Raw genomic sequence first — 50,496 nt, 5'->3', positions numbered from 1 at the left:
TCACACGAATGAGTTATTTTTTAAAAGTTACAAAAGACACGAGCTTTAGCTAGCGAATCAAACGAGCACCAATATCAGTACATTGGCACTAAGTTAAATTGTTCTAAACCAGAACAAACACTTCGATGTTTTTGTTATATCGGCATGTACAGCTGTATGAGAAAATACGCAATAGTATTCAACATTTGTTTACTATTGTTTATTATTATTGACTATGACCAAAATGTGTAAAATTGTTATGAATAGCTATATAATAAACAACATCTTGTATTCCACATAATACTTTTTTTTTAAATTTGTTTTTACTCAACAAGAGACACAAAGGGCCTACATGAAGACAAAGCTCTTTCATTGTACAAATTTGGTAGCTCTTCATCCCAGCATGCTTCAGTCCCAATATCAGGTCTCTAGGCATCTAAGCTATAGATACATGCAAGTCATTTTAAGATTTTAGCCTATTTTATTTCTGTGATCTTGAATGAATATCAAGGTAATTCATTTGAACAACTTGGTAGCCCTTCATCCCTGCATGCTACAGGCATCTAGCACTCTTACATGCAGTTATTCAAAGATTTTAGCCTATTTAATTGACTCCTGTGACCTTAAATGAAGGTAAAGGTCATTCAAGTGAACGCAAATGGTAGTCAATTCATTCTTGCATGCTACAGACCAAATATCAGAACCCCAGGCCTATGAGTTATTGAGAAGTCATTTACCAAAGGAAATGGTGTCCACACATATTACCACAAGTTCTCTATTTCTGAGTTTAAAGACCCACAACCTTTCTGATATGAAAATTAAAAGTTTATATAATATATAAATATATATTGATAGTCTAAGATGAGGTTACAACCCTAACATAATCTATTTGAACAGATTAATTTTGCTGTTTTGCCATCTGGTGCAGTAATAGTCAACTAACACATCATATTTAGGAAGACGGCGGGAAACATAAGACAACTTGCGTTATGAAAATTAACATTCTATTTATTTTGATTAAATTATTATAGAAGTTGTTAATAAGTGAAGCCATTGACGGTAAGTTGATAACTTTTGCAACTCTACAAAATTATTATAAATCGTTTTATTTTCCATTTTAAAAATTGAAAACATTTTAGGAAAGGTAGTGGGCCTTTAAAACCAATGTAGGACAATTGTTATGGTCAGTATTTGTCCCCCAGTCACTCTTAACAAATACAGAAATCAGACAAGAGTTATTTTTCTGTGGTGTTTATTTCCCAAACATGTAATTAAACATTTTTTTTTAAAATCATCACATCACTGATCATTAATCAGAATGATAAACACATTATCATGAAATCATCGCATTTTGTTTACAAATATTGATTATCTTAATCTTCATGATTAAAAAAAAAAAAAACAAGAGGCCCAGAGGGCCTGTATCACTGATGACCTGGTTAAATATAGTAAATATGATAAAATCTTATTTCACATAACATGCCCATTTATTAGTCTCGTCACCCTATGTTTTACCTAAAAGTAACAACTCAAGCTAAATGTGTCAGTTATGACACCATAAAGCAAATATTTAAAATCAACAAAAAACAATAATGGGGAAACATTGAAGATCTTGATCTTAAATTGTTGATAACAGGTATACATTACTTTTAAAGTATATATATGGAACAAAGAGCGATAACTTTGGGTAAAAATACAAATTCATGGAAGGATATTCTTATTACATAAATATACCTTAACTAACTTATGCGTACCTGTTTTCAAATACGCTATAGTGGAAAATGATTGGACAAGAGTGTATATTCAAATCTTATAATTTTCAGTTATGTTTGTTTTAATAAGCAGATATCGCATATCTGTAATTCTTGTATGAATAGAACTCACAAAATTTCCAAAATAATATAAGATATTTTGTCCATGTTTATCATGTTGATCATTGATATTATTATATACCAGAACTAAATCATCTGCTTACCATACACAAGCATAAGTGGAGATTAAGATTTGAATGCATATGATCGGTGGAGCATCTTTAACGGAAAATGGTGTAATATTAAAGGTTGGTAACTTTGTGAGTCAAATAATTCCAAACCCCTGTGAGATTTTACTTGAAAATATTATCAACCTCAGTGAATACATTTTATTCAAGTCAAATTCGGTTCACAACGTTAAATTGTTATAGAAATATCATTGTAAAGGTATTTAGAATTTATTTTGGTGTTTGGTTCACAAAACATCATCTTATACAGATCAAAATACAATTATAACCCTACAACACATTAATCTGCAGAAATTGAGATTCAAAATCACAGTATTTATATAAAGATGATAGTTTTAAATCTATCAATTAAAGAGATTAACAGTCAGATGCTTGGAGTAAAATAGATATATACTATCATCCTCGATACTCCAGGGGTTCCGATCACTTACGATCTCTACACCCCTGGACTATCTCATCGTAAAACTGGAGGCAACAGAACAGAACAGGTAATTTAGTCCTTTGATGTACATCAAAAGAACCGTATAACGGTACACTGTGGTTGACTATGTGGCTTTGAAGTTGGGCGTCGCTCTCTCTGTAGTCTTCAAAGGAAATCTTTGCTGGTTTGTGATTGGTCAAATATTTTCAGCTGAGCTGCCTTCAATTTCACTATGAGATAGTCCAGGGGTGTAGAGATCGTAAGTGATCGGAACCCCTGGAGTATCAAGGATGATATACTATATGCTAACTTTGATCTCGGATAGATGATAAGGTTACATATGTATACATGTTTATACCTTAAAAATAGGGAATAATGAACACATGTGCTTGAATATCATTATACTCGCAAGAAAATTTAAAATACTTATAAAATATCTTTCTAGATCAATGTCGGTTTGTAAGGATTGAGAACAATGTCACTGTGGACATGATGGAAAAACGAATGATTGACAATATATATAGCAATTAAGCAGTAGAAATACAGAAATTTTAATATACCTTGCAAAACTGAAAAATATCCAATTTCATTTTTAGAATTTCCCAGATTTTTTATTCGAATAAGCAGAGGTCACATAAAAATTTATATATAAATATATGGAGTTGAAATACAAAAATAAAGAAGGAAAAATTTGGGACCATATATTTTTATGAAAATAAACAAATTATATATGTTACAAATGAGAGCTTTGAAATGATGTTGAAATCAAGTGATAAATTGAAAATATTGTTGTAATGTATTGTGTCACCATGACTTTGGCAAAGATTTAACCCAGAGTTTACTTTTATAAAATACTTAAAATATAGTATCTCTTATTGGTTTAACTTCATAAACACCAATGAACAAGACACTGACAAAAATAGCACCTTGAACATTGTTAAAGGGATAGAGCTCTTTGAAATTCGCACAGCTTATTTTTTATTCGTGTTAACAGAAAAAATAACTATGAACCCTTGAAAAAAGAGGCCCAGTGTCCCCTAACAATTAAAGTCTAACTTTCAACGTACAGGATTTTATAGCAAAAGTTAGATAAACTTCCCCATTTGGAGCCCCGCTCCTCAGTCCCCAGGATTGAACCTGGCACATTTATATAAAACATGATTTTCTTCCACAAATAATTTTGCAAGCGTTGTGGAGGGGTAGAAAAATTTAAATAAAACAATAGTTTAACAAAGTTCCCCATTTAGAGCCCTAAACTTTTGTCCCAAGATGTCGTACAAGGCTCATTTACCAGGTACATAAAATATGATTGTCCTGTTCCAATGCTACTTGTACTTCACACAAAATTTGGTAGTGATCTGTTGTGGGGTTAAGGAAAAGCATGCTTTTGACTGAGGACGACGGACATAACACAATGGAAATAGGTCAGAAGGTCTGATGACGTAATGGTAATAAATTATCTCTGATGTTTGACCCCACAAAAATATATTAGCACCAAAGGTTTAGTCAAAGTTCAACACTCCTTTAGATCAAATGTCTTTGCAGACTTTTAGCAATTGTACAAACAGAAACATAAACTTCAAATTAAAATGTCAAATAAAAACACGTACCCCAGTTATCCTGTTTATAGTTAATAAATGCAATTTATATTATCATAACTTATTCATCCCTGAAATTTCACAATGGACTGGTCTAGCCTTTGATTAAGAAGAGCCCAAATGTTTCTATAGGGGTGAATTAGTTTAACATTCAAATCATGCAATTTTTTCACAACTATACACTGTTATACCAAACATATTGCTAGTCATTGTTTGATAAATTTCATTTTCATCCATTAAACAATGTATAAAAGATGATCATGGAAGTAACACAAAAATGTCTATTGGTAAAAATTTCAGAGTGCAGCAAATTTACCAACTTCGCTAGCCAAGGGCACAGTAGTCTACAATACCGAACCCTTGGCATAATGTCGTATAAAAATTGAAGGGTTTGGTATCGTAGACTACTGTACCCTTCGCTAGCGAAGTTGCAAATTTACAGGAATCACCCAAATATTTCCAAATTGCTTTCTCCATAGTAAAGAACTACACTCAATTTTCTTAATAAGCAAACCAGCAGCTAGTACTTAAGTATTTTCAATTTATTCACCCCTGAAATTTCATAATGGACTGGCCTAGTCTTTGATTCAGAAGAGTTTAAATGTGTCTTCAGAGATGAATAAGTTAAAACACTGACAAGTCCTAGCTTCTTTGGTATTTATGTGTGCCGGCATAGATATACAAATGAAAATAAACAGCAACAGAGCTCTGCTCAATACTGTTATTAACGGGAACAAATTTTAACAAACATTTAAAACTTCATGGAATCACACTAGATACAAATTCTGTATAGCTGGTTATTTCTAATACAAGAAATTAATGCACGAATAATTCAGAAATTGATCAAGGGTATATACCCTTTTTACGTCTTTGCATATCATTACAAAGTTACCTCCCTTGTAGGTAAATAATATCCATTGTGACATCATTATTTTTTTAGCGAAATTAACATAGTTTTTTTTTCTCTGAAAAATATGATGTTAAGCTTGTGAACACATGACGTCACAATCAATACCTACCCGAAAGGGCAAATAACTCTGTAATATGCAAATATGGAATAGCCAAATCTCAAAATAATTGAAATTTAATTTTCTTTCTTTTTAGTCTACAGCGGTAAAAAATTTTAAATGCCAAACAAATAACCAAACATACAGTATATCTTGAACATAAAAAAAACTTCCATTATTAAAAGTTTTAAAATCACAAAAGTTCACAATTATTCTGTCTAACATGAAATATTCGTTGTATAGAAACTTTCCTTGTTTTCGTGATTGCTAGGAAATCACGGATATAAAATGATTTACAAAAACGAATTCATATAATAAAGTCATTATTCTGTCTTTGCATATTAAAGAGTTATCTCCCTTGTGTGTAGGTATCCGTTGTGATGTCATTATTTTGTGAGCGCATTTTACGTCTTTTTCCCCCCTGAAAAGTATGACATTACCCTTGCAAATACATGACATCACTATCAATACCTACTTGCAATGATATAACCCTGTAACATGCAAATACAGATTTGCTCCTTTGGGTAACCATGAATAGTTCTATTCGTGATCATGACATTGCAGCAAGGCTTCAAACCACGGAATGAAGTACACACAAATATTTTATGTTTTACAGGAGATATAACTTGATGAACGTAACTTTACATTAATCACAGCCAATTGTTGCATAAAACAAATTTATGTTACATATTTATTTGTACAACCATACGCTGCTTTCTGAGGACAACTAGATATACAGGACTAGTAATCAATTTGAACAAAGGTATGTGCAATACTGGTTTTTAATTTATAAGTATAATTATGTTTTCTTTTAATACAAATATAAAGATGCATTGATTTAGTCAATCAATACCCTTTCTTTAAATTTCAAAACCTCTTTAAATATATTGCTAATAAACATTTAAAATAACAGATTCCTTCTATGAATGTAAAACATTAGGTCAGATACTGATTTCTCGAAACAAAAGTACAGACTGAAGTCAAAACTGAAGTTTTTCTCATAATACCGTATGTAACTTATGTGAATAAAATTGACTCAAGTCAGTTTTTGACTTAAGTTTGTTTCAAGAAATCGGGGCCAGATCTAATGTTAATTTTACGTCAATATCACATAAATGGCAAAGGTTAATAAAATATTGTATAATTTGACACTAGCTAACTACTGTATAATTGCTGATATTAGCAGAGTTTGGCGGGGTGTGTGTGAGTTGGGTAGGTGGGTGTTAATTTCTCTAAATTTGCATATTCGTCCAATTCACGAAAGTTTATACCTCAAAAAACTTTTCACTTAGCAATTATTTTACATTTCAAACTTTATCACTAAATAACGCTTAGAAAGGTTAAAAAAAAATTCACGAAAATGATTCCCGCAAGTAATATCCCAACATCTAACAACTAAACAATAGCCACAGGCTACTACTGGCCCTTTACACATCCGTGCAATCAGAGTCTGTTACTCACAAACATTAACCCCTTAATTCCCAGATAGGTCAACCTACACCAATAATGCATCAATGTTTGAAAAAAATCAACATATCTTCCTTATATGTGGAGCTATCGGGATACTTCGTACCTGTTATTGTTAAAATAACATCTGGTTTGTCCTTCTTATCAAATTTTGAAATGACAGAAACACTTCTCTTCCGTACAAAAAATCAACACATCTCTCTTATATGTGGAGCTATCGGGATACATCTTAAAGTTTCAGCTGGTTTGTCAATCTTATCATTTTCTGAAAGATATAACAGAAACATATTTCCTTCTCAGCGCCAGGTCTCTTGCTCTCACACACTCACAGTAGTTCTGAGTCTCATTATATTTATTACAATACACAGCTAATCTGGAATGTTCTATAAAAAGCTAAAATATCCCACAGTAATTATTCTTCAGGAGAGAAAGCACCATTAGTGCAGGGTTTGTAAAGATAAGTTAGAGTACTGTTAGTCCAGTGTAACGTGTCTAAACACGGGATGTCACTGGGACCAGACTATTTGGTCGGTAAAGGCAGGTTTCCAGATTATAAAGGTTTTTATTACTATAAATTTAGAAGGAAATTCCATACAAGTACAGCACAATACACAGGGATCTGGATAAGACAAGTTATATAAATGTAACACTAGGACATTTTAAAAAGTTGTTGTCGACAGATAAAAATGAAAGCGAAACCTGACCCTGTGTAATGAATTTTGTAAGTATCCTGTTCAATATTTCTTTAAGATATGTTGCTAAATAATTTAAAAAAAGTGTTGAGTTAGATATTAGTCATACATTCTTCATGTTGAATTCTTTTATCATATTTTATCTATAGCGCTCAAAGATATTTTATACACACTATAATGCTGATTTTATTTTATTTTTTAATTATGAAACAATAATGGTTTAATATATCATATGAAATTTCAGACAGTTTGTGTGGGTTAAATGCATTTTCTTTTTTAATTTTAAAAGAAAGTGTGGGCAATTACAACAAGAAATCCCAGAGGCATCTTGGCACCCAGCAAAGAATGATCTATGACTGACAATGGAAAGATGGATCTTTTCTCTGCTTTTCAAACTTTTTCAAACATACTATATATAAAATTTGAGACAGATCGCTTCAGCACTTTCTGAGAAAAAGCAGAAACAAACTTCAACTATCAAAATCCAACATGGCTGCCTGGTGGCCATCTTGTAGATTGATCGGTTCAAAATCCAAATATGCACATCTAGGGCCCTAGGGGAACCTACATGTGAAATTTGAGAATGATCCTATCAGTAATTTGTGAGAAATAGTGATAACAAACCTTAACTATCAAAATCCAAGATGGCTGCCAGGCGGACATCGTGTTGACGATCGGTCCCAAAACGCAATATGCACAACAAGGGCCCTAGGGGAACCTACATATGAAATATGAGACAGATCCCTTCAATATTTTCTGATAATTAGCGATTACAAGAATTGTTAACATACGGACGGAAGGACGGACGACAGACCACGGACAAAAAGCGATTTGAATAGCCCACCATCTGATGATGGTGGGCTTTTAAAAGGTAGAATATTTTTAAGTTTAACCCGTGGATATGTGTCAAATATTCAAAATACAAAACAAAACCTGCCCTAGCCATTAACTGTGTATAACATCACCTGCTCAATACGATCACTATCTTGAGGCCCTAAATGGTAAATTCAACACAATCTGACCACCTTTGTATAATGGCCATTTAGCATCTCTTGAATAGTTCTTTATATACAGGTTTATACTTAAACTCTAAAGACAGATACCTGTCTATAACACCACCCTAGCAACAGACGGAAAATGGTCTTAATAGCGAGGTGGTCTTTATACACAGGTTGAATATTGTTGAAATTTTGTCATTTGGGACACTAAAAGTGGTCTTATTCAGCAGGTGAGCTTTATGTATATATAGAGACCGTCACTTTGGCAGGTTTTATGCAATCCCTGACATTTTTGAAAGCTTTTCCATAGTCATACAGTATTTGAATTGAAAATAACCTACATATAAACAGTTCTAATGTTAAAACATGAAGTTTCTGTATATACACACATATATAACATTTATATAAAATCATAGATAATATATTATCAGAAATTTATACATATACAACATTTTTAAAATCATAGATAATATATTATCAGAAATTTATATATATACAACATTTATAAAATCATAGATAATATATTATCAGAGATTTATACGTATATACATATACAACATTTATAAAATCATATGTTATATATTATTAATCAGTATTGCCCTAGTACTGAATATAAAAATAGACATTTAAAAAATACCCCATCACAGACACCTTAAGTATACCGGTAACATTATTTGAGAGATATTTGACATTTATGACAATTGGCACTAATGGCTGGGACGTGGGTCTCCACTTGTATCGTGGTGAAGAGAAATTTGTGTTTCTCCTTCAGGACTGTGTTAGCAGTTTCTAGTACGGTCTGGTGAGAGGCGTTGGTATCTGAAATACAGGAAATCAAGTTTTTAACACTAAACAAATTACAAGCATGCTGTTTTCTATATTTGTATATTACAGTGTTATCTGCCCTTGTGGGTAGGTATTGAATGTGACCTCATACTTTTCTGAGAAAACGACATGAATTTCATTATTGACAATGTACCTGCAAGGGAGGCAACTCTGTAATATTCAAATATTGAATTCGTGATTAAACATATTCTGAGCGTGTAATACTTAACAGTTATGGCTCTTTGTTGAGGTCAACATGGTGTCATACACTTAGGTCATTATTTTTAATCTACCAGGACTGTATAAAACCATATTGAACGAATCAAAAGTCAGTAATTGTTATATTAGATATTGGGTTTATTTTAAACAAACGATCACAGGGAGATCTTCGGAGCCCACTATGAAAGATCTATGTCAGTCAACGTAAGGAACAATTTTTTTCCTCTGTTTTTCCCTCTTCTTTTTAAAATGGGAATATACGCAAGTAAACTTCATATTCAGTCTGCTTAACAGCAAAATACTTCAATTGTCAAAATTTGGCCTGTCCATCATCTTCTTGTCCTATCAACCTTAAACTGCAAAATGGACCCTACATATAAAATTTGAGACAGACCTCTTTTTGTATTTTCTGATGAATAATGACAAAATCCAAGATGGCTAGCTGTCAGCCATCTTGTTGTCGGACTGGTCCATTATACACAACTTTAGTTCTAGGGGAACCTATATATGAAATTTTCTTTCTGGGTAACACGAATTGAAAACGGACATGAGAAAAGACAAACAAATAAATGGTGATTTGAAAAGCCCTTTTTCTGTTGACTGTGGACTAAAAAATTATATCATCATTTGATAAGTAAGTTGATGACAATGATGGTCTTAGGGAGTCACCCTGAAGAACTCAACATTCGGGTAATATGCCAATAAGTTGATCCATGCCAATGAGTAGTGGAAAATCATAGCACATCTAAAATATGGTATGCATTTTTTAAATACTAAAATGACTATTATAATTATGTTGTGGACCTCTTTTGGTCCCTACATCTATGAAGTCTTAATTTACATCAAAAGTTTGTTAAAGATGCTCCACCGCCGACAGAGCATAAATGATGTTAATCATTTGAACAATAATTGGTGTTTAATCGTGTATAAATATGCCTAATTAACACAAAAAATAATATATAATAATTTATTTCGCTTTTGGTGCATGCGCAATCAGTACTTCATTCCATATAGGATATCGTGTCACGGAATTTTTTCGGGATGCAATTAATTATTTTTCATATTTTTAACTTGAAGTAAACTTAGAAGCTCAAACTTTTCAATGGTGGTTATGGTGTAAAGTAAGTAACTTTTGTAACTGGAGAAAAATACTAAATCGTCTGCTCCTGTTTTTTAATAGTGAAAAAATACCATTTGTCAGCGGTGGATCATCTTTAAAATTACGGTATATGTACTTTTTTTTTTATATTCTATCTGATGTAACGGTAATGTTATTTATTTGATATCGCAATCAATTATAGGATTGCCATGCTAATAATCATCCAAAATTTTCATAAATTGTTTCATTTTGCCAACATGGTAAATTTTAGCCAATATTTAGATTTAATTATAGTCCAAGGCTATGTTTACCAGTAAATTTTTATATCTATACCTATCGCCAGGTGGATTGCTACCGCATTCTTGTCTATAGTTAAGGCCCAAACACTGAGATCATGTGCCATCTTCACTCCGGGTAAACTTTCGAGATCAGCGATGATTTCATTGTAATCCACGTCTCTTGGAACACCTGAAACAGACATTTCATCAATATCATAATGTCAACAAAATGGAGAACTTATACAGTGTGGTCATCAAGCTACCACAAATAGAACATTTATTAAGTCAAGTTTTTATTATATTTTTTGTACCAAGTTACTAGCTTTTTCATATTTGTTTGATATATATTGCTGATGTCATTAGCTGACATGAGCTGAAAAGCACCCCTCCCCTATGAACATGCACCACTCCTTTCTTCTGGAGGAGTTGAAGTTATATAAATGCCCCCATCCCATAGATGATGCCACTAACATCAGCATTGTATCCCATATTACATGAACTTGGGAGTTTTTTGCATGTCAATCTTTACATATTTAAAATGTATTTTATAGGTTAAGACATATGCATGTTTTCTCTAGCAGATTTATGTGTCATGAGTACAAAGAGTTAAATTATTGCTGATTTTTCTTTGTTTACAACTTACATTTTGGTTAACTAATAAGTGCCCACTTTGTTACACTTTTTAAGTGCCCTGGGCGCTTATTACAGGGAATACGGTAATTACATTCAATGATAGTCAGGGAACACAATTGTTAATGACTGAAGGAAATGCAGCCATACATTTTAGACAATATAGTTGTGCATATACAACATGATAGTTGGTTGGAAAAAGGTAAGAAATTTTTATAGAACAAAACATCTAGAGTTGTTTCCCTTGTTCCATATGTCAGTACATGTATACAATAGTCAAACTGAGAGTGTTCATGGAAATTATAAAGTATAGTGTAATCATCTACCGTTGATATGTCTTTAATAGTCAATGAAAGAAGGATTATTTTCATTCTCATTTTTTCGAGGAATTTACACGATTTAGTTAAAAACTTAAAATGTATATATATACCTATACTTAAGTTTAAAGAAAGATGGGGTTTTATTTGTTTAACATCCTATTAACAGCCAGGGTCATGTAAGGGCACGCCAGGTTTATTGGTGGAGTAAAATCGGAGTACTCTCAGAAAAATCACCAACCAGCGATCAGTACCTGGCAACTGCCCAACATGGGATTCATACTCACGACCCAGGGGTGAAGGGCTTGTGGTTATATGTCAAGACATCTTAAACACTCAGCCCTTTTTTAAAAGAAATAGAAGCATCAGTATAGTATCTTCTAAGAAATAGTGATATGACCTTTCTGAAAATCCCTTCAGTACTTTCTAAGAAAGAGCAGTAACAACCTTAATTTGTCAACAAACTTCCTTTGTCAAAATCAAAGATGACTGTTAATCATCTTATCTTCCCATTCCTCCCTAAATGCCATGAACACAACTAGCTGAGCACTACGGGCATCCTACAAACAAAATTTGAGAGAAATCATTTAAGTAGTGTCTGAGAAATAGTGATAACAAACTTTAATTGTCAAAACCCAAAATGACTGCATGTCAGCCATCTTGAATTTTGATTGGCCCCAAAATGCAATATGCATAACTACCGGTAGGCACAAAGAGGAATCTACAAATGAAATGTAAGAGAAAACCCTTTGGTACTTAGAGTAACGATAACAAACTTGAATTGTGGAAATCCATGATGGCTGCCTGTTGGTCATCTTGATTTCAAAGTTCCAAAATGTACTGTTGACAATGGGTAACAAGTGATTTAAATAGTCCACCTTCTGATGATGGGCTACAAATATAAGTTATTGAGAAATCTATTCCGTTAAGTCAGCTTACATAGAAGCATACAGAGATACCAAGCCACATGTACAATATTCTGTTTTTATTTCACAGAGTTACCTCTTGTGAGTAGCTTTAGTTTGTAAGACAAAATGATGAATTAGGAAAACCTCTCTAAAAGAGCAGACAACTCTGCCTACCTTCCATCATAATCTGGAGCGTGTCCCGCAGTACAAACACGGTTGTAAAGAGGACGATGATTGAGAACAGGAATGTACAGATGGGATCAGCAAGCTTGGAACTGGGATCAGGCTGAAAAACAAATAACATCTCCATCAAAATAGGTTCATAACTTGGATCATTATATAGTTGTACAAACCATCAGTTTATAAATATAATTATAATAAATATTAAATATAATTGTTTTGGTTATTCCATTGTTGATTAAACAAGCTTATTAAAATTAGATTTGTAATTCCGCTCCAGTATGATGCTCTATGTGATGCTCCAATAAAAGATATGACAACTCCCTGTTCTGGGTCACCTCAGCATGACCCCTATGGTTAGCTAATCACCGTGTCGCCTACAAAACCTTTGGTGTGGTTCATTCATTCGGAAGTATAAACGGCTAACTGTACACCCCGAGATGTTTCAATTTTTAGATCTTGTATTGGAGGGTATTGTAGAGCATGGTAGTGGAGCAGAATTACAAGTCTAATTTTAATTAGAATGTTGCTTAAATATAAAAAATCATGATGCAAATGATATATAACAGTAGTTAAAAGCCATTAGCATTAATATGGTTCATTCCATTAGTCTTTATATGGTACAAACCATTAGCCATTGCATGTCACATATCATTTATAGTATACTTACAAACCATATAGCATTTATATAGTATATATAGACCAGAGAATATTTATATATTTGTTACAAACAGTACTAAGTTGAGCTTTATATTTTCGAACCGCATATTTTGCTGTTTTGTTAACAAAACATATTCACAGGGTCTTAATTTCATGGTACAATGATTCCTTTATATATAATATTAGCACTTTTGCATACCAGTGATGAAATTCAAAATACTGGTACTTCACTGGTTTTTTACATTCACAGATTTCGGTAAAACTGTAAATCCTGCTCGAAATTTGTCTGCTAACCAGATATAAATGTGGTATTATATGATCACATATGTTTCATTAATCTCTTTACTGTATGGTACAAACCATTAGTATTTACATCGTATACTGTACAGTATCTATATGGTACAAACCATTAGCATTTATATGGTATAGTGTACAGTATCTATATGGTACAAACCATTATTATTTATATGGTATACTGTACAGTATCTATATGGTACAAACCATTAGCTTTTATATGGTATACTGTACAGTATCTAAATTATACAAACCATTAGCTTTTATATGGTATACTGCACAGTATCTATATGGTACAAACCATTAGCATTTATATGGCATTTTGTACAGTATCTATATGGTACAAACCATTAGCATTTATATGGTATACTGTATAGTATCTATATGATACAAACCATTAGCTTTTACATGGCATACTGTACAGTATCTATATGGTACAAACCATTAGCATTTATATGGTATACTGTACAGTATCTATACGATACAAACCATTAGCATTTATATGGTATACTGTACAGTATCTATATGGTACAAACCATTAGCATTTATATGGTATACTGTACAGTATCTATATGATACAAACCATTAGCATTTACATGGTATACTGTACAGTATCTATATGGTACAAACCATTAGCATTTACATGGTATACTGTACAGTATCTATACGGTACAAACCATTAGCTTTTATGTGGTATACTGTACAGCATCTATATTGTACAAACCATTAGCATTTACATGGTATACTGTACAGTATCTATATGGTACAAACCATTAGCATTTACATGGTATACTGTACAGTATCTATATGGTATAAACCATTAGCATTTACATGGTATACTGTACAGTATCTATATGGTACAAACCATTAGTTTGATGATGAGCGCAGCCACCAGTACACCAACACTTTGTATAATGTCCCCAATCACATGTATAAATGCAGCACGAACATTAATGTTTTTCTTTTTCTGATGTTTGTAAATCTTGTGTGATTCTGCCGACTGAACGGGTGATACTAGTTCATGATCAGTATCTTGTTGAAGTAAATGTTCAAATGCTGAATCGTCAGACTGACTTGAAAGTGTGCGAGGACGCCCGTGAGAATGTCCCCCGCCACTGTGAGAATGTCCTCCGCCACCGTGAGAATGTCCATGACCAAACGTTGCCCGGGCAGAAGCAGACCCACAACATTTTTCTGAGTGGAGGACAATACCCATCCTGAAATAGAAGCACAAGTGTGATTATTACATATTTCTCCACAGAATGAGAACACCATTTGGATTGTAGCAAAAATATGAAAGAATGGACAATTCTCATGTTTCAAAGGGCTGTACCAGACATAATATGATATCACTATTGAGACGAATACTCTGCTACAATATCTAGCAATTGATTGTAAACATTGTAAACGCGATTACCGTATTTGACCCAATCATCACCCATATCTCTATATGCGCTTCTCCCCCTTTTGAGACCTCAATTTCATTTGCCCAGCATAAATAAAGACCAAAACTATCAGAACTGTATAGGTTTGTACTAATTTTGTCTTATTAAGCACCTTTTCAATGAAAGAAAAATTAAATGCCCTGGTCGCTTATTGAGTAGAATATGGTATATTAATGTTATAAAATGACATATCCTTTCGACGGCCGGCAGGATTCGAACTTGACTCAATTTTGATAGGTGGTTACAACAAATGCCATCTATGAAAGCAGTTTGCATCTAGATTTCGGTTTGATGCCATTTTCACGATGATAACAAACAGTACACACTACAAACAAGCAAAAACAGTCACCAGAAGTCCCCTAAAGGTCACCACGCACGGGTCATGGGAGGCAGAAACCTGCGCGTGGGACTTGTTTTTTTTTTTTTTTTTTTTTTTTTTTTAAATCGGTGCTATTTTCCCCTTCCTTTTCCCTTTCTCTCTATTTTCTCTTACTTTGATATCTCTTCTATCGTTTAAGACCATCTGCATATCTGTATCTTGATAATTAAGCTCACAACGACAGGTTTCCGGGCACACACTAAAATCCCGAATTCAGACCTCAATTTTTGACTTATTTGGGCATGTTCAAAGGTGATTTGTGACGTCACTAATGCAATAACCGAATCGGTATTGACATGCTATATATATAGGGATGAACATCTCCTTTTCAAAAAACTAGTATTTAGTTTTCAAGGGTCTCAGTGGGGCTCCAGAAGGGAGCATGAAATGGGGCAAATGAATAATTACACATAAATACGTTACGGCCTTCCAAAGGATATACAGTTGACACCTGAGTAGTAATCGTATTTCAATGCCTTAATCATAATGTCACTTATGTAATTTTTCTCTATATTTCTCTATATATCATTTAACAAGGAATAATTTTTAAGTACACATTTTGTTAATATTCCGAGATGTTTGAAATCAATTTAGCACTATGATTTTAGACAGTACTAAAATGTTTAGAGTAATGTTAACTGCAATATACTGTATTCCACCCAATAAGCGCCTCCATCCCAATAAGCATCCTCCCCTTTTTTTGTAGTTTTAACTGATTTCACTTACTTTGACTTAAATACTGACTGAAATTGTCAAAAGCGTGTACAGAAGGTTTCACTATCTGATTTCTTTTGGTAATTTATGGAAGGCTTACTCTATGTGATACTTTAATTGACCCAAATTTAGTCCTATTAAGTGCCCTTAATTTTTTTTTTTTATTTTCTTACCAACCTTGGTCCATTTTCAGAAATATTCCTAAACTTTAAGGATTTCCTTAACTAAAATTCTCCATAGAAAATTTAAACATTACAGATTTTAAGGATGGTCCCATAACTTAAGATTGGTGTAATTCTTTCCAAAAGGCCGTTTAAGTTAAGGCATTCCTTATAGTAAAGGAATGATCATGAAACGGGTCCCTAGGTGGTACTTGGGTCAAATACAGTAGATGTATACGTAGCTTGTGATTACTTATACCAGTGAACCTGATTTTGTAATCCGTGGGACACTGTGACTTACACAACATTAAACATGACTCCTAAGGAAGCTGTGACTAGCATTTCATCAGGTTTGACACTTGTATAATGGCCGCCGGTGATTCTCTCCACCGCCATGTAACAAAGAACTCCGGTCACTAACCAGATAATAAAGACGCTGAACAACGCACCCAGAACCTCTGAAAGTACAAAAAAACACCAACACGCTCAATTTTTAAGTTTTGAAATACAACAATGAAGTAGGCAAATTAAAGTACAAAAAGTGCAACAATCCAATGATTACGTAACTTCAAAAATAAACATACCGTATTCGACCGAATAAGCTCCCCTTCCCCTTTTGAGGCCTTAATTTTAATTGCCCGGGCATAAATGAAGACCAATACTGTATAGGTTTGCAATTTATTAAGCACCTATTCATTTTTTTATTTTTTTTTTAAACACCCTAGGTACTTATATATAATTAATATGCTTATTGGGTCGAATGCAGCATAACATCACATGAATCACTGGTAGGAGACAATATATAGATTTTGTTTGTTTGTTTGTTTATTTTTACGTCCTATTAACAGCCAGGGTCATGTAAGGACGTGCCAGGTTTGTTGGTGGAGGAAAGCCGGAGTACCCGGAGAAAAACCACCGGCCAACGGTCAGTACCTGGCAACTGCCCCACATGGGATTCGAACCCGCTTCCCAGAGGTGGAGGGCTTGTGGTAATATGTCGGTACATCTTAACCACTCGGCCACCGCGGCCCCTACAATATATAGAAACTATGGATTTTTTTTTTTTTTTTTTTTTATACTCTGTTTATTACAGCTTCATATAGTTTATTACTTTCATGGCTTGTTTTTATGATATTTACAATTCATTGCAGCCTGTTTTCACCAAAAGTAAACATCATTTAAATGTCTAACAGTGTTAAATTGGACACTTGACCCAATTCCTGACTGTGACATTAAATGACAAACTGGAAACATCCCAGTAATATTGGCCACTGACACATAAATGTACATGTTCAGTAGCGGATAATATTTAATAAGAGATCCCAGAGGGATCATGTCACCCACCGTTGATAATCTTCATTAGTCAAATGAAAGATGGATCTTTCCTCTGATTTCTCTTCTTTATCAGTTACTTTAACTTTCCCAATTTAAAAGCCGTGGGTAACGTGAGATTTTTTTTCCAAAACAACTTCACAATTTTGACAGAACTTCAAGATGAATATGCCTCTACCTGCATATGCAATATTAAGAAAGATCCCTTCAATGCTTTCTGAGAACCAGTGGTAACAAACTTCAGTTGTCAAAATCGACCTATCGACCATTTTTTCTCTAGGACTCTAAATTTTTGACAAAAAAATTTCAAAGTTTTACCCCTGTAACCTTGAATGAAGGTCAGTGTAATTCATTTGAACAAACTCGATAGCCCCAGCATGCTAAGTGTACAGACCTAAGAATACCCTCCGCCTGGGTTATTGAGAAGTCATTGAATGAAAAGTTTAAGGACAATGCACAAAGACAGACAAAACATGATGACTATAGCTCATCATGACCATTTGGGTCAGAAAATATAAAGTGTACATCGCTTACTGTTGATATATGCTATTATTCAATGCAATTTTTCAGTTATCTCCAATTTGATACCGATTTCTATCTATATCACAAGTGTTGCCCCCTAATGCTACAATAACATATCATTGTGAAACTGTTAGCCCTAACCATCTGTGTAATTTATATCCATACATTCAACGTTTGCAGATGTGACAAGCAATAACAGATCAACGACTCTATTATATATGGTACTAACAGCTGATTGTAACAATAATTTATTAAGTACTATGTAATTTATTGTCTGCTGCTGAAAGACACTTGATGTGTACAGAATTAACCACTAAGTGGTATCATTAAATGTCCAAATACAAAGTTACAAGAGCTGTTGATGATAAATATTGATGATAGTTTCATAAATCATAGCTACAATACTGACGAGTCATGCAGAAGGGCCCCGCTAAATGTGACTGAACATTTGAACAAGTACAGAACAGATCTAATTATATAAATAGGCTATGGCAAATCATCCTACCAAATTTGAGAACATTATTTTATTTTCTACTTTCATGAGGCACCTATATATAGCTACATATACAGTTTTAGATATATCCCTTCAGTACTTTTCTGACAAATAGTGGCAACAAGCTCTAAATATCAAAATCGAAGATGCCTGCCTGTAATATAAGCCATCTTGTCCAATCAGCCCAATATTGCATTGTACACAAATTGGGCCTATAAGGAGCCTATATATAAACGTTGAGACAGATTTCTTTAATAATTTGAGAAATAGTTGTAAGATCTTCAACTAATACTATCAAAATCCAAGATGGCTGCCTGCTGGCCATATATTTTTGTCTGAGTGTTCCAATCTGAACCACTACATATAGCTAGAGCCCAAAAATCTAAAATTTCAGACTACAGAATTTCTTGGGATATAGCTATAACAAGAATTGAAAACAAACGGAAGGTCACCAATGACAGCTGAGGGACAAATAAAGCTCAACGGACAACAGACATTATGGACGAAAGTCGATTTGAATAGCCCACCTATAATTAAACGGGTATGCTGGTGAAACATTTGTATAAGGTAATCTGTATAATGTGATGTTTCAATTAAATAATAATTGTTTCAGGCTCCATACCATATTTATTTAGCCATTTAGATTTTGAGATACCAGCACTGAAGATTCATGATCGTAATATGTGCCCGGTCATGAAGACAATTTTGCTCAAAATGGACTTTCAAGTTTCAAGCAATTAAAGATGGAAATGTAATCCCAAGTGGTGTTTCTTTAAATTTCTAATGAACAAATGCATTGATTCGAACATTGACTTAAAATCCAAGTTCTATTTTTGTTTGTTTGTTGATTTTTAACCCTATCCTGTCATGACAAATGTACACCAAAATGCAATTATATTAGACGTGCCAGTCGGTGATCAGGACCTGGCCATGCTTTGTACCTGCGCATAGTGTGCACCCCAATTTCTCTGTGACTATAAATTTAAGAAAAAAGTGTAGCTATGTGCACTATACATACACATGCAAACAAACAGTGAGCAAAAGTCAGAAAAGAAAACAAAGAAAAATAATAATAACTGCAAGAAATTTTATCACTTATTTTTCAATGGAGAAATATAATAAAATTTTCCTTCTTTTCCCATCATGTTTGTACATATGAGTTTTAAATACCGTATAAGTTTGCTTCAGGTAAATATGGAACAGCTTAAATATTCAAATATGTCTATTTTCAATAGCTTGTGTCTCTTTGTTAATCAAGTTTTTTGTGAATCTGTTTCAAGGACGTTCTCTGAATAAAGAAACTAGATATAGTAGGTCGTTTATATAGCACTGCCATGTACTATTGATGTCACGCAGAACGCATATGTTTCTCATACAGCACATTTTATTGTGTCTGAGATGTGATAAAATTTCAATAGAAATGTACTGAAGATAGTATAGTGGTGTATTGGTGTAAGTGGTATATACATAGACTGACGTTACCAGGCACAATGTACATCTATAATGTATATAATGTGAGAGAGGTTTACCTGTAGCAAGGTATATGTACATCACAATATAAGACATCGTCGTGATGATATTAAATTATCATCACAAAGTCATCTAGCTACTACGTACAGAGCCAAAATTGTTTGTTTGATTAATTAACGTCCTATTAATAGCCAGGGTCGTGTAAGGACGGCCTCCCATGTATGCGGTGTGTAGTGTGTATGAATTGCGAGATTTGTGTCCTGGGAGACTGCGGTATATTCATGTTTTGTCTTCTTGTATAGTGGAACTCTATATATATGGTGTTAGAGATGGGTGTTAGGTATATATGGTGTTAGAGATGGGTGTTAGGTATATATGGTGTTAGAGATGGGTGTTAGGTATATATGGTGTTAGAGATGGGTGTTAGGTATATATGGTGTTAGAGATGGGTGTTAGGTATATATGGTGTTAGAGATGGGTGTTAGGTATATATGGTGTTCATGGGTATTAGGTATATATAGTGTTAGAGATGGGTGTTAGGTATGTATGGTGTTAGAGATGGGTGTTAGATATATATCGTGTTAGAGATGGGTGTTAGATATATATGGTGTTAGAGATTAATGTTAGGTATATATCGTGTTCGAGATATTGAGACAATATGCAAACTAATTCTGCTGAATTGCACTCAGGATTACTTACCTGCACGATGGTATCCAAATGACATTGTTTTGGTGGCCGGTTTTTTTGACAGGTAGATGGCCAGCAGAGAGATTAAGAAGCTAATTAGGTCACTGCCCAGGTGTAACACATCAGTGAAAAGGGCGAGACTATCAGACAGGACTCCACCTGTAATTAAAAACAATCAGAATTAACATATTATGTTCATATACCTGGTATAAATATTGTAAATGTCCCAAACTTGTAACACATTTTCTATCTTATTGATAATTTATTGAGCTTGTCAGACATTTTGACACCAAACCTAATCGTGCAAGGGACAGTTTGAACTTATCAAATGCTGGAATTGTTGAAATTGAAGAGCTAATTCAACAAGAGCTGTTGGAGAACAGCAAAGCTCGCCTATTCAGAAGAAGTTGATGTTCAAGTATTTACTATTTAAACATGGAAATATGACAAATTAACAGACTCAAAAAACCCCTAAAGGGCCCCAAATTGGTTGTATTATCACGTTCAGCATCCATACACATTAGGAAAATAAAATCATAAACATTTATGATGACTTAAGCTTAAACAATAGACAAAATAGAAACTTGCTCAAAAACTTTAACATGGAAATATGACAAATTAACAGACTCAAAAAAACCCTAAAGGGCCCCAAATTGGTTGTATTATCACGTTCAGCATCCATACACATTAGGAAAATAAAATCATAAACATTTATGATGACTTAAGCTTAAACAATAGACAAAATAGAAACTTGCTCAAAAACTTTAACATGGAAATATGACAAATTAACAGACTCCAAAAACCCCTAAAGGGCCCCAAATTGGTTGTATTATCACGTTCAGCATCCATACACATTAGGAAAATAAAATCATAAACATTTATTATGACTTAAGCTTTATCAATTGAAGAAACAGAAACTTGCTCAAAAACTTTAACGTGAAATGGGACGCCAACGCTGATGCCGACGCCGACGCCGGGGTGACAACATTATAATTAGCTCACCCTATTCTTTGAATAGGCGAGCTAAAAATTCAACTTGTTTACATGAAATGGGTCAAATTTTTACTCAAAATTAAATCGGTGCAGAAAATAAAGTACAAGTATAGTACATCTACACCAAAAAACTGGGCGTGTTCATCAATAACTTAATCAGTATGACACCTGCTAATGATATAATTGATATACAGCTACCATGAACTTATGCAAACCTAGCTACCAGGTTTTTTTTTAGCTATAGGTCTTTTTCAGACCTTGATCCCTTATGGCATATCACAGATAAGAAACTTCAAGATAGAGTTATATTTTAATATAGCAACAGAATGTAGTTTCATCATTTAATTTTGATAGTATTTTAATTTTGTATCTTGTATAACTATTGGATAACAGGATGCAGAGCTCTAGAATTGCAATCAAATCATACTTAAAACTGAAAAGAAATGTTACATTTAAAACAGCACTAATCATAACAAAGCATGTACGTGTATCACTACTCAGAGGTAGTGCATGAACTTCAACTATATAAAGTAATTAAGTTAATTGTCACTGTATCGATCCACTGGAGTTTTTTGTGCATCTGCAAGCTTCATTGACAAAAAAGTGATGGATATTATAGTCTCATCTGACATTATAAAATATATGTCATCCATGATTTACCCAACTCTTCAAGACTCTAGACGAATTTGGACTCATGATTTTCCTGTGGGACTTGACAAAATTTTGAGAACCCTCTAGATCAATCTACATTTTCTTTTTATTATATAATTAAGACTCATCAAAATTTGAAAATCTGGATTTGCCTAAAAAATCCAACATAACCGTATATGTGACCATAAAACCAGAAGACGTTGATCCAAATTAAGAAATATATCTAAACAACAAAAATAAACGCAAGAGGCCCAGAGGGCCTGTATCGCTCACCTGGTTTGTAATGCCAAGTAATGTTCTGAATACAGGTTCATTGTTTCTTTTCTGAAGGAATTTTAATATTAACCTCTAAATCCCCTATTGGGCCCCACCCCTCCCGCCCCCCAGGGGGTCAGAGCCAAAATTTATACAAGTTCTGTTCCCCTTCCCCCAAGGATGTTTATGGCCAAATTTGGTCACAATCCAAGCAAAACTCTAGGACAAGAAGTGATTTATAGGATTTACCTCTATTTCCCCTATTGGGCCCCACCCGTCCTGCCCTCGGGGGGCCAGAGTCAAAATTTATACAAGTTCTGTTCCCCTTCCCCCAAGGATGTTTGTGGCCAAATTTGGTTACAATCCATGCAGAACTCTATGACTAGTAGCGATTTAAAGGATTTACCTCTATTTCCCCTATTGGGCCCCACCCCTCCTGCCCCCAGGGGACCAGAGCCAAAATTTATACAAGTTCTGTTCCCCTTACCCCAAGGATGTTTGTGGCCAAATTTGGTTACAATCCATGCAGAACTCTAGGACAAGTAGAGATATAAAGGATTTACCTCTATTTCCCCTATTGGGCCCCGCCCCTCCTGCCCCCGGGGGGTCAGAGCCAAAATTTATACAAGGTCTGTTCCCCCTCCCCCAAGGATGTTTGTGGCCAAATTTGGTTACATTCCATTCAGAACTCTATGACTAGTAGCGATTTAAAGGATTTACCTCTATTTCCCCTATTGGGCCCCGCTCCTCCTGCCCCCGGAGGACCAGAGCCAAAATTTAAACAAGTTCTGTTCCCCTTCCCCAAAGAATGTTTGTGGCCAAATTTGGTTACATTCCATTCAGAGCTCTATGACGAGAAGCGATTTAAAGGATTTACCTTTATTACCCCTATTGGGCCCCGCCCCTCCTGCCCCCGGGGGGTCAGAGCCAAAATTTATACAAGTTCTGTTTCCCCTCCCCCAAGGATGTTTGTGGTCAAATTTGGTTACAATCCATGCAGAACTCTAGGACAAGTAGCGATTTATAGGATTTACCTCTATTTCCCCTATTGGGCCCCGCCCCTCCTGCCCCGGGGGGGACAGAGCCAAAATTTATACAAGTTCTGTTCCCCCTCCCCCAAGGATGTTTGTGGCCAAATTTGGTTACAATCCATGCAGAACTCTATGACTAGTAGCGATTTAAAGGAAATGTTGACGGACGGACGGACGGACGGACGGACGGACGACGGACGCCGCGCCATGACATAAGCTCACCGGCCCTTCGGGCCAGGTGAGCTAAAAATTAATAAATGCATAGCGAAACTGATATAGAATTGAAAAATAATTGATTTTTGCTGTTTACATAGACCCTATTCAGGGATGTTCTAAATTTCTGTCTGGTTTATTTTCATCAACACTGCTTAATTGTGCCATTTATGTCTCATTTTTAAGTGTCAGCTTTCTTGTTCTACACTGAATTGTACTTGATGTACTATAGTAAATCAAATCATTTCAACTTTTATCACTCAGAAGGGTCAAGCTATTGATAAATATATACATTACAATAGCTAGGATATTTGACTCAGGAGGGTCAAGCTACGGTATTGATGAATATTACAATAGGATATCTGTCCATGTGTTTATATTGTTGGTGTCGCACATCTCTCGGAAACGTCCCTAGTGAGACCGAGACTGGGGAATCATAAAGTAGCTATCACAATAAACGGTACCCAGGTAACATGTGAAGATTAGAATGTCAGAGATAAAGTTGTGTACGAAAACCAGGTTGGGCGGCTCCCTCTGAAAATAGCACTGCGTTCTGTGATAACACTATGCTTGTATCTGTTTAGATGTATATTTTAGTCCTAAAATACACTAACCAAGGAGATACGTAATCAGCGGATGTTTGATTTGAATGATTTTAAACTTTATTGGGAAATCAAACAATATTTGATAGAAACAATATGTGGAGTGTTGAATTTGGGACAATAATATATACCGGTATATACTTGGCCAAAAGATTTTTATACTCGGTACCTTTATCTTTGATTTTTCCTTGTTATTGTTTATTGGGTTGACTTAAGCTTGGGTCCAACGTACTTTGTCAGGTATTTAAGTTTTGGCTAAATCACACTGGTAAAACTTGAGGAATTCAAATAGCAGCTGTGGAGGTCATCTTGGATTTCGGACCAACCAAAAATATAACAACACCTGGTTGAAACCATGTCAGGATCATTAAGTTTACAGAGATAGAAATTGAGAAGAACTTCAAAATGTGTTTTCAAGAAGTCCATTCTGGCTCCATCTTCAATTTAGGATAATTCGAAAATTAACATTTGTTTGGAACAATATCGGGATCATTTCTGTGAAATTCGTTAAGAAATCTAAAATGTAAATGAGAAAAGATCGGCGCAGTACGTACACAGTGAACGACAATGTATGAAGCATGTGTTATATATTGTACAGTGACTATATATATATATATATACAGATTTTTGCGTTTAACTTCAAAATCCTATACATGTAAATGTAGAAACCCATTTGTATGTATCAAAGAGGAACAACAATTATAGTTCTAGTACTGTAATATAAGTAAATAATTAACTATGTTTATTCATACTTAATAACAGTACATGCAGTTTGAACGTCATATGTGCAAGCGCAGATAATATATTATGTCCAGTGGGCACTCGTGATCAAAATCATACAGCTATATACTTAGACTATAAAAGTGCATGAGTGTTCATAACCACAGGCATACACCATTCAACCTCGTTCGTAAACATTCGAATGTTCGATAAAGAATTTCAAAAGAAAATGGTCAATCACATGTAAATCCTTAACCTGTGTTTCAGGCCCTAAGCTAAATACATTTCACTATCAACAATTAGAATCACTTGTAAACATTGCATATTCAATTTAAACTTTGACGAGTCCCTGAAGGTAAATTAATAAGTAGGGTGACTATACTAGAACTGCATAAATATATCGCCTACAATTTTAGCTATGGCAACAATACAGTCAAATTATGGATAGGGATTTCAAACAAGTGTTGGGAATTTCGGATCCGTTGTAAAATAAAATCACATGTAAAATTGATCATCAGTTGAGGATAACCTAGCTAGTACCGTAAATACCTATGGTTCATTTTCCTAAAATCCCCCAGGGAAACTGAAAGCTTGAATATGTAATTAAATGGTAACCAATTATAGAATTAATAATTAGGTGATAGGTTGTAGCTACAGCGCTATATGGCTATGCAAAAAGGTTTCTGTTTTACTGCTTGATTAATTAAAGATGCTCCACCGCCGACAGAGCATAACTGATATTCATCATTTGAACAATAATTGGTGTTTAATTTTGTATATATATGCCTAATTAACACAAAAAATAACATAAAATAATTTAGTTTGCCTTTGGTGCACGCGCAATCATTACTTCATTCCATATAAGATATAGTGCCACGGAATTTTTTCGGGATGCAATTAATTATTTTTCATATTTTTAACTTGAAGTAAAATTAGAAGCTCAAATTTTTCAATGGTGGTTATGGTGAAAAGTAAGTTACTTTTGTAACTGAAGAAAAATACAAAATCATCTGCTCCTGTTTTTGATAGTGAAAAATACCATTTGTCAGCGGTGGAACATCTTTAACATATTGTCTATATCAATAAAACATTTTGAAATACGGTTTTGGCATAGATTTTATATATATATAAAAGCATCGGTTCTCTCCCATTTAATTATCAATTATTAGCCTAAATTACTGTATCAATTAAAATCTGATTAACGATTTTAGACACTCTATCCCGTTTCCTGATCGTATTGTTAAAAACGACAGTGACATAATCTCCCGATTTTGAAAGCCCGTCTATCAAAACCCCAAGTAGCAACTCATGGTCAAAAACACCGACGATCATGATCTAAAGAAAATATAGGTGTTTGCCTTTGATAAAGTGACATCTTATCATGGCTGTTTGCTCAAGATCTGTTATCGTGTCACCAAGTGTTTTGCTGGGGTTTGGGTATTTTCCCCAATTCTGTGATTTGGAGGTCCATCAGGATGTGGCTATTTAGTTTGGGGAATTAGTCTGGTATCGCATAAGCCACACCGGGTACCCTTCTCTGAAACCTACATTTTGGTGTACGCACTTGGTGAACTGTTCATTTGATTTGTTGATGATTTCTTCTTCTGCATTTATTTTCCATTCTTATCATTCTAACAAACATTACATATTGGAATGCTGGCCTGTACTATAAAATTGGTCTAATGTCCATGGGTCCATGTGCGCAGGCCAGCACACACACTTCATGCTCTCGGGTCCACTCTCTTTCTACTATAACTGGCTAACACACTCCATATCATTATATAAATTATCCCCTATCAAAAGTCAATTTTTTAAGGGACAATTCACTCAGGCTAATTCTTTTACATAACCAAGAAGTGAAATATGACATAAATGTATTGTTCTATATTTCTTATGAAACAAATAACGTTAAACATTGACAAATTCCACGTCATTGTTAAGTATTTTAATTAATATCGTTGAAATATCAAATCGTTGATCAATACGATTAAGCAGGTAGAATATGGACGCTGTACCTATACCCGAGCCAAAGTCACGCACGTTAAACAAATGAACTACATAACCACTGCGAAGGTGATAAAATGATTTTGAGGCAAGATAATTCACCTAATAAGGTAAACACACTACTGTCAGAGCGATTTGAGCAGTTCTAGACAAAAGTAGCATTACTCTACGAGCAAGGGACAGGGTTCGGCATACAAGATGTTCGACCACAATGTGTAATGGCGGACAGCGAGCGAGTTTGAACATTTCACACGCATTTCACCACCATGGGCTTTTCTGGCATATCACAGTAAAACCGACTGATATAATTTCCATTAGAACTGGGTTTTTCCGATATATGTACAAATTTTAATGTTCTCTTAGAATGAATTGTCCCTTTAATTACTAAAGATACAAAGTTAGACTTTGATTGGCTATACAAATTAATTAGTGGGCGGAGTTACCCTAAAAATATTACATTACTGTGATAATCTAATATGCCCCTATAGTAAATACCTATGGTCAACATTGTACAATAGAACCCAAATTAAATGGACATGTTTATTTTACTAATTACAATTAGACTGGCTGAGCCAGCTTAGGGGCTTGTCACCAGTCAACTCCCTTAATTAACATGCCAAGACTGGTCAACTCGAACTAATGAACACTATTCAAATCCAATTATTTAGTCTTAGATCCAAAATCCTGAATATAAACCAACTATAATAATCTCCTATATATTTTGAAATACAATTTATACTGAAATATCTGAACAAATGTTGAAATATAAAAATTACTATTTATGTACCGTGACAATCGTATCAAACCTCTCTGTGATCAGAGTACTTGATTTTAGTCCAAGTTACGAAAAATATCTGACTATCGATAGCTTGGCTTACAATCAGTGATTGTTTTTGACTATTCTAATATTTGAAATTGATCAAAATTGAGTCTGATATACTAGTTGTTATTAATTAATTTTGATATGCTATTAACCACCACATCACAATTTATAGACTGTTTATTCTATACAAAAGATATTTATCAAACAGTAAACATTTCAGTGCTCACTTTTAATCAGTGATGTAATTAATTCGATAGGAGATTTTTTTTGTGACGACTGAAGAGATACATGTATATGAACATGATATTGGATGATATGCTTGATCTAAAAATCAATATTCATTTTCCTGTCTCAGTGTCTGAGTAATAGCCATGTGACGATGGTATAATGGGCGATCTAATTAAAATTTGATGTTCCATCATTACCTACTCCGTCGATAGGGATTTTATAATTACTGCAAAGTAGATAATGAATATCAAATTTTAATTAGGTTGTATATACTAGTACTGGGTAGCTACAACATACAAAGTGATACACATAGCTTTGAATAATTTCACTCATATTCTGAATTCTCTTTCAACATTAATTTGAAACATCTATCGATGCTACATGGTATTTTTTCTCTATGAAAACAAGGAGCAGACAGATTATAGCATTAATCTTCAGCTACAAAAATAACTTACTTTACACCATTTCCACCATTGAAAAGTTTGTGCTTCTTAGTTTGTTTCAAGATAAAAATATTTTAAAAAATTAAATGCGTACTGAAAGAAGTCCATGACACTTATATGACCTATATGGATCGATGAAGTGATAAAGTACTTATTATATTATGAATCCACCAAAAGCAAAAGAAGTTATATGATTGTACGTGTTAACTATAGACATACATTTATATACATAGAGGTTACACAACGAGTGGCTGTTGGATATGGAATTTATTCCACACGAGTGAGTTATTTTTTAAAAGTTACAAAAGACACGAGCTTTAGCGAGTGTCTTTTGTAACTTTTAAAAAATAACTTACGAGTGTGGAATAAATTCCATATCCAACAACCACGAGTCGTGTGACCTGTTTCTACCACAATTATATCCGCTTTTAGCCGATAGAAATACGACGAGGATAAGTACGCTACCCAACAGCAGTTTTGGCGTCAAGCGGCGATCACAGCATAGCATGACGTCACTCGATTATTGATGACGTTGACAAATGATGTCACAACACTCAGAAAGACGTAGTTCGGTCAAAGTTCACCGTGTCAGCCAATCAGAATGCGTACAGAGTTTATACCACGTGTGGTTATACCACGTGTGGTATAAACAAATTGTTAATCAACAGCTGCATCGTTTATTTGATACCCTGAGAGTTGAATAACACCGCCTATTGTGGTAGAAATGTCGGTAAACACCAATTATTGTTCAAATGATGAGTATATCGTTTATGCTCTAGATCTGTTGGCGATGGAACATCTTGAGAGTGCGTATATATACATGTACTACATATGTAGAAGATAAGATGTTATATAATTAGAAGTACCTGGTATTACCATGAAAGAATTATAAGTAGAAAATTTAAAACTTAAAAAACTTATACTTTAACCATTGCAACTTATGTCTTTAAGTCAAGTAAGTATATATGTTGAAATTACATAATTATGAATGAATGTATGCACAAGAAGTATTTAACATTGATGAAATTTTTGTCTGTTTCACGAAACTTGGACATTTCATGCTAGCCTATATATATCTGCATTATTTCACTTCCGCAGTAAACATTTTGCAAGTTCAAAGTTTTCACATACAGGCGAAACATATTTATAAGGTAATCTGTTTAATGTGACAAATTAATTGCACACTTATACATTGTTTCAAGCTCCAGATGATATTTATTTAGTCGTTTAGATTTGGAGATACCTTTTTCAAGAACACATTTGTGAACATGGGCTCCCAAACGAATTTTCAAAGAATTAAAGATAGAAATTTCAAGTGATGTTTTAATTTTATATTGAATATGTGCTTTGAACATTGACTCAAAAACCTAAGTATTCAACCATAGCCCTATCCTGTCACGACAACTACTGCACACTAGCTAGGATCTGCCGGTCGGTGATCATGACCGAGGGCAATGCATATGCCTTGTACTTGCGTATAATGCGCATCCCAACTTTTCACTTGTAAGTTTATATATGAATAAAAGTGTGCACTATACGCGCAAAAATATGATACACAAAATGTATTCAATGAATATATAGAGATTCAAGCAATGGCAATGGACCGAGTTACATGTATGTATGTAGGTCAAAGAAGTGGTATCAATGCATATGGTAATAATGTTACGGATAACACAGGATCCTTATATATTACAAATGTATGTCACATAGGATACAAATTACTGTACATGTGATACAAATAGTTAATGGGGTAGACAAAACATATAATAGATTGTTGAATTTTTAAGGAAGTCTCACCTTTTATCAATACATACAAACAAACATATGAACCAAATGTCGATATATGTCATGGATACATATATATATACGGCCATGTACATGAAATGTACATAATATCAATGTAGAATTAACAAGACGACAATGGAAACATGATCTATGATATTATAATAAAAGTTTTATGCTATATACCCTTCGTCAGGCAAGGACTGAAGGCAGAATTTAGTAAGACTTTTAGCCATGATGTTCAAAAGAACAAGTTTATATATGAAATATAAGGGTGTAATATTTGACAGGATCAAGCAATCAGTTTGATGAATGGGTTGAAGCTGAAGGTATTAAAGGAATGCTGGTTCGATTAGAAGGATCTATATTTCTATTTATTGGATCAATAAGATTGATCTAAATTAAAGGTGATACAAATTCTGAAAAGCAGGACTAGATATATATTACCAATTAGGTCCAAAAGTTCCAATCTGTGCCTAGCTCAGATACAAGTTTTACAATTATGTCAATGAGTAATTTGTTAAAGTGGTTTGCAACTGGTTTATAAATATTCAGATTTGTGAATTTGTTACCGTTTATATTACATACATAAATGTAGAGTGTAAAAGTGCTAGCCGTGGTAATTTATATTAAAAAATAATTATATATAAATGCTCATGCAATTCAAGTTCAGAGATTGAGGAAAGCCAGAGTATCAGGGGAAAAAAAGACCCTCTTTTATATATCAGGATCTGCAGTCATGTATTTGATAATATTACGCATCGACATGCATGCTAATAATATAAACATTTTTTTAAATTTTAGTTAATTAACACACTATTCAGAAGTAGTGCATGAACTTCAGCTAAGTAATTAAGTTAATCATCACTGTCTGTGTATCGATCCACTGAAGTTTATTTTGGGCAGTTGCGGACTTCATTAATTGACAAAAAAAAGTGATGTTTTACTTTCTTATTATATAATTATATTATAGTCTCTTCCGACATTATATAATATTTTATCTGTGAATACGGTTATTTACGCAACTCGTCAATACTCTAGACAAATTTGGACTCATGATTTTCCTGTGGGACTGGAACCGGTTAATTATATAATCTTAATTATGCAAATTTATATAAAGGCAAATATTTGATTGTCCAAAAGGTGACCTACTTTGACCTAGTAGGTCAATCAATGTACATGTATATGCATATGCATGATGATGTTTACTTTTGATATGACATCTGCCGAATGGGTTCAGTATCGTAGACTACTTTACGTACCCTTGCGAAGTTGTTGTCAGCTATATATGCATGCTGTTAAACGTTTAATGAGTAATGTTGGCCTAGGGAGACAACTGTAATGTTTCGAGTATAGTGATTTAGCTATATAGGGATACATGTCACATATGCATGTAAATGATGAATATTCAATACATAGATATATCATGATCAGTAAATCGTTACAACTGTATCTAACAAGAGATCCCAGAGGGATCTTGGCGCCCACCAAAGAATGATCTATGTCTGACAATGGAAAGAGGGATCTTTTCCCTGCTTTTCAAACTTTTTCAAACACGACTACACATAAAATTTGAGACAGATCGCTGCAGTACTTTCTAAGAAATAGTGGTAACAAACTTCAACAATGAAATCCAAGATGGCGGCCGTGCAGCCATCTTGTTGACCAATCAGTTACAAAATGCAATATGCACAACTAAGGCCCTAAGGGAACCTACATATAAAATTTGAGAGACATCCTTTCAGTACTTTTTTTAGAAATAGCAATAACAAACTTTAACTATCAAAATCCAAGATGGCTGCCAGACGGCCATCTTGTTGACTGATTGGTCCCAAAACGCAATATGCATAACTAGGGCCCTAGGGGAACCTATGTATGGAATTTGCTTGAGATCCCTTCAATACTTTCTGAGAAATAGTGGTAACAAACTTCCACTACCAAAATCCAAGATGGCCGTCTGTCTTGTTGACAAATCAGTATCAAAACACAATATGCACAACTAGGTCCCTAGGGGAACCTACATATGAAATTTGAGAAAGATAACTTTTGTACTTTCTCAGAAATTGCGGTAACAAACTTTAACTATCAAAATACAAGATGGCCGCCTGGCAGCCATCTTGTTCACCGATCGGTCCCAAAATGCAATATGCACAACTAGGGCCCTAGGGGAACCTATATATGACATTTGAGATAGATCCCTTTAGTACTTTCTGAGAAATAGCAGTAACAAACTTTAACTATCAAAATCCAAGATGGTCGCCTGGCAGCCATCTTGTTGACCGATCGGTCCCAAAATGCAATATGCACAACTAGGGCCCTAGGGGAACCTACATATGAAATTTGAGAAAGATCCCTTCAGTACTTTCTGAGAAATAGCGGTAACAAACTTTAATTATCAAAATCCAAGATGGCCGCCTGTCCGCCATCTTGTTGACCGATCGGTCCCAAAATGCAATATGCACAACTAGGGTCCTAGGGGAACCTGCATATGAAATTTGAGAAAGATCCCTTTAGTACTTTCTGAGAAATAGCGGTAACAAACTTTAACTATCAAAATCCAAGATGGCCGCCTGTCGGCCATCTTGTTCGCCGATCGGTCCCAAAATGCAATATGCACAACTAGGGTCCTAGGGGAACCTACATATGAAATTTGAGAAAGATCCCTTCAGTACTTTCTGAGAAATAGCGGTAACAAACTTTAACTATCAAAATCCAAGATGGCCGCCTGTCGGCCATCTTGTTGACCGATCGGTCCCAAAATGCAATATGCACAACTAGGGTCCTAGGAGAACCTGCATATGAAATTTAAGAAAGATCCCTTCAGTACTTTTTGAGAAATAGCGGTAACAAACTTTAACTACCAAAATCCAAGATGGCCGCCTGTCGGCCATCTTGTTGACCGATCGGTCCCAAAATGCAATATGCACAACTAGGGCCATAGGGGAACCTACATATGAAATTTGAAAAAGATCCCTTTAGTACTTTCTGAGAAATAGCGGTAACAAGAATTGTTAACGGACGGACGGACGGACGGACGGACGGGACGGACGGACCACGGACCACGGACGAAAGGCGATTTGAATAGCCCACCATCTGATGATGGTGGGCTAAAAAAACCCATCAAAATGGTAAAATGAAGACTAGTCTTGAGAAAAAAATGTTTAACTGCGCGCTGTATTTGGGGCAAAACATGCAGATTTGAGGAAATGCACTTACTATTCAACTCTTACATTAAACATTTTTTCATAAAATCATTATTCCCACTATGTTCAGATGACACTATAACATTAAATATTTACATTAGTATCAATTTGGACGTTCAATATATGCCATAATTTGCATGTTATAATCTAGTCATCATATATATATATTCCTGATAAGGTCATCATGATCAGGACTCGATGTGTATGCCTTTGCTTTGTAAAGTTGAATCCGGTCAAACTTGATCATGAGTGCTCCTACGTATACTACAACATGCCATAAACACTAGTAACAATACATAATCATAGCATGGTTATTTGGTGACAGAAGTATGTACTGAACCCTTTGTTGACTTGCAATATATTTGTTTTTTTTTTTTTTTGCATATTTAGCCCAAATTTACAAACAACACATGTACAACAATCTACGAGTCAACATTAATATCTAAGGTTAGGACTGATACATAGACACTTTTAATTACTGTATTCGCTCCAATAAGCGCCCATGTTCCTATAAGCGCCCCTCCCCCTTTTTTGAGGCCTCGATTTCAATTGTCCACGCATAAACAAAGACCAAAACTATACAAAACTGTAAAGATTTGGATATGAAGGATAGGGATATTCTACCCGAGGGTCACAAAATGTAGTAAAACCCGAGGCTTGCCGAGGGTTTTGCAACATTTTGTGATCCCGAGGGTAGAATATCCCTATCCTTCATATCCACTTATGAAAGAGTATTTTTCTTTCATACCACGACGTTTTACTGCAATTTTACAACTATAATATCCCGCCATTTTGAAATAAATTCGAAGAAATCCACGACTGGAAGTCAATTTCCATACATGAAAAATTACGTGATATTTTCAACACAAATTCCGTTGCTTGCATCTTTTATAGTAAAACCAGTCAATTTTGTGAAAAAAAAATGTTAAAATTTTACCGAGGAAATAGAGATTTTGTTGACGCCGTGACGTCACGAGGCTTTATTGCATGGGTAGCCATGCAATACAGCCTCAGGCGACATGAGTGTATTGCCCTAGACCAGCCAGTATTACACGTGTAGGTATGAAAGAAAAAACTGTACAGATTTGCAATAATTTCGTCTTATTAGCGCCTTTCCATTTTTCCATTTTTCAAACATCCTGGGTGCTTATTGGGTCGAATACGGTAAGTTATGTCAGGTAAAAAGTGATATACAGGTATATACAGGGCTAGAAACTTATTTTGAAAACCACTTGCCCGAATTTAAGATTTCAGTCTTATTTTACCCAAAACAGGGTAATTAACATTGAAACTGGACAAGTTTACACCAATTTTCACTAAACCAGAATTCAGCATATTTTACTGGACTGGGCTAGAAACTTATTTTGAAAACCACTTGCCCGAATTTAAGATTCCAGTCTTATTTTACCCAAAACAGGGTAATTAACATTGAAACTGGACAAGTTTACACCAATTTTCACTAAACCAGAATTCAGCATATTTTTACTGGACTGGGCTAGAAACTTATTTTGAAAACCACTTGCCCGAATTTAAGATTCCAGTCTTATTTTATCCAAAACAGGGTAATTAACATTGAAACTGGGCAAGTTTACACCAATTTTCACTTAACCAGAAGCATATTTTACTGGACTTGGCCCATCGGACCTGGGATATTTATTGCCCTGATACAAAAAATCACAAGTTTAAATAGGGTCTTGATTATAAATCTTAAGAGATTTTAAGAACCTGGCACTCTAGATAATTAAGCCCTCCTTCCTCCTTAGATTGTTTAATCTGTTTTCTAGTAAGGTTAAGAGTAGATAACATTCTAGTACTATTCAGTCTCTTTAAATAAATGGCATCTGAGCTGGCCATGGGGAGACTTATAAACAAATGGACAAGCTAGATGTAGCTGTAATACAACCCAATATTGTTAATCTTCTTTTTGACCAGCTCTGAAGAAAGGTCTCAATCTCTATATCTATTTCATTTATTTTTGCCTCGTAGTTAAGTTTAATAATATCATCCAGTTAAGTGTATAAAATAATTTCTAGGACTTTTGTTCCGTCTGTCCAATTTTACTTTAAGTCCCCACAGATCCCTTCAGTGGAATAAACTTACTTCGAATCCCCATCATAAATGTTCATTGTTTTTTTTTTCAATATTTGGTTTTAGACATGAATATATAGCATATTTTTTTGTCCAAGAACAGCTAGAACTAAGGGAACTATCCGAACCATTTAAAAGGCAGTTGTAAAATTAGCAAACTGTTATAACTAAAATTTGTTTCTTTCTCCTAATTAAATAATACATCAATTATCCCTTTCATATTGACATTATTTCTAACATAATAGCCAGAATTTCGACACAAGTTGAAGAATGAAAAGGTATGGCAAGGCCAGGTAACCTTGCCTATATCCTCTTCCTACATCAAAAAATTCTGAAAATATTCCATTTTCAGTAGTTGATGCATCGCATGATTCAATATTTTGGTCCAAAGTTAAAATATTCTTATTCTTTTTTTAGTATAAACCTCCATGATACCGAATCAAATGCCTTCTCAAAATCAACAAAAATGCCAGACCTGCAGCTGGTTTCTTATTTTCTAGTGATTGCGATTAACTTCAGCACAGCACTATACGCTACTGAGATGTCTAGGACTCCTATTTCAAGAATCAACACTTACAACATTAATGGTAGATGATCGTATAAATAGTGTGAATTAGCAGGCCCACACCTTACAATAATTGGAAATCTACAAAAAGTAGAAAACGGTACGTGCCCAAGTGATTTTCTGAGGCAGTGTTCCAAGCTAGGACACATTCCGTATTTGCATATTACAGACTTATCTTTCCTTGCATGTAGGTGATACTAGTACGTATTGATTGTGATGTTGTGTGTTTGCGAACGGAACACCATACTTTTTCGGAGAAAACAATGTCATTTTTGTGAATTTACTCACAAAACAATGACGTTAAATGTACAATAAGCCCGGTACATACACTTGCATTGACAGATCCGTATAAGATTCTATAATCTTGAGCGCCTGGATGTATCTTCAATACAAGTATTTCAAAAACGACATAGGTTAAATACAATTTACTGTCCATTAGTCCCACCTTCCGGTGATTATGACATCATATTTTGGTGTGATTATATATGTGACGTCACAAGCACCGGAAGGTGGGACTATAATCAATTACAAATTGTACTTTACCCACGTTGTTTTGGGATCTCGGAACTCCTTCATTGTGCGGCTTCTGCACGATTTTTTCTGAAATTTATAAAAATATATATATTGTCACTATACTGTGCTTGTAGATATATTTATTTACTATCTTACATACCTACGGCTTCTCCAATCATAAACATTGCACACAGGATACAAACAATGATCAACTGATTCCTCGCGAGTTTATCATGGTCTGACTTGACCTGTGAATGGCAGTGCCATTCCAGCTTTTCTGGATCAGATCTGTCTCCATTTGTAGTACCAGAACCAGCTTCCAGATCATCATCGGTACTACTAAACGATCTCAAAGTTCTTGTGACTGGTCCAAGTATTTCTGGTGGTCGCTCATCAGATCTTTCATTTGAACATGAACAAGGTAAATTGTCTACATAGGTTTTGTCATCAACTGATATAACGTGTCCATTAGGTACATGTGAGGAACCGCGTGGAACTTTAAAATCTGTCAATACTTTGTCCCTATTATTTGACATATCGTTTTCTGGAGCCATCTTTACTTTTAGGTCCTGAACGTGTGTATCACTGGAATCGAACTCGTCCAAAATGGCTAAAAGTGACCCCTCAGACAATGATCTATAATCTCCCTTGGCGTTTTCTTGACCACTTACACCAGGAGAGAATGAACGAATTAAGTTTGTCTGAACAATATTGTCATTAATTGACACGTTGTTTTCATTCCGTTCATAGTTAGTAATAGTAGCCCCGAATGGCCAGTTGAGATTTTCACTGCCTATTAAAGTTGTGCCAATATGTTGTCTCTCTCCACTGTACGAATCAGTACTTATACCAGAGTCTATCAGATCATTTGATGTGGCACTTACAAATGGACCGATGTCCAGCTCGAGCTTGTTTACATTTACATCACCATTTTGTCCATAAGCGCCTGTCTCGGTGTGAGCAGAAGTCTTGTGTGTAGCGCTTGTGTCAGTCCTATGACGGTTCTGATCATGCAAGCCAATAGTGTATCGTTCGCTCGTGCGCTCAGCTGTAGGGCTATTAATATCCGACACATCCCAAACACTGCTTTCGTCGATTGGCACATTGGCTGCCATTTTACTTTATGGTGCATGCAATGTCACGTGACCTGTCATGTGACAGTGAAAGTGTTTCTCGTCTGCAGCAGATGTCACTAGGACCATATTGGTTCAAAACAAATATAGGAAATTATTTGATTTTGAATTACGTGCGGATATTTAGAGATGTGTATACATTTATATTTTATGCATGTGTTTAAAACGAAATATCCAGATGTAAATAGTCCAATGCAAGTTGTCAAAATTCCGATGTTCTAAGGGAGACAACTGCTATAGTTAGTCGTATCAGCATGTTTCAGGAAAAACGGATTGCGTCAGTAGGTAATCAGAAGCCGACTTTCAGTTAGTATTTTGTCTGATTATACATTGAAAGATGTGCTGGGAGTAGTCCGCTAAACCTGCCTATATTATTAGACTTTTTTTGAATTTTTTTTTTGGCCTAATATATATATAAGGCAAAAAAAAAATAATAATAATAAAAAAAAAAAGCCTAATAATATAGGCAGGTTTAGCGGACTAAGCTGGGAGATGTGTAATGAACCATTTCATATAAAAGTTTTCGACGACGTTCGCTATATATATCTATAGCTTCTGTTAATGTGTGTCTCGATAAAGTAAGTTTGGTTGTCTCTTACAATTCGGGCGGCTTCTGCTTAAATACTTTTTGATGAATTTGAATCATCTACTCGTCTTTTATAATATGCGGATGTTACATCTCTTTCAAAATCATCTTCTTCATGCAGAAAAAAAAATTGAAAATGTGGTTGATAATGATTTAGAAAAGATAAATCGGTGGGCAAACCATGTCTTTTTTTCCTTTTATTCCTTAGAAAACTGAAGGCTTTTTTTATCTCCAACTCGGATTATAGGTTGTCGAGAGAGAAGATAACGACCAGCCGAAGTCCCATGCAGTGTACCACAGGGTACAGTTTTAGGACCATCTCTGTTCCGTTAATCATTAATGACAATCGGTAAAAATAGTTGACTATTCGGTGATGACTCCACCGCTGACAAAAAGTATTTTTTCTCTGTCAAAAACAGGAGCAGACGAATTAATATTTTTATTCAGTAACAAACGTTACTTACTTTACACCATTAGCACCGTTGAAAAGTTTGAGCTTCTATTTTTACTCCAGGATAGAAAATATTAAAAATAATTAATTGCATCCCGAAAAAAATCCGTGGCACTATGTCGTATATGTACGGAATGAAGTATCGATTGAGCATGCTCTAAAAGTAAATAAAAATATAATAAATATATATATATATATATATATCAATTTTGTGTAAATTAGACATAAAAATATACATGATTAAACACCAATTATTGTTAAAATGAAGAGTATCGTTTATGGTCTATCGGTGATGGAACATCTTGGATACGTCACAAATTCAGTTAATGTAGACTTAATCATCTAGCTCATATACTTTTTATCATCTCTGTAATTGTAGTTGACACTACTCGAAAATTGAAACCGAAACCAATAATTTGAAAAAGCATTAATTACAGGCGTTTGGCTCTATAGACATTTTTTCTCTATATATAATATATACATGCTATACTGTGACAGTATTACATATATATAGAGAGAAAAATATCTATGCAGCCAAACACCCGTGCATTAATTAAAAATCTAGACAGCTCTTTGATTGGGACATGCATTATTACTATTTTATAACAATTTTCTGCCATCTTATCAAAATTTGAAAGAAAAGAAGTGGCTGCATAAATCGTTTGAATGGTGACGAAACCAACTTAGCTATTTATCGTAAGATATCAGCATGCATCTTAGAATGACATCTACAGTGCTGGTTACAGTAGATTTATATAAATCTGCAAAAAGACTTTGGATGGGTCTGATTTTTATGGCATGCGTGTTTCAAGCTTGTGAAAACATGGTAACAAAATATTATTTTAATTGCAGAAATTGGGAGGATTTAAAACCCAAATTTACAACCCCTCTAGATAGTTTTTTTGACATAGTTTAAAACCAAATATCACTGCTGCGATAGCGGAAACATTGTACATTAACATTCGGATACCCTCTGAACCATTAATCTCAAACATATTTTCTTGTATTTCTTTAGCCAAATGTGAAGCCATCATTAAACTCTCAATATTAAATGCACAAATTTTAGGACATACAAATTATGTACATTAAAAAAATGCATATATTTATTAAAACAGGGACATTCTGCTTAATATCAATATCACCCATGACCATTCGGTCCTACAGTACAATGTTACCAATGGCTCAAATCACGTCACGCGAGAATACAGATAATCCATGACGTCACAATGAATTAGTAACTACGGATGACGTCATAATTGATATCCTGAAAATCAACATCCACACTGACGAATTATCTATCGGAGACAAAATGGGCTGCTTTGACTTTTTGAAGTGTTTCAAGCGCAACCGAAGCACAAAAATACATCCATACATGACCGAGGAAGAAATGGAAGGGATGAAACCAGAAAAGCCCTTCGGAAAGAGGTGGTTCCGTGAGGAAATTGCCCCACCGCCGCGTGGACTAAGGATATTATTTACCTTACCTTTCACTGTACGGGAAATTAAACCCACTTGCTGGATTGTGGACAGGAACCCTAGAATCTATCCATGTCCGCCGCCACCACCACCTTCTCCACTTCTGAAAAAGGAGAAATCTGATGTTCCGAAATTATCTTCGATTCCACGCAAAAACAGGACCTAAGAAGAATCAGGTGAAACCTCCAAAAGACTGCGGTGTGTGTCCAAGACTCACGGCAAGACAGTATGTCCCTGCCAGCAATTTGATGTAAAGCAAAAGAAATGAAGGGGCAGAAACAGCAACAGAACACCAGAAATATCAGACGAACAACTGATGACTTTGTTAACTTACATAGCCTAGTAATAATACAAATGCTATTCACTTCACATAAATATTTAACATATATTTTATACGTTGAGTTTTTGTTATTTGTTTTTCATATTTAACTTTCAACTTCATCGGTGATATTAATCACAATCGCCAAATCGTCTTTCAATGTCCAGTCGTTTTTTGCTCTGTGAGATAAGAGTGTAAATGCAATGCAAATTTTAGGACATACAAATTATGTACATTAAAAAAATGTATATATTTATTAAAACAGGGACATTCTGCTTAATATCAATATCACCCATGACCATTCGGTCCTACTGTACAATGTTACCAATGGCTCAAATCACGTCACGCGAGAATACAGATAATCCGTGACGTCACAATGAATTAGTAACTACGGATGACGTCATAATTGATATCCTGAAAATCAACATCCACACTGACGAATTATCTATCGGAGACAAAATGGGCTGCTTTGACTTTTTGAAGTGTTTCAAGCGCAACCGAAGCACAAAAATACATCCATACATGACCGAGGAAGAAATGGAAGGGATGAAACCAGAAAAGCCCTTCGGAAAGAGGTGGTTCCGTGAGGAAATTGCCCCACCGCCGCGCGTGGACTAAGGATATTATTTACCTTACCTTTCACTGTACGGGAAATTAAACCCACTTGCTGGATTGTGGACAGGAACCCTAGAATCTATCCATGTCCGCCGCCACCACCACCTTCTCCACTTCTGAAAAAGGAGAAATCTGATGTTCCGAAATTATCTTCGATTCCACGCAAAAACAGACCTAAGAAGAATCCTCTGCTTCCGCCAGGTGAACCCTCCAAAAGACTGCGGTGTGTGTCCAAGACTCACGGCAAGACAGTATGTCCCTGCCAGCAATTTGATGTAAAGCAAAAGAAATGAAGGGGCAGAAACGCAACAGAACACCAGAAATATCAGACGAACAAATGATGACTTTGTTAACTTACATAGCCTAGTAATAATACAAATGCTATTCACTTCACATAAATATTTAACATATATTTATACGTTGAGTTTTTGTTATTTGTTTTTCATATTTAACTTTCAACTTCATCGGTGATGTTAATCACAATCGCCAAATCGTCTTTCAATGTCCAGTCGTTTTTTGCTCTGTGAGATAAGAGTGTAAGATGACAACTTTTAATGAAAGCGTTAAAGTACATGTTACATTAAAAAGATGTTTCAGAAGTTTCAAAACCTGTTTGAAAATGCCGGAGAGAACTTCGATAAAACTGATAATCGAGTTTTCGAGATATATACGTTAAAACAAGTACCGTCTGTCGTTCCATTAAAAAGTTAGAAAACATGAAGTATTGTTTGAACAAATTGTATTTGCAGTGGCAGGATAAGAATTTGGAAAAAGGAATGTTCACAAGTCGATTCACTATTTCATAAAAAAATATTACGACCTCTGCAGATATTCTTAGTTCTTGGCTGGTTGAGCAGCATCCTTTATACTCCAGGGGTTACGATCACTGTCGTTATATTCCCGACAGTGATAGTAATCCATGGATTATCGGGATTGTTGAGCTGGTGCTACCTGTATGTTACACCACAGGGCCTTGCAGTTCATATATAGAAAAACTGCTTTTAAAACAACTTTATGTATATACTGTATGTATATCCCGCAGAACCATCGAAATGCGGCGAAATCGCTAAAGAATGTGTCGTTTTCTCTTTCTTTAATTTCATATACTACACGCCCTTTTCGTCTGAAATTCCTTCTTAATTTCTCGTTATATATAATTATTTTTATATTGTGTAGTATATTTAGTGTATTCATTTTTGAGGGTCAATGAAAACAAAAACGTCCTAAAACGTCATAACACCAGGATGCAACGTTGCACGTTGGTTGTAACAGGGTTGCATATGTATGTTTGGGAAACATTTTGGTATGTTCATTACTCAAATTTGAGTAAAACAGAAGCAAGATTCGTTTCGTTATCTCTGTTAACAGCATTAGACACATTATTACACATATAAAGAAGTGTATGTATATCCATAGAGCCAAAAATCTGTGATACAACCATAATTATCAGATACTATCGTGTAGTTGGACTTCACGAACATTGAAACTGGGCCAGGTTTGGCTTAGCTACCGTAAATAAATCCGAGATGACGCAATCAAAATATATTGTTTGATCATTTATAATAGTTTTAACCAATGCAAATTCTATTCCATCCATTAGAATTCTTAACATGAACTTTTTAAAACAAATAGAAGTTCCGATTACCGCTATACATATTATACAATGTAAACTGCCCAAATCAATTAATCAGCATATTTTGATACGATATGTGAATCGTCATAATGAAGCTGTGTTTTGAATGTATCTTTTTAGACTGCAAGCTTTAAAAAACGAACCAGAAATATCACAGTGTTCCTTTTTCTGAAGTAACTTTTAAATGGATGAATAGCCAAGCACTTGGTCTAGGAACTTATTTAGTATTCATGAACATCATTCTTCGTAAACAAATGTTCATGAGCGTCCGTAATCTGGTTGAAATGAGGAGACGTATATATTTCATAAGTAAATCATAAGTATGCTTTGTCATACCCAAACTTACCCGTAAGAGCTTACTTACAACAGATAGCTATCATCCCAAACACACTTTCTTTATCATAGTCTAATACGTACTTTACCAATTTGTATTGTTAATACGAACTTTCAATTATTATTCTAAATACCATGTTTGACCTAATCAGCGCCCCCGTCCCCTCTCACTTTTGATGCCTCAATTTCAGTTACGTTGACTTAAATACTGATTGAAACTATGAAAATTGTGTGTGTAGGTTTATCTATTTGGTTTCTTTTGTAAATTGATTGATTTAATGTGTAATAATTTTGTGAAATGTTAGCTCAAATCTGGTAATATTACCCTCAGTGTCATTTTTTCAATTTGTAACTGCCTTGGGCGCTTATTGGGTCGAATATTAGTATGTTGAACTTTCAACTTACCATTGTATTGTTTTGGCTTGCATTTCGTTCTATTTCCCTCTTTCCCATATAAGTTGTCGTTTTAAAGGGAAAAAAGTATTACATTAGTCATTGGTTGCAGTTTCTATTCTATATAAGGGATTCAAAAATGAAAGACATTTGTTAAGCCGTTAACGAAATATTGACAAATGTAAAAACAGGAAGTGAGTTCAGATCAGCCATATTGGACTTTTGACAACATAAAAAGGCTGCTATCACACATTCAACTCATGCCATACACAATGGTGTCATTGGAATATCTTTTACCGTTTCGGAGATCGTTTAATTGTATCCAACCTTAGATGCAGAAGAATAGTAAAATAAACATCCATAAATGACTTCAATTATTTTCTGGAAAATGTTTTCATAAAATCCTCAGAATGCAGGATTTTGCACCATTTATTCGATAGCTTCTGATCATGACACCTCGCCTGATTTGCTTTGTCCCACGCCCCCTCTAACATCAAACCCTGAATCCGCCCCTGCATTCAGTATTGTATTTCAATTTTCTATTTCCGGGTATATTTTAATTCTTTTATTATTAGGGTTTAGACTATCTTTATACACGAAGTATGTATCTAAATTAAGTTAACTGTGTTATAAATAAATACAGTAAGTATAAAATGAATAAATTACAATCTATCTAATGCATATCCCTGAGCTTTTATATTCGCCCATTTTAGTTTAAGATATAAACAAAGAATTGATCTCATGATCTTTTTCCATTGTATCATTATAAAAGGCGAGGTTTTAACATTATACATACAATATTGTAGGTAACCGTTACATAGACTATATAGATTTATTTTGACAATAAACATGGAACATGAACAGGATTTATAATTTCATAATAGTCAGCTGTTAGAAATTTACAGATATTAAAGTTTTTCGCATGTCCTGAAATTCTTTTAACAGTTGGCAATGAGCATCATCAAGATATAAGTTCTGCTTAAGTTAAGAGGAAACTCGATAGTTTAAAAATATCATTAAATGTGAAAATACATCATTCAAATTACAAAACCAAATCAAAAATAAGAAATTAAGGATGAACTCCTCTGAGAAGTAAAAATTTTCTTGTATTAAACTTTTTTTCTCATATAGATTTTTGGAAATAGGAGTTCATACCATAAAAGAAAATGGAAGAAAAAACATGTCCGTGTGCTCGTTTTTGAGCTATTGTCACTCAAAGATACCTAGTTGACAAAATATTGGATTTTTTGGGAATTTTGCCGTTTTGACCATATGCACAAGAGATTAAAGACATAATTTCCGAATGAGGTGTTTGATATGTATTGATGTTTGTAGAATTTATTTTCCAGTAGTCTTCTTTTAAAAAAGACAAGTTTAGATTAATAAGACTAAAAAAAATTCTCAGAACAACAACATGCTACCCCTACCCCTTAATTTTGAGCTACAAAATGCACCATTTTCAGCCATTTTTGCCAAATTTAACCCTTCATAGAAAAAGTTCTGGTATTAAACTTTTGTTTGTATTTTGCATATCAACAGGGAATGTTTGTTCTTTCTAAATCAGACAGAAAAATGGGGGTCCGTGTGCTTACTTTTTGCCCCATTTGAATATTTGTTATTTTTCAGTATTTTAGAGTAAAAATAAAAGTGCTCAAATTACCATTAAATGTAAAAATAAAGAGACAAAAGTGTATCATTTCACACATTAATGCTCAATATCTTAATTATCACGAACCCAGTAAATATTTACAGCAAAAATTAGCTCGATACAGCTAAAAAATACTGGCGCAGTGATGATTTAAGTAAAAACAATTTCAGTTAGAAATGGTAAAACTATTGCTCTACTCAAAGCGAAAAAAGACACAATTTCAAAATGGCCGCCAAATGGGACATTTCTTAAAATCCTCGTCTAAAAAATCTACTAAGAATAGAAATGTAATTTTATGACAAAATTTGCAACTGGCAACTTGCTACAGATAATGATAGATTTTATTCGAAAATCTCATAACTTATTTGATCTATGTCGAAACGAGACTTCAACGGGACTGAAACCTCAGAAGAATACATCCGTAAGTCCTGCCCAATATTTCAAAAACAACAGATTAATCTCTTAATTAAAATTTCTAAGAAAAAACGCAACTGACACTAAGGGAGTTTATGGACAATATAATATTATATCCAGTGTATATGCCTTACAGGAATAATCTCGGAAGCAAAGGTAGTAAGCGGAATTGCTTACTTGAAAAACGTCGGGTGGTTGATAATTAGGCTTAAAGTCATATTACCAGCAAGGGTCATTTAAGTACGACTACCCCTATATGTAATGTGTCGTGGTGTGTGGATGGCTGTATGTCAGGTAGGTTAATATACTGACAACAAGCAAACATTAACCAGTCGTCCCCTTCCCATTGTGCAAAGCACAGACGCTACCCCTTTTATAGAGTATGATGTGTCTCGACCAGGGGACATGATCCTTATAGGGACGAGCGCTCAACTCGATGTGAAAATCAGCCGTTGGTGTAGGGAATGTCAAGTCCGTTAGGAAGAAGAGAAAAGATAAGGTATCAAATTAAGGAGCCTTTTACGATCATTCAATGAGCCAGCTGGTTCAATTCTAATGCCCTAGCTACATTCAGAGCAGCTGAGCAAGCTTTCAAATCAGATATATAGGATGGGTAGCTTTGTTTCTGAACCAGTCTGTAAATAATTGATACACATCAAGATGTTCTGAGATAATGTTATCGATAAACAACTGATAGTTCAAATATCCAAAAACATCAGCAGTTTAACGAAAACATGTTTTTACACTTTTCAGTGTAAAAGATATTATTTAAGGATATCAGTAGCAAAAAAAAAAGTAAGATTTATCAACTGTGAACGCGGTGTTATACTTCTATACTTTAATTTACTGGTGATAGATTAGCCTCCAAAACAGTTACCGGATAACGACAGGTGTCATAAGTATTTTGTGCTAATGTGCTAATTTTGGTATATTTCTAAGTCGATATTTAATGATTTTTTCTTTCACAACCATCGTAATGAAAAAAGATTGGCTTAGGCTATTTATATTTCCATGTTTTTATTGTTTTTTTTTTGTTTTTTGTTTGTTTTCCACTATACTGCCATTTTAGAATATTAAAAAAAATCGATTTAAAGGCCCGCTACGTGTACATTTCCGAAACAATGGTGATAAATGTAGTATTAACGTTACGCTTATAACTTTTGCGACTATGAAACTTAATTTAATCTTGTTTCACATTCATATTAAAAAAGGGTGTTTCGTAAAAGTAGTGGTCCTTTAAACCATCATAAAATTTTATACGTATAGTGGAAATTGATTGTTGAAATTAACTGAATGCTGAAATACGCCATAATTGAAGTGACACAAATATTAATCTAGGGATTTACCGACATTTAAACAAGTCCTGTAGTGGTCCTTTTAACCATCATAAAATTTTATACATATAGTGGAAATTGATTGTTGAAATTAATTGAATGCTGAAATACGCCATAATTGAAGTGACACAAATATTAATCTAGGGATTTACCGACATGTAAAACAAGTCCTGTTTATATAAATGGAAGTAGATATCGATTTACTATGTAGCGCCCTTAATTAACAGTAATTAAATGTAAAATTACAGCGTCCATGTGCCATGTCAGGCACAAATGTATATAGCGATGGATAGTAACACAAGATAGTCAAGCTTATATCTGTTATTCAGGATGATTAACCTTTTTGTTATGTTTTATAAATTCATATACAGTACCTGTACGCAAAATTAATGACTTTATTTTCTTGGCCTTGGAACCTTTGAATTATAACTTAACAAACAACATGAAATTGTGAAATCACTTAAAAGTTTTCCAAAAAAAAAAAAAAAAAAAAAAAAAAAAACAAACAAACAAACAAACAAACAAACAAAAAAACAACAACAATAATTTAATAGTAGTCAATTTTCAAAATTAGTTAAGTCTATAGTATGACCGCAAAGTATTTAATATCACAAAATAATAAACATGTGTCATATTTCAATAGTTTTATTCCCTTTTTGCATTGATGCTGACAAAAATGTTTCCATCTGTCTGAAAAAAGCAGACTCCGCCATACTCCAGGGGTTACTATTACTGATGTTATAATACTGTAGGAAATTCAGAGGAAAAGAGCTGACCAATCACTGGGCTTCCTTTGAAAACTACAGATAGAGGGACACCCAACTTCAAAGCCATACAGTCAACCAGAGTGTACCGTTATATGATTCTATTGATGTGCATTTACATCAAAGGACTAAATTACCTGTTCTTTTCTGTTTCCTCAAGTTTTACTATGCTATAGTCCAGGGGTTGATATATAACGACAGTAAAAGTATCCTCTGGAGTATCGAGGATGACAAAGAAGTAATAAAAGTCAATTTATTTTATATGTTTATACTTGTTAGTGATTTTATGGTGTAACATACATGTATATTGATACCATGATACGTTATAAATCAACAGTTCTTATTTGTATTGTTCGTAAACAGTTGTAGTCGATATCTAAAGTTATATGAGCCGAAACTGGGCACAAATTTTGACATGTTATTAATTTTTCAGTAATCTATAGAAAACCATACATTTTACTGAATTAATATGGGAAAAACAATCAAAGGCACATACAAAAATGACTCGTGCCTCATAAACATTATTTACAACACATGATTCATGCTTTGTAAAATACTTGTCTTTTATGCCTAAATGTATGTTTAGATGGAAACAAATCGGATACATTTCTACACCAAACTCTATTGTATCCATGCAGGAAGATCTCGACATGGTCAACAACTGGATCGATTAATAGGAAATGCCTCTCAAAAACGAACAATGTAAATATACAAATCCGTCAAGTGAGCAATACGTACACCTGATCATCTCTACTCAATCCCAGGAGGCATCGAGACAACTCAGAAAGAAAACTTTGAAAAGGGCCTGGGTACGGTGGCTGATTTATGCCATTTCGTCTTTTCGTCTTTTCGCCCCGAAAAGACGAAAAAAATATCTTAATTCTCGTCTTTGGCGAAAAGACGAAAATTAACAAATTTAAATTTCGTCTTTTCGCGGCGAAAAGACGAAAAGTCAAACACGAAAAGACGAAAGTGAAGCACGCTAATTAGCGCCTTTAATTTTCGTCATTTCGCCTTAAAAAATCTCGTCTTTTCGTCTTTTCGCCCCGAAAAGACGAAAATTAACAAACCTTAATTTTCGTCTTTTCGTCCCGAAAAGACGAAAATTAACAAACCTTAATTTTCGTCTTTTCGTCTTTTCGCCCCGAAAAAATACAAATTACAGATATACTTTGTCATCTATCATATACGACGAAGATTATAATGTAATTTCTAATGTACAATTATGATGAAGACCATGTCGTGTATGTAGTCAACATGTCTTTTCAAATAATACACAGTACATTGTACCTACTGATTGACTGTTATAATTAACTGTATTTGAGCAATTTCTTGGTACAAGTCCTTCCTTTAAGCTCAAAGTCTTCACGAGTTGTCTTTCATAAATCATTTTGTTTACAAGTTTATTCGTGGTTCAAACGCTTTCAAATATTACCCGCCGACAACTTTTTTTTTAAAGTTGTGTAGGGGAGGCAACTCCTCTAAGTGCTTGTTTAGCATCTTAAGTTCATTATGGTCCTAAATATACACGGCAATGTTTTGATAAGCGTAATTGCTAAAGAGGGCGATTAGAACACAAAAAATAAGATATTAATGAATTTTAAAAAATTTATCAATCACGCTAAAGATTTGCGAAATGATGAATCTGTTAGTGGCACGTGGCATATGCCACGTGTGAGAAATCTACGTAACTGCTGTAAACAAACATGTTGACTTCTGTTTTAAAACTTCTAATCTTAGTTATTGATGAAGATACTTGTAATACTATCAATTTAATAAATCGATTGTTATCATAAACTTCTTTGATGCTTCCATATTGAACAATTAAGTCAATATTAAGATAAAAAGATTTCAAAATGACTTCCACACCGAACCGGAAGGCGAAAAGACGAAAAGACGAAATTTAAGGTTTGTTAATTTTCGTCTTTTCGGGGCGAAAAGACGAAAAGACGAAAAGACGAAATTTAAGGTTTGTTAATTTTCGTCTTTTCGGGGCGAAAAGACGAAAAGACGAGAATTTTGAAGGCGAAAAGACGAGAATCAAAGTCGCTAATTAGCGTGTATCACTTTCGTCTTTTCGTGTTTGACTTTTCGTCTTTTAGCCGCGAAAAGACGAAATTTAAATTTGTTAAATTTCGTCTTTTCGGGGCGAAAAGACGAAAAGACGAAAATTAAGGTTTCTTAATTCTCGTCTTTTCGGGGCGAAAAGACGAAAAGACGAAATGGCACAAATCAGCCACCGTACCTGGGTGTATTACAGAGTAAACTTTGATGACAAGTTGAGATTCACAGAGCTTGTCAATGTAGAGGCGAAGAAAACAAACAAATTCGTCGGTCTCATTTTCAAAACCTTCCTTGATGCGGACATGGACATCTTTTTAAATTTGTACAAATCTCTTGTAAGGCCACATCTCGAATACTGGGCTTCAGTCTGGTTCCCCATGTTTTAGAAAGACAGAATAACCAAGACTAGTCCCTGAACCTAGAGATAAGACATTCGAGGAACGCC

At 34.4% G+C, this 50,496-nt stretch overlaps 1 protein-coding gene across 1 annotated transcript; it reads right to left on the bottom strand.

Annotated features, from left to right (window-relative positions):
- Positions 1-2,004: 2,004 nt before the first annotated feature.
- On the bottom strand, positions 2,005-38,009 carry LOC138321850 (uncharacterized). Its single transcript, XM_069265848.1, has 7 exons — positions 37,049-38,009; positions 20,787-20,933; positions 16,572-16,728; positions 14,437-14,788; positions 12,612-12,723; positions 10,638-10,772; positions 2,005-8,980 (listed from the first exon to the last, which is right to left on the bottom strand). Exons 1-7 carry the CDS (start codon positions 38,001-38,003, stop codon positions 8,832-8,834), a joined length of 2,007 nt encoding a protein of 668 aa, XP_069121949.1. The 5' UTR covers positions 38,004-38,009; the 3' UTR covers positions 2,005-8,831.
- Between the last annotated feature and the right edge of the window lie 12,487 nt (positions 38,010-50,496).

This window comes from Argopecten irradians, chromosome 4, assembly GCF_041381155.1.
Source record: "Argopecten irradians isolate NY chromosome 4, Ai_NY, whole genome shotgun sequence".
NCBI classification, from domain to species: Eukaryota; Metazoa; Mollusca; class Bivalvia; order Pectinida; family Pectinidae; genus Argopecten; species Argopecten irradians.
Note: the sequence above shows the minus strand (reverse complement) of the source record. Positions and strands in the feature narration are given on the sequence as shown.

What these genes read in the sequence shown, in the direction of transcription:
- LOC138321850 (XM_069265848.1), bottom strand. Translation starts at nt 38,003, where the DNA reads ATGGCAGCCAATGTGCCAATCGACGAAAGCAGTGTTTGGGATGTGTCG. An exon ending in GCTCCAGATTATGATGGAAG is followed by an intron (nt 10,773 to 12,611) that starts GTAGGCAGAGTT and finishes TGTCTGTTTCAG; the next exon opens with GTGTTCCAAGAGACGTGGAT. An exon ending in AGCAATCCACCTGGCGATAG is followed by an intron (nt 8,981 to 10,637) that starts GTATAGATATAA and finishes CCTGTATTTCAG; the next exon opens with ATACCAACGCCTCTCACCAG.